The sequence below is a fragment of the Ceratosolen solmsi genome, unplaced genomic scaffold (genome assembly GCF_000503995.2).
Source record: "Ceratosolen solmsi marchali unplaced genomic scaffold, CerSol_1.0 scaffold30, whole genome shotgun sequence".
Taxonomy (NCBI): Eukaryota; Metazoa; Arthropoda; class Insecta; order Hymenoptera; family Agaonidae; genus Ceratosolen; species Ceratosolen solmsi.
The window spans coordinates 6,465,174-6,532,566 of NW_011948421.1; the positions used below are offsets into that span (position 1 = coordinate 6,465,174).

The following is a 67,393-nucleotide window of genomic DNA, read 5'->3' on the forward strand; positions in this document are numbered from 1 at the left end:
TTTGAGAGACTTCTTATGTATACTACGCAGTTAAACCAAATTAATTTTTGTTTATATATATTTATTTATAAATATTTTAAATATTTATATTAATGTATAATAACTTTAAGTAACAAAAACAATTTTTGTATTAATTCACTTCTCATTTTTTCTTTACTATTTATTTTCTAATCCTTTTTATTTAATTTCACTATTACAATCTTGATTATCAAGTTATAGCAATTTAATTTTTTTTCTTTACAAAAATTTAATATTTAATACATTAAATATTATTATAATTTTTAAACTAAATATTTAGGGGAAAGTTAGAAAATATGAAAATATTTTATCAGGATATTTGTTTGGTTTTAAATACATAGTATTAAAGAATTGTAAAATTTCTATATGAATTCATTAATTAATAAATTAATATATATTATAAAATTAGAAAATATTATGTTTTTTAATTGTTATGATATATTATTCTATTAATTGTAACCTATGTATATATTTTTGAAATAAGATAAATCATTATAAAATAAATAATTCATACATGTTAATGATAATATATGAATATTCATATATTCATGTATCTTTTTTGAATTTCAATTTAAGATTGTCCTCTTAGAATTTCTTTAATTATACGGAAATATGTGACTATATTCCATAACTTAAAATAATCTTTAACCTAAATAGAATAAAATAACTACAATTCCTAAAGTAACTAACTTGTTAAACAACTTTTTATGACTGTTTTTTTTTTATTGTTTAGCAAATATAAATAATATAACAATTCATAAAAAACAGACTGTGTATTGTCATTAAATATTGTTACAACGTGTAAATATTGCTAATGAAATTACAATAATTTAAAATTATACATATTCATTTGTTATAAAAACGGTAGTATAATTATATGATTTGTTTAATAACAAATAACTAATAAGATTATTAAATAAATCATTATTGTATCGAAAGAAGAATGTAAAATCAATAACTGTGACTATAATTTTTTATAACATATTAAATCTGCTTTTCTGTCTTTTCACTCACTATTTATTCTGATGTTATCATTATCGGAAATTGTCCATCAGTAATATTTATATGTAATATTGGTATAATAAGTAATCATTCAGTAATCCTGAATATTATTTTAATTATTTGAATAATATATACCAAATTAAAAACTTAAAAATGGAATTCATTAGATTTTATGTGGAGTAAAAATAAATTTTAATAAGATTTTATTTAGGTATACCTCAATAATATATACAATTTATTATTATTAAATTAATAAAAATTCAAGTAAAAACAAAAATTGTTACTCAATTTTTCTAATATTTGTATATAAAACTAAGTAATTTTACAGCATTTTTAATATACATGCTGAAAATTTATTTGGTTATAAGAATGAAATATAAATGATATTAAATATAATTATAATGTAAAATCTTATGCAATATATTTTATTGCCCATGACATTTTCATCGATGGTTAAAGAAATCTACACACATACATCAGTTAAGTTATTCAATATACGATATTTAAATATTTATTTAAATACAATAAGAAAAACTTTCAAATTTATAATAAAAATTTAATAAGATAAAAATAAAAAAATTATATTAAAATAGACAAAAATATCGTAAGGAAAGTGACAAAATGAAAAAAGTATGAATTTAATAATCCAATCAATTAAAAAGTAGGACTTAGCGTAATTATAGCATTAGCACACTTCCCCAAGAGCCGTAATCATTAAAGTATTCTTATTGGCTTACTGCCGGTAAGGTTATAGTTTAAGTCTTTCGATTGAATATTTTAACAGGACAAGAATTCACTCCGTTAATATTTATCGTTACAATAATAAATTAATTTAAAATATGTAAAAAGAATTATTTAAAAGAAAATAAATAATGAAAAATATTTGTCTGTATTGAAGAAATCTAAACTAATGAAATAAATACAAAATAAAGATCAACTATAAATAATGAGACTTCACTTTTTTTATCTTATTTAATAAATGCAAAATAATTCACTATCTAATAGATTTACAAACCATTAATATGAACTATTGTAGGAGATTTTTTTTCAATAGATAATGATTGAACGATAACATTATGAAATAGATAATGATTCTTGGAAAATATTATGAAATAATTTTTAGAAATTAATAATTTATAGTATTGACATTTATAAGTTCTGAGGTTCTGTTTTGATATTTTTGTAATTATTATAAAAACATTATTTCATAAATTATAACAAGATTATAATAAATTTTAATAAATTAAAATAAGGAACAGAAATTAATTTATAATATTAATATTTTTTGTTTAAATTAAAATTTATTTGTTAAATCAAATTTATTATGAAAAATTTGTATATAAAAAATGTTTAATAGATACCTTATTTTTAATTTAAAATTATATAATTATAATTAAATGATATATAACACAAAAAAAAATTAATATAGAAGAATATGCTAACTACATATAAGATAAAGAATATATTTATTAATAAATTGTTATTTAAATTTCTGTATTATAAGCTTTAATTTATCTATATTGACAACATTTTTTTATCCTGGACCAACGAATTCTATTATCTTCATTTACAGTTATCGATTCAATCTCACGTTCATTCTCGTAAAATTTTACATTTTTTCTGGAGTATAATATATTAATATATAATATAAAAAATATATAATGCATAATATATAATATATAATATATAATATATAATATATAATATATATAATACATAATATATAATATATAATATATTTTAAGTATACGTTAAGTAACTTCAATGCTAGTTTACTATTATTATTATGATTATTGTCGAAACTTTTGTCCAAAATTTTAGATCATATCAGTTTGCTCCCTTATTTCAAAATATACTATACAGTTGTGTTATTGATTTCTTACTCTTAATTAATCATTTTCTATTATTTTTATTTTCTATTTGTAAAAATAATTAACTACCATATCTATAATGCATAATTCTTAACAATATATATTTTCTTGAAGTGTTTAATAACTATATCGTAACTGTATTTTTTTACACAAAGAATATTCAATTTTTTAAATCGAATTTTTTATGTGAACTTAAGAAAAGTTGAAAATCCTACAAATCATCTCTAGCTATATCATCAATGATGTATTTATTAATGGTATTTCATCATTGCTGTACTGCTATTAGAAATTGAAGGAATCTTTTATTATTGATATTGTTTTAATTTTCAAATTGAATATTGCTTTATTTATTCTATTCAAACAGAATTTGAATCTATTATAGAATTAAAATAGAATATAAATTAATAAAAAATTGAGCTAAAATACTGTTGATTAATTAAAAAAAAAAAAATTACAATTCTGATTCTCTGTTAGATGTTAAATTGTAAATGATGATAAAGCTTTGTACTAGTTTAGACATAATCACATTTTAAATTATTTCACTCGCTTAACTTATATGTCTTTTTAAAAAATAGAAACAATTAGGATCGATTTGCATTAAACGTTGTATTTTATAATTTTTTATTTTTGTAAAATTTATACGTATTCATCATCCTATGATTATTCTCTGATGTTTGTGTAAAAAACTAAAATTGTATTCGTAATTAAAAACAATAAAATAATAGATAATTTGATTAATCTACATATTTTACAAATTGTATTTATCAGCCGAGTCAATCAAATCAATGAATTAATATTTCATTACTATAATAAATTTGTCTTTTAATACTTTTTTTTAATTTTGAAACTATAAATATTATGAAAAAACCAATAACATTTTAATTATGTGCAAAATTCATATATTAATAGATCAATTAAATTCCATAATTTATAATATTTTTGTATAGACAAATCTAAATAAATGTACATATTTCAGTAATGTAAAGTTTATAAAATAATTTTAAAACAACTTTTAGTTATTCACTTGTTTTAATATATTATTGTGAATATAAGTGTTAACTATGCATCACTGTACCACTGATCTATGACTATCGTATGAACAAGTGTACTATCATAACAATACGCTCTTAGCCCCAAGCAATTTTTGCTAGTTTCTATACTTATTTACATATTTTCATTGTTCGATAATAATAGCCGGATCTCTATTTTTTCCCAATTTCAATATTATAAATAATATATATTTTATTTCATTTTAATTTATGATTATAAGTTAATGGTCATATTAATTAGTGATGCATTTCTTTAAAATACATTCTTTCGCAACAAATTTAAACAAAGCTATATGAAAATAAACATGATCAGCCAGTGTAGATATTTATATTTAACACAAATTTAAAATGACAAAGCCTTTATTAGATAATGCTAGATAAAATATTTTGTTTATAATTGCTCTAGTGAAATACTAATATTAATATTATTAGTTATTTTTACAATTATTCAATCCTGATTCTTAATTATGATAGGATTAATTAGGATAAATTACGTTGTATAAAATTACTTGAGAAATAAAAAATATAATTTATTAAAAATTCATACAATTATTGGTTAATTTAGAAGTAGTTCTTTCTTTATCTATCTTTTTTTTACTTTATTTTATTTTTACTTTATCTATCTTTTTTATACAGTATTGAATATCGATAAAAATTGTTTATAGTGTTAATAGGATACTAAGTTATGAAATATAAATAGTACTAATCTAATTATATTAAAATTTCGAACCTTATAAAATTATGTATAAAATTTTCTTTTATTATTTTTAAATATCGTTATGTATATAGATATATATATATATATATTAGAGCTTAATTCATTATTTACAAATACAATTACAATGATTCATGTACAAAAAATATGATTATAAAAAAAACATTATTTGTAATCATATAATACATACAAGTAAAATATAAATTGGTTTTTACTCAATATTATTTTGAATCATAATTAATTATTGATAATTTATATTCTCGGAAAGTATGTAAAATTTTGTTTAACATTAGTAAAATCATGACAAAACTTTTTATCTAAATGTTATTGGATTGTTTGCATAAACACATTGCATTAAAATTGAAAATCTTATATAATTTTTTAAAAGTAAATTAAAAATTTAGTCTCATGGAAAACAGGTAAAAATATTTTAAAAATATCCCACACAAAAACAGATTCTTTATTTTATTGTATTATTTTTATTCAATTTCATTTATATAATCAAATCGTAAATGCAAAACATATCTATCCTCTATATAATTTTTTCAAATTAATATTTAGAAACATTTTTATTTCCTCAAGTAATGGAAGTTAATAATAACGTGTTCTTTACTTATACCAAATTTTAAATATAATTTAAATTCTAAAAATAAATATAGGCAACATCATTCATTAAATATATATTGGTCATAACTATTTTCATAGATAGTTCAATATTCTAGTGATCCTAGTGAGAAGTAATTTCTTATAATATTTAATTATATACTTTATTTTCTAAGATTAATTATATTAAGAATTTTATTATTTAAAAATATTTTTCTGTTTCCAGAGATTAAAAAACCCTTATTTTCAAGCGTGATTTTTAATTAGATGATAACAATGTTAATTACTTTTAAAATTTATTAATAAATACATTTGTTTTTTTTATTTTTAATTTAATAATAATTACTGTAAATATTTAATAAAATTATAACTTTTCATAAATTAAATTAAATATCTGAACATATTATAATTTTTTTAATTTTTGTTTTTGAATATTTTGATTCTGATTTTTATTACTTTTTACTCCACCTATTCCTTGATATAACTTGATAATCTAGGTAACTACATATTTCGAAGAATACGGTTATTAAATAATGCGTTATTTGAAAATAGTTAACTAATAACAAATATAATAAAAAATAACTATTATTTTATACTATTTATACTCTATCAAATTGAACGCGATTTCGATTTATAACCCTTGCCACAACTGGCTTCATTATTACTACATTACATAAACTATGGCTTCGTATATTTTTTTCAGTGATGTAAGTTCAAATATTGGATTTTAAGTGCATAAATATATATTCAATAAAACAAATAAATATTCATACTTATTTAATATATCTTCTGTAGAAATAAAAATTCATATCTTATATATAATTATAAACGCTATCAATTTTTAAATAAAACAACTTGATTATTAATAATATAGTAAACTAAAAATTATCTTTTAATATAATGAAATTGCAACATATACTTATATTAATTTTAATATGAAAAGTTGTAATTTAATTATTTCAAAGTATTGTGTATTAAATTCAAAGAAATAAAAATATTAGCAATTTATATATAATAAAGTTTTCCTAAAATATAATCATAAATTGAAACCATGACAAGTGATATTTTGTACAATGTAAATGCAACGATAAATAATAAGCACTTAACTTGTGCCGGTCTGAAATCCAATCCAATTAGAGGGTTAATAAGCATTTTATTAGCATTTATCTTATATTTAAAGAATCAGTTACCATCTAGACAGTTATAGGAGCTAACTAGTAAGGCAGTCTGAAAATTATTTGAAATATTTTTTGTAACCAAATTTTTACTAGAAATTTGGCATAAATAGCAGATACTATTGGTTAATTTTGTGTTCATTGGATGTGACAATCTTATATATCATATATAATATATATAATAATTTTAAATATATTGGCTATTGAAAATTAAAATTAATCTTTTTAAATAATTCAAAAAGATATTTTATTAATTTAATCAGTGTATGTAATCAATATAACAATTATTCAATTGTAATTGATATTATAATTTGGGGATAATAAATTTTATGTATAGGTTTTATGCATAGAATTAGAACATTAAATTGAATTTCTAATTTATTAATATAAAATCCTTAAAAATTTTATTTGTCTTAATTACTACTTCATTGGCAAATAAAAATAATTGGTTTTCTAACCTTAAAAATATCTGTGTATTTTTCATTCGTGAATTAAAATGAATGTATTATGTATTATTTAGTATCTGTATAAATGATACTGTAGGTATAATAAGATATTTAAAAATATTGTTTAATATTAATCTTTCTAGAATGTACGATTAACTAGTTGAATCTAATAGTTTCATTAATACATATCTTCAAATAATTTTAGTATTTATATTTTTCAAATTATGTTATTAATTAAATAATAAATATAATTATTACAATTAATAGAAGTACAATCAATATGTTCTTAATTATGTATTTACTCTAATTTGAAATAAAATCTATACTTATATAATTAATTTTTAAAATGTAAATAAATAAAATTATTTCTTTGTGAGTTCCGGAAAGTGAGAAAACTTGTATTATTTATTAAGTTAAAATATATTTTTATATCTAAAAAATTTGTAACAATGTGTGTTCAATTATTAATACAATATGTACATATTTATATAATCTTATTTGTTACCCACATGTTTTAATTCAATGTATAAATGGATGAACTCCGTTGCAAAGTTCCATATGGTTACATTTCAAATATAAACTTTTTTATAATATTTAATACCAAAATAAAATGTTGTCAATAAAAATTGTTTTTTCTATCGCTATCAAGTACTTGTAACTTTGTAATAAAATATTACATAGATCAATTAAATAAATTTAATTGGAAATAACCGGTGGCAGTACAGCAATGTCATATCAGGACCTTAGTCAATATGTTAACTTTGACACTATATCTGACCCAAGAAATTGTTTTATTCTTGAGGAGTTAATTGATGAAGGTACGTACAGAGAAGTCTACTCAGCACATAATAAAGAAACGAACAAATACTTTGCCATAAAAATTCTGGAAAATATCGTTGATAATGTCAAGGAGATTGAAGAGAAGTTCTTGGTACTCTGTGATATCAGTATGCACACTAATATACCAGTATTTCATAGCTTATTCCTAAAAAAGGCCAATTTAATCCAAAAGGAAGAATAACTATGGATTGTTATGGAGGTAAAAAATAATTATAATTATAGATTTGATTTAAATTTTTCATTTTTCAGAATTGAATTCAATATGATCTATTGGAATTATTGAACTTATTATTAATATTGTTAATTATGATAATATGTATTCCTTATAAATTTATTTTCATAGTTATTTTTCACATCAATCTAATAATGAATATTGTTCATATTTTATAATACAAATGTTAAAAAAAAATATATATAATTCAAAATTACATAAAATTTTTAAGTAAAAATAATATATTTTAACTTAATGTTTTTATTATTATTTTTAACCAATTAAATCATAAATATTTCAATAGCTGCAAAACAAATATATTCTTTTAATGTTTAAATGTTCAATGCATGAATCTCAATTTGACAAAATAAAATTAAAATGAAAATATAGTAAAAAGTAAAACTTAGTTAAATATTTAGTTTTTAATCTTTCAACATTTTAGTAAATATTATGTACAATATATTATATATAATAATCAACTAATTATTATTTAATGTTTCACTTTAAGCGAAATTATTAATTAATTATTTTATCTTGCTTTGCTAAGAACGAAGTATGAATTTGCTGAAAATAAAATCGACGAACAAATATTATATTTTAAAATGCCATACATTAAAGATTATTTTCTTGGAAATTGTATAAATAAAAACTATTATAATTAAATTAAATACAGCACTTTCTGATATTAGTTCATTCTTTTACTATTATCAACTTTTACGAATAGAAATTGTAATTTATAATTTATATTTTTTCTATTATTTATTATCTAGGAAATAAATTTTTACATCTAATGATTTAACTTCTTGATCATATGTACTGAAAAATGAATTTCATCTGATAGAACTTTAGCTCTGTACGGGAGACTGAGTGACAGACCTCTTTCAAGGTCTTAAACGATGTGAAAGTCAATTGACTGACAAACATATTGCATATATCTTAAGAGAAATAGTGGAAGCTTTAGCTTATTTGAATAATAATCACTGTATGCATCTAGATGTCAAGGGTCATAACATTCTTTTAATAGAAGATGCACACATAAAACTCGTAGATTTTGGAATCTCATCCCATCTGAGAGTGACTCATGTAAGAAGGAATACATCACAACTGGATGGCTCCAGAAGTAAGAATCACAAATTTAGTTTATTTAATTATCTTCTAATTCAACAATTGCTTGAAACAAAAAATTGGATAAGATTATATTACATATATAATTAATGTTAAAAATAAATTATATTCTATTAATATTCGTTATTGATAATGATACATCTTTTTATATTAAGAAATTATATTAAGACTATAAATACTGTAAAAATTTTTCAAATTAAGAGATTTCCTTGTAAATTTTGCTCAAATAAAAATAATATACATATAAAATGATAAATAATTATTTCCTGTTTATCTTTTATAAATTAAATGTATTTATTTTTCAATAAACTGTAGTTTAATGTTTTTTAATATATGCTTTTCTTCTACACAATCGACTTAAATTATTTACTTTTATTTCTTAATTCACAATTATATTTTATTATTTATTTTATATTAATAATGCAGTATTCCAATAGAATATAAACAAAAATCGTGTTATTTGTGTTTTTAATTATTTTATACGCCTTTGAATAAATTCAATATAGTTATATAATTGAAATTAATTATTTTAAAAAATTTTAATTGAAATATCTAAAGAAATTAATAGAAGTATGTTAAAAAAAACTATTGTAGATTTATTCAATCAATTTTACATATAAAATATTTGTGTTAATTTATCGAATAATATCATATTTTTAAGTAAGTAATGATTTTATTACAACAATATTGCCATAGTATAATTATTTTAAAATATTACACTGAAATATAAAATACATTACTAAATGTAAAGGAAATTCTACTGACTTATTTTAATTGTAGATGGTGGAATACGATTTGTTTCAAATAATAGCTCGTGAGCAGCAACTTAATTCATCCTATGATTCCCGGTGTGATGAGTGGTCTGTTGGTATTACGGGAATTGAACTTGCTGAAGGTAACCCACCACTATCTGTACTTCATCCAATGAGGGCGCTTTTTCAGTTTCTCAACATGCACCTCCCACTCTTTAAACTCCGGATATATATATATTCCAGAACTCTCAGAATTCATTGCCAAATGTCTTATAAAAGATTTAGAACATCGACCTCTTTCTTGTGAACTTAAACAGCATCCATTACTTTTGAGTGTGAAGACTGCATAGATGATATCAGATCTGAATTACATGGAGAAATATGCAGACAAAGGTATATAGTAAAGAAGATATTAAATATGTACGGTTGGCTTTGATAGAAATTATTACATTACATTATAGAAAAGTTTGATTATAATGTAAGAAAACTCATCAATATGTATAACTTTCATAATTAAACTATTTAATAATTTTCACTAAACAAAAAATTCTAAAGCTTGAAATAACGTATGTACAATTTGTATTCTGTAGACGATCATCGTGAAAAGTAATCAAATAATTAATTAATACACATTAATACTAATATTATATTACAAAAACAAATTGATTTATAATATTTATGCATTTTGACAAAATTAATATAATATAATTAATAAAATTAATATAATTTTGAATACGTAGTAAATTGTATTTTAATATTTCAATAGCAATTTATAAGTTAAAATAAGGTCCTAATTAATTATAAATTTACGTATCTTAGATCTGATGTACGAGTTCATAGACAACCGGAAGTAACAACAAAAAATGGGAAACTTAAAACTGGTCGCAAAGTTAAACCAGAAAAACTGGTTTAATTTAAATTTAATTAAAAAAAAAACTATATATGAATGATTTAGTTACATTAAATTTATTTACCTAAGATGCTATTGTTGATCAATTACAAAATCGTTACGAAAGTTCTCAGATTTATACATATATTGGAGATTTTCTTGTTGATGTTAATCAATTTGCTAATCTAAGTTTTTATACAGAAATGGTGAGCAATTCTATTTAAATATAATTAACAGGCAATTGTTTAATTTTATAAAACTTCGTTGATAGTATATATTTTTCAACTCTTTTTTTCATTTATAACAAACTATTTAATTTACGATATTTTATAATTTAGTTAATTAGTTATGATTTTCTACGATAAAAGCAACATGTAATAATATTGTAAGTTGTATATTGCTTTTTAGGAACAAATGCGCTATAAAACAAGCTTGCTCAGATAATCGTCTGCATATTTTCGCAGTAGCCGATGTTGCTTACCAGGCTCTCCTTCATCGGCGTCAAAATCAAGTAATTGTGATAAGTGGTGAATCAGGAGCAGGCAAAACAGAATCGGCAAATTTACTTTTTAAGCAGTTTGTTCATTTGAGTAAAACACTAAACCGTAATCTCGAAGAGGGTATTCTACAGATCAATCCAATTATAGAAGCATTTAGTAATGAGGCCACTGGTATAAATGCTAATTCATCACGTTTTGGAAAGTGTCTTGATCTAGCAATGGCACAACGTGGTAAAGTTATTGGTGTCAGAATTTCCGTTTTCTTGCTGGAACAGTCATGCGTAGTTGCTCACGCTCAGTAAGTTGTTATTTAATTTCGTTTTTGGTTTACAAATGTACAATTTGAAAATTTCTTAAACTAAATATATATATTTCTTCTTATAATATTCAGCTTATTAATATTTGACCAAATTAGATTAATCATATCGAAAAGAGAATTTATTATGTGTATAATGAATTAATTATAAAATAAAACATTGATACATCATGTTTAAGGATGGTCCTATTTGAATAAAAACTTGCTTTTCATTTAATGTAAAAAATAGTATGCATTTTTGCTTTAGTTATTTTTTTATGAATTCTATAAATCTTCAATTGCTTACTTGAATCAAGAAAATAAAACGCAATTCCGAAAAAGAAGTATTAAATAATACAATAATCTAATCTTTTTATCTACTTCTCACGCCCTCATTCATGCTAATTTATACTTTTTTCTCTAAATATTTATACTTGTAATATCAATTTTTAATATAATTATATAAATTATAAATGTATAATGTTATTATTTAGTATTAAGGTTTATGTTAAATTTTCTTTAAATTTTTTATAAATAATTAAATAATCATTACCTATTAAAATATAGTTAAAAAATATCTTTTATCCCTAATTGAATCCTTTTAAAAAATATAAATTACGTTTATAATGATTTTAATTTAAATTTGAAGTAATTACATAAATTATTAAACAACAGAAGTGGTAAAAAAATTATTTATATAAAAATAAGCAAATATTATTATTATATATTAAATAATAAAGAAATTAATAATAAGAATATTCAGAAAAGAGTATTTTTTATATATTTTTGTATATATATATTTATATATATTGTTTAGAATTCCAGTCATCCAGTGGTCGAAGGGCCAGGATGGTTGGATTAGACTATAACCACCAGTTGCCTAGTGCGGAAAAGTGGGAGGGATAGCGCATTTATTTAATATTTAATCACATTTCCTTATCGTGCTGTTTATTGCCTTTTGTTTTACAAACTACACAATAATAATGATTCTATGATCGCGATGAGAATCGGTTAGATATCGCAATTCGGTGGTGCTTGGTGGTAAATTATTACACTGAGAAGTAAGAGGTTGTAAATCTCTGGTACTTCTTCGTGTAGTGCCACGTGATGGTAACGTGTTGAGTTCTTTCTCCTCACTGGAAAGGTTTTTGTTGGCTGCACTTGGCGTCTTATTTCCTTCTAGAAGGACCTTGTTGGCTTGTCTTGGTCGCACGCTGTGTCTTATTGCCTATGTGATAGTTACACATTAGTAGGAGGGCCTTATGACTTTTTTGTTAGTTCTGATAGAGATACAGTTGCCTTGCCGGATCTTGTAATGAGTGCATAGATATTGCGCTTCTTTTAGTCGTGTCCGTTCTTGTAATGCAGTCAGCACTCTTGACTGCTTTCAATTATTGTGCACTTGCGAATTGAACGTGTATTAAGTATAATGGCTTCACTGTATTGACGTAACTGAGTAACTAGCTTATAGCTGTAAAGTCTATCTGAATGATGTAATTACAATGAGCTTACAAGCCTGTTGAATACGTACACGAAACTGAAGGCTTGCTCGTTTCATGGCGGTTCTGCTGAGAGATACCGACTGTTCCATGGCGGTCCTGCTAAGACAGTCGGTGATCCATGCCATGGTGTCTTCACTGAGAGAGTGGATCGTCGCGTGCTCCATTTAAGTATCGCGGCAGCTTACTTAGCTGGCAACAAAACATAGGTGTTACTATGCCGACAGTCTCGCATGACGTCAGAGACTAAAGCTCTAGAACTTTCGAGAACTCCAGGAAAGCAAAGTTTTAGACTGTTAGAAAATTCCAACCGATATTTCCGTGCGGAAAATATTATAGGACACTCGAAAATAAAGCTAAGAATATTCGAGAATTCGCGGAATTAATGTTTTAAAAACACGAGAATTAGAAGGCTTATACTTCTCCGATTTTCAAAGTCTTGGAAAATGCTCCAATTCCGAACATATATAATTTTCTAAAATATATAATTTATAGAGAACAAATAAATTTCCATATTATCTACTATCTATGTGATGGCTTAGAAGCTGATGAGCGTCTCGACGAATTTAAATACAGAAATGTGAAGAAATAATCGATATCTTAACAATAATCTTAATACCTAACTAACTTATATAGATAAATTTGAGCAACTTAAAGTTTCACGACACTGAAGTTGACACAGTTTACACGATTCTAGCAGCCATTATTCATTTTGGTTATATTCAATATACCGAAATTGTTTCAGAGGATAATACAGATTATAAAAGTGAAGTAATGACTAATGAGTCTATATTGAAAGGTATTTCATTTTGAATTTATAAAGCATTAATTAATGTTATATTAAAATAATAAATTCATTTTTAAAATTTCTAATTTGTAGTTTTTTAATATTTTACTTGAAAAAATTATAATATGTTTCATAATGATTATTCTAAATAAAATCAATGGAATTTATAAGATATAGTATAAATCATCCTATTAATTAGTAATATCGATAAACTGTTTTTTATTTTTACAATAACAAATTTCTGAATAACAAATTTCATTGAATATATGTTCTATTTTTAACAATATAAAAATTCAATTATTTTATTTTCCCTTGTATCAAAAATATTATTATAACGATAAAAATAATCAGTTGTACTTACTAAATATTTCTGTCTTATCATTTTTCTTCAGTTCCATTTCATCAGAAACTTTTTAATTGTACATAATTACGACTTTCATATCAATTCCAAATTTAAATCAATCAACAATTCGCTAAATTCAAATTTTTATAAAGAAAAACGTTACTGTCATTCATATTTAACTAATTAATGTGAAGCTTTATATAACCTATATTATTGCTATTGAAACTAAAAATTATTTTTAGTCTATTTAGTTGTGAAACTCTTAATTCTGAATTGTAGCTATAAAACTTGTTAAACTTCTACATTACATTGTCTTAATTTCAATATAGAATGTGTGTTCGGGAATTGGAGTAGTTTTCAAGAATTTAAATTGGGAAAAGTACAAACTGTCGGACATTCATGTTTGTAAACATGATTCAGCAAATCCGTGAATTTTCCTACGCCTTAAATTCGAATAATGGTCCCGCATAGCAACGCCGATGAAGCTTCTAGAACCTTCCAGAGCTTCGTTCTGTGCCGTCACGACGATTTTCGGCATAGCAACAGGCTTCGGTGCTGTTGCCGGCGTTGCAAGCTACCACGCGAATATTTAAGAGCAGCGCGCCGTGCACCGTAGCACTGTACTTATAACATCCACTCAGTCGCCACGCACCTGGCTCACGGTGTTTTTACTATCTACGCAGTTATAAATTATAGCTCACTGTAATTCTACACCTCGCTCATTCATTAGTTATTATTAATCAGCGTATTTTCACATATATATAGTATCAGTTATCACTTGCGACTACAACTTGAAACGTAGCCGCATAGCAGATAATCGAACTAAAAAATATACGTGCGTTATTATTAATGTAATATATTATATTTTAATTTATTAATTAATATTAATTATGTCTGGGAACAGACTAAAAAAACCTCCTAATGATGGTGGGTGGAGGTTTGCTGGCAAGTGGAAGGGGCAATGCAATTATTCAATACTGCCTTTAATGTTTATTGTATTTCCTTTTATTAAATATAATAAATAATGAATAGTTAATGATCTATGGATGGTTGAATGAATATGTGATAGAATGAATAGATGAATGTTTCTTCAATTAATGTTGGTGGCGATAAGTCTGTAAGTGTATTCTTGTGTATTAGCTTGGAGCGTAATTCCCCTTCTCCTTATAAGTTGAGTAGTGTAGTGGGAGACTCGTGCTGGTAGGTGTGGGGTGAGAGCTGTAGTGAACGGAGTGGTGGGAGAACGTCCGTGTGATGTCACTGCTTATGTACGTGAGATCAGATGTAGTCGTGGTATTGGTGCACGTTCGTGTGGTTGCTGCTTATGTAGTTGACAGGAGCCGACGTATTGGTAAGCCGTAAGAACGAGCGAAGTGGCGTATCTTACGTGCGGGCATGAGCCGATGAGTAGAGGTAAGATATAAGAACGAGTGTGGTGCGTTTCTTACATGCGGGCGTGAGCCGATGAGTAGAGTTAAGATGTAAGAACGAGCGAAGTGGCGTTGCTTACATGCGGGCTTGAGCCGATGAGTAGAGTGGCGATCCTGTCATGATGGGTGCTTGATTGAATTAGTAAGAGTAGTAGTAAGGAACGAGCGTGGTGCGTTGCTTACGGAGGCGTCGGTGCCAGTATAGATGTGGCATCGCTATTAGTTCTTTAGGTTGCTTGATGCTTGCTACGGCTTCATAATGGCGATTGCAGGTTGGATAGCGAGCCCGATGTGGAGAGTGCGTGATTGGTACTAGCAAGAAGGAATCGCGGCACGTGCAGCTCCTTAAATATTTTCGTACGAACTTGCGGCGCCGATAGCGCATCGGTGGCTGTTGCTATGCCGATATTTGTCGTGACGTCAATAGAGCATAGCCTTGTAGGGTTCATTATTATTACTTTTCGGAATTATAGTCGTATATTCGAGTTTTTTCGGTATAGAAGCATTTTTCGAGTTCGTTGGCCAGTGTTTACAAAACAAATATTCGCGCGCTCATACCTCTCCCACTTTGTATTCCGCTTAAAATTGCTGTAATCCGTAACAAATTATTTTTATATTAATATTTAATCAAATTGATTTATATTTTGATCTGATATATGAGTATGTATGTATTATATAATGTATTATATATGTATTATATAATATATTATATATTATATATATAGTATACAATATTTATATATATATATATATATAATATAATGATTTATATAAATTTTAAATTAAATTAATATTAATTAATTTAATTAATATAATATAAGAATCTGCAATAACAGGTTATCAATTTAACAGTGAAGCCATTGGAATTGTAATCAATAAGGTGCGCCAGCCACGCAGCCATTCAGCAGTAACACTAATAGCAGCGACTCGACAACCCAAGCAGCAATGGTATCTCGTTCACAAATATTCAGACCTTAAGAAGCTCCTGACAATAACCTCCATATGCTTCAAATTTGTAGATCAAGCAAGGAAACAAGAATCAGCACGGTCCTATAACTATAACACAAGCAGAACTAGAAAGAGCAAGAATATTGTGGATAAAATCGACTCAAGCTGCTTAGTTCTCACACGAACTTAAGATCCTTCATTCAAACAACCAACTTCCCAGCGGACACGCATTTCATTGCCTGACCGCTTTCGTAGACTCCCAAGGAATCATAAGAGTCGAGGGTAGGCTACTGAGAGCATCGCTAGCAGAAGAAACCAAGCATCCAGCCATCCTACGACATTCCCCACTTACAACTCTCATCCTAGCTCATGCCCATCTCAAGGCCATCCATAGAGGCACCCAACTCACTCTCAACTATTTACGTCAAAATATTGGATTATAGGAGGAAGAGAACCAGTGAAGTCATACATATTGTGGTGTGCTATTTGCGCCCGCCAAAGGGGAATCCGCGCTTATCAACTGATGGGACAACTTCTACGATCTCGAATCACGCCGTCAAGACCATTCACCCACACAGGAGTGGATTATGCTGGACAATTCACAATTAAAACTTGGAAGAGACGAGGTGCAAAGACCCAGAAAGCATGGATGTGTTTTCGTGTGCTTTGCCACATCCGCAGTTGTTCGATTTTTAACGTTTTGTTTTTATGGCTCGAACTGCCATTTCAATAGTTCAGTGGATTAATCTCTCGCCATAATGAATTAAGAAAAAAGAATGCACAAATTAAATAATAAAAGTATAATGTAATATATTTAAATTCGATTATAAATTATTTTGCTTATAAAATTATAATATTGTAGTGTTGTTGGTTACTTCTATTGAGATAGAGAATTATTCTATTGTAGTAGTGTGAGTTCTTTCTTGTTTCTTGATTATCTGAATTTTTAATTCCAATTCGTGATGGCGCAAGTGACACTGATGTGAAGTAATTAAATAAATGTTTAAACGTATAGTGAGTGATGACTATAGACAGAAGCTTGAAGAATGAATATTGTGCCCATTATAATGACTGCGTAATTGTTACTAGACGAAACTGAGTCAAAGACTGACTGCTGCGTGTAAAGCGCAGCCCTTAAATATTATCACACTATTGCTTGAAACGCCGGTGTTTTGTTACTATGACGTCAACAGGGCATAGCCTGGACGGTTCGCTGCTATTGCTTTGTTAAAATAACTAAATCGCGCGTTCATACCTCTCCCACTTTTGTATTCCGCTTTTCAACTGTTTCAATCCGTAACAGCAGTACATATTGAGGTCGTTAGTGACTATACGACAGACGGATTTATTGCGGCATTCCAACGCTTTGCCACTTGTAGAGGCATCCCCAACATTTTATACTCAGATTGCGGCACAACCTTCACTGGAGCAAAAAAACATTAAAAAGATTATTTTCACATAATTCCACACAACATCAAAGAATAGCAAGAATCCTTGCCAATGATAACATCCAATGGGAATTCACCCCCCCCTCCGCACCACACATGGGAGGAAAATAAGAAGCAGTGGTAAAATCCATCAAATTCCACGTAAGTCGAACGATCGAAAAGAAGATGCTAACCTTCGAAGAAATCACAACATTACTCACCCAAATCTAAGTCATTTTCAACTCAAGGCCACTCGAACCTATAAGCGATGATCCCGAAGATATCTCTGCCTTAACACCCGGTCACTTCCTAATGAGGAGCTCACTGATCACAATCCCAGAACCATCACCAAGAGACATGTCCATTTCAAGATCAATCCGTTGGAAATTCATACAACAAAGCGTACAACAATTCTGGTCACAGTGGTCAAAACAATACTTGCAACAACAACTGGCAATCTCAAAATGGCACCACCCACGGAATGACATCTACGTAGGCTCACTGGTGCTTGTAACAGACGAACGATTATCCCCTTGCAAGTGGCCACTCGCCAGAGTAATTGAAATTTATCCAGACGGAGACGGTCTCACCAGAGTAGTCACATTAAAGACGGCAAGCCCCACGATGGTAAGGTAAACAATTCACAAGTTAGCAGTACTATCCATTCAAGAAAACGTCGGGAATCATCAACTATAGTGCTAATGGCGGGCGGAATGTTCAGGATTGAACTACCCAACAAAAAATAATAATTTATTGTTTGTCATAATACGATTCCGATACCTTATATTTACTTATCCGATACCTTGCTTACTTTGTCCGTGTCTGAGATCACTGGTGTGTAACGTCACTGGTGAGGAGAATTGATGCCGTCGTTGCTGCTACCGATAAGCTGGAGAGGCCTGAGTGGTGGCGTTGGTGTGTGACGTCACTAATGAATGGCAATGATGCCGTAGTTTAGGTATTGCTGCTTACTTTGTTCACGGAGCCGTGTGTTAGTGATTCGTAAGAACGTGTGTAATAGCGTAGCTTACGTGTGTGGAGTCGATCTCAGTTGTATTGATGGTACGTAAGTACGTGTGTAATAGCGTAGCTTACGTGTGTGGAGATAGATCGTTGTGTATTGGAGGTGACCTCTATGTAAGTGGTATTTGACTTGTAGGACGGCGATTTGATTTAAATGATTGCTTGATTGAACTAGTAAGAGGAAGAGAGCGTCATGTGCAGCTCCTTAAATATTCTGGTATATACAAGCTGCGCCGAAAGTGCATCGGTGGCCGTTGCTATGCCGATATTTGTCGTTTCATATTTGTTAAATATGAATTTAAGCATTATATACTTATTATATAAAAAATGTAAGTTGATTTATTTTTAATAATTAATAAATTATCAATTTTGATATCGTATTTACAAAAAAAAATCTGCGTCGCACGTGTGCCTACAATATTACCAGACTATCATGCAATGTTGTCAAGTACGCCAAATGTTATCGCTTGCATCAGCTAGGCGAAGACACTTGACCAAGAATCACCCCCACCATGATGAGTCCCGGAGAGGGGCAAATCTTCCACTTCACGCATTGCCGCCAAAGATACTCCTTCGATATTCTCATTGTCTAAGCCTAACTTCCTTGAAAGTGGGAAAAGGGCGTGTACATTTAGTATAACGCCGAAAAGCGGCGCGCTCTGATTGGAAAACTAAGACCAGAAGCTCTTTGAGTGGGGACTCATGGCAAGAGGCCTTAAAGATGGGAACAAGACAGCGAAAAGCTGCTGTTCGCGGGGGATTATTGGAATACGCAGTCCGCGTGGGTAGCCAAAGGGCTGTCCGCGGGGGACACCAAGAACACGCAGTCCGCGTGGGCAGCCAAGGGCCTTTCTTCCAAAAAAGACAAATCACACAGAGTGAGAGTGAGTGTCTAGGAAAAGGTCAAGTAATAGAAATTAATTGTCCACGGAAACCAAGCCAACAACTTCACTCAACGCAGAAATAAGTGCTAGTACTTCAAGGCAAGAATAGTGCTGGTGAGTTTAAGAGTCACGCCGCACATAATTGTGTCCCTCTCACCGGCTGATCAGATCAAGAATAGTGCATCCTGGTGAGTATAAGAGTCACGCCGCATATAATTGTGTCCCTCTCACCACTAGATCAGATCAAGAATAGTGCATCCTTGTGAGTATAGAAGTCACGCCGCACGCAGTCGTCTTGCTGTGTGCAATTGCGCCACCTCACCGCTGAATCAGAGATTGAATTACAACATCGCTGTAAGTACGTTGATACATATTATATCTTCAATTATTGTCAGCCGGCGGCAGAATCGGCATAAGACAACCAACAAGATTATCTCACACTCTCCAACCAGAAGTGTGCAGTAATTATTTATCTGTGCAATATTCATCAATTCAACAATCTCAAGGCATCTTGTGTAGTGAGACCTTCTATATAAGAAGCCAATCAAGAAATCGTATCTTCATACAAGATTCAAGAAGATTCTACAACATCCATTTGTAAATTGTGTAATAAATTGTATAATAAATATAATTAACCAACTCTCACGACTCTTGTACAGTCCCTACATCTCACTCCTTCCCGAGCATCTGCTAGGGTGGGCGGCAAACCTTATGAGCACGTTTTCAGATAAGCAAGAATAAATAAACTAACTATTCACGGGTGTTTTCCAGATATATTGACCTTCTTGAGTGTCCATTGATCGTGGGAAGTTGTGGCAATAAAACTATTCTCGCAATCTCGAACAGGAATAGAATCCAATTAGTTCATCGAAGCTTTAACATCAAACTCGGTGATAACGCGAGGAGAAACCATTACTCGTCGTAACTCTGTCTGTGAAGCATATCCTGTGCGCGATGCCATGGCTAGCAATTTGTACGACCGTCTATTCGATTGGATAGTCAATCAAATCACCTGTCTACTGTGCTTTAGTCATTCATAAAATTATGAATCTCCGTATATCGGGCTACTCGATATTTTCTGTTTTTAAAATTTTCCGAAAAATTTATTTGAACAACTATGCATCAATATTGTTAATGAGCAGATCCAGTATTACTTTAATCAATATATCTTTACATGGGAGCAACAAGAATACATGGCCAAGGGTATACTTGTCTATATAATTGAATTTTTAGATAATAGGCCAGTATTAGATATCTTACTTAGTAAATGTATGGGTCTACTTGCACTGTTGTATGAAGACAGCAAATTTTCAAGAGCAAATGATAGATGGTTGATAAGTAATTTTCTTGTTAACATTTTTATATGTTTAATACTTTTCTAATAATAAATATTTTTGTTTAAAATATTACATACTCATGTAAAATATTTACATGAGTTTAACATTTTCTTAAGCAGTGGGTAGTTTTATTTTAATGTCTATACTTTTCATTATATTGTATATAATATCAAATAATCGATAAGCATTAAATGATGAAATAATTTATTCATCTAAGCGAATGTATTTTAATTTTTAGAAAAGTTTTATAATAATATGAAATCCAAATTTTACAAAAGACCGAAGTCTGATGCTGTTTCCTTTGGAATTAATCATTTTGCTGGGTGAGTTGTTTATCAAACAAATGGATTTCTGGAAAAGAATAGAAATGTTTTACTACCTGAAATCATACAACTCGTGCGTCAATCTCATGAGAGTATCATTTGGTTTTTGTTTCAGTGTCTAATTACAAAAATCAGCAATCTTTATTCTACTATCCAAGAAAATGATTCTAAAAAATTATTTTCTTTAAATAAAAATACAAAGGTATTCAAAAATATATATTTCGTTATTTTTGTATTAAAATTTATTTATTTTGTTTATTTATAAAGGAAATATATTCAAGTCGTCTTGCATGTCAATAACGAGCTCAGCAACTACGGCAACATATTTTAGATATTCCTTAATAGATTTGCTTTAAAAAATGGTTTCTTGTTGCACACAATTTATTAGATATATTACACCGAATGACAATAAAAGTCCAAAATACATTAATAAAGAAAAAGTAATTAAACCATTAAGATATACTGGTATTTTGAAAACAATAAAAATAAGACAAAGTGGATTCTCCCATAAAATAGCCTTCTGTGAATTTCCTAATAGGTGTATTGATTAAATTATTTGTTTATTTAATATTATTCTAATAGAAACAAATTACATGAATTTAGACATTCTTCGATATACTAATAATTCATTATTTAGAAACTATTGTTTATTTAGATTTAACAATATGATTTTTGTATTTATTAATAAATACTTAAAAATAAATATAATATTAATAAATATTGTATTTATTATAAATTTTTTTAATTTGAAATGTAAAATAATTAAGAATTTGAAATCTATAGAAATTGAATAGAGAAATTTTTTTTAATTAACAACGAAAGAACTTTTTAAAGACTAAAAATGGATGGATGGGCACTTGACGAACGAAAGTGTTTCTTAAATATTATCATGTAGAATTTTTATCCAAACAATATGAGGAACAATTAGAGAAAATCGTCATGGTGCAAGCATGGGTGTGCCGATGGTTGGCTAAAAGTCACTGCAAAATAGAAAAAGATAGCAGTATCTGTTCATACTTTATAGCATTTTATATGTGAATGGATAACGATAAAACCTAATATTCAAGGTAGAAAGCAAATTAATTTCTAAAATCATGCTACAAGTTTTGGGAAAGTAGTATTTACATTATATCACTTTCATAAAATTAATCTTTTTAAAATAGATTTAATTTTTTAAGATTTTGTTAAAAATTATTTCAAATAAATTGTAGTCTCAAATTTGAATAGATAAAAAAATTAATTTTTAATAGGTTAATAACTTAATATTTTTAACTTTTAATTTAATAATCTTTTATAAATTATTTCAAAAACTATATTCATTTAAATTTTCTGTTCAATATATGAATTAAAATTTATTTTTCATTGTAATTATATAAATGATCATTTAGTTTGAGTTTACCAAAAACTAATTTCAAATTAATGATTGTGGTAATATTAATAAAATATGGATTTTTTACAGAGAAAACTGTAGGAAATGCCATGAAAACAAATATAATTGTATAGATCTTCAAGAGAAGGAAATTAACGATAATGCGGTGGTTATCATGCAAAGCCATTTTAGAGGTTATACTGTTCGAAAGAAATTTGGAGGAACAATATAAAAGAATTTTGAATAATTATGATGATAAAAAGGAAGGATAACAGGCACTACTGTGAGAAGGCTTGAAAAACGTCGATGTAATATTTATTACAAAGAGATGGTACAAGACAGAGGAACATATGCAACAAAGATTGCCAATAAAAGGTTTTATTCATCCTAAATTAAGACAGGCACAATTTATTCATTTTGCATAGACTGTAAGCATATTTATGCTTATATAATTATTAATTATATTTTAAAATTTAATTATTTGAAAATAATTTAATATCGGTAAACAAAAATTAATCATAATTTTTAATAATTCAGATTAATATTTTTTAAAATATTTTAATCTTTAATAAAACCAAAATTTAAATATGTTAGTTATCGAATGTATAGAAATTAAAATTCAATTTAATAAACTTCAGAAAGGTACATATGTAGAATCAGGAACTTCATAAGTTTTTATGTTATAACAAAAGTGGCATTCAATTAAATGAGATTGAGGATGTTCCTGATGACTATACAAGACCAGAAGGCTTTAAATTAATGAAAAAAATTTTGCGTTATAGCAATGCCAATCGCTCTGAAACTGAGGATACTGTTCAATGTTAAAGAAACCTGAAAGAACAATTGAGCTGGTAACTATTAAAGATATAAACTGAAAATATGAATACAAATAATGAATAATATATAATAAAAATAAACTGAACAGACTAAAAACTATTGCATATGGCATATTTATTTCAATATACAATATTCAAAAGAATAAACAAACAAAAGTATGAAAACAAAATTTTTATTGCAGTAATCATAATAATCAGGTACTGGAATTGAGTTTAGAAAAAAGGGCTCGCTTACAGGCTCATGGTGAATTTTTAGTTGTTCCAGAACAACTTTCAAACATTTGACATAAAGCTTTAAAAAATCCAGTTGAAATTTTAACATCAGAAATCTTAAAGAAATTGATCAAGTATAAATTTAATACTAGAACATATATTTACTTATATAAATATTTATTTTGTAATTTTAAGGTATTCTTTAAGTTATTTAAATATTTAGATAATAATAGTTATATTTACGATTAAACAATTAATATGACTTAAAACAATGAATTAAAAATGTTTTAATAACTGATATTAAATTTATATATAAAAAAATTAATTAATTTTTCAGTATATACATATATCAATTATCGTTTTACTACTAATATTAACTATCAAGTGTTAAATTTTATATAATTTAATAATGTGTATTATGTTATTATAATAATAATTTTATAAATAAAATTATGCAAAAAATCAGATAATATCTAAATAATACACCCACAATTTTTATGAATCTATTATTGCTAAGACTACCTTCAAATATAATATATTTATTGGTTATTTATTAATATTAACTGATATTCAGATTGTGTATAATTTTAAGTACTACTAATTTATGATTAATAACTATACTTATCTAATCAGAGATATCATGGAAAATTTTGAGAAACAGTATTTTTAAAATTTTTAATTTCTTAAAATATACAAAGGATGCATATAAAGAATGAAATTCTAATATGAAATTTTTCGTAAAAAATGTTTTATGAATATCAATAGAATCCAGCAATTAAATTAGTATATAAGTAAATTTTTAAAATATTTCTTAATCCCATAGTTATATATTTTTCTAAGTATACATCAATTTTTAAAAAATAAATATATTCAATTTATATACTTTCTTATTTTAAATAATTGTCTGAAGTTAAAATTTTTAATATTAACTATTTATTTATGTAAAGTATGTAGAATACAAATGCTACAAATTTTTATCTTTGATAAATATTTGGATTTTATAAAGTTTAAGGACTAATGATCTTTGTGACAACATACTCTTTATAAAAAAACAAGTTACTTGACATCAAGTTGTGTTTACTCATCATCAATTGCAAATCGAATATGAACAGTTAAAATGACCTACTATTGAAGTTAAATTTTAATTAATATTCAAACGAATTTTATAAACGCTAGTTTACCCTCGAAAATTTTTGTATTCATCAATTATCAAATTTATAAATATAAAATAATTCTAATATCTAGACAACAAAGTTATAACTTGAAATAACATAACAACTTTTGTAAATATTTGAAGGCAGTTGAATATTTATTACCTACTGAATTATGATGTAAAAAGAAAAATAGACTCTATAATGAATTTGCAATTCATAAAAATGAAATTTGTGTAATAAAATTTGAGAAAGGCATCTTTCTAAAAGATTAATTGTATTATAATAATAATCATAATGTAATAGAAAATTTTCTATAAAAAAATCGAAGTCATTTGTTAAAAATGTATCTTACATTTCATAAATTCTTTTGAAATCAATGCAAAATTAGTTTTTAATAAACATTACAAATAACATTACAAATGTAATGTTAAAAATAAAATTAAAACTTTAAAGTAAATAAAAGTATTATATTTTTAAAAAAATTTCTATCAAAATGACCTTTCAATGTTATTCAACAACTTATTCTACTGATTTTAAATATAATGTATCATTAAATTTGTATTTTATCAAATAATGTTTATCATATTATACATATATACAAATATAGAAATTAGAAAAGTATTTTGATGAATAATATGTTATCAACAACTTCATTTTAATTATGAAATAATTATGGTGATTTACCTTCATCTGAAAATAAATTAATCGAATATAAGTTAAATCATTTATACTTTCAATTTTCTATTTTTTTTTAATTACTAACTTTAGCCAAAATGTATATAATCTATTTTTATAAGTGATTTAAATTGAGAAAATAAAAAATAAATATAAGTCAGTTATATAATAAGAATTTTATTGGATAAAATTATTCTTTTTAAATTTAAAATTAAAATTTAGAAATCTCGCTTATGTCTAAATGTAACGATCATTTTCTTGTTTTATTACTAAAAAACTTAAATCACTACAATATCTTAATATTCGTAAAATACATTTTAATGTACACAATTTGAATGTAAGTTTCCATTTTATTAATACTTCTTATTTTTTAAATTGTTATATTTTAATTAACATTTGTAATTATATCCGCTAGATGTCAGCAATTCAAGCTCTCGAGCAAATGCGAGCCAATTTATGTTTAGCCTCAAGTTATGTGCATGTTGTATATAATGGTTTCTTTTTTTTTATTAAAAATCAACATCGTATGCGCAAACTCAATCTCATTGTAGATGTCAATATAGCGCTTTACGCTTCATAGTATAATTTATGCAGTATCGTATATATGAAATTTATAGGCAGCGAATAAAAGGAAATGCTCATGCCCAAGAAATACAGATAAAACTAACGTTCAGACACAAAGGTTCAAACGAATTTTCTTCTCTTTCTCTCACTCAGTCCTTTCCCTCTTTCTAACACTCCTCTCTTTTTCTTTCTCCCTTCTCGTAGGAAGAGGGGAGGCCTAGAAGAGAAGCGCTCTTTAACACCACACCGAAGTCTATCTAGTGAGTTCGTGTTGTGTGTGCGAGTTTGTATCGACTTTCTAGGCTTTCAAAATTGTAAAAACTTAAATATCATGGCAACAGCACCAATTGGAACTAAAACAGATTCTGTAGATCCAGCTACTCTAGACTTTAAAAGTCGTAGCATAGAGCAAGCCGTGTTACCGCTCGTATCGAAGGTAAGCGATATCAAGCCAACAAGAGAGAAGAAAGATGATACAATCATCTTCGTCTCTTTCTTTTCTCTTTGTTTCTCGTGCTTGTCTTTAAGTCTGGTGAAAAAAAGCTCACGGATTTGAACGCACATGCTTGCATGTTTCCTCCTAGAATGAAAATAAAAGTAAAATAAAATGCAATTTTACGTGCGATACCTTTTCCAATAATTAATCTTACTACAAAATGCGTGGAGTATTTTCTGTAAGTATATATATATATATACAACATAAAAGAATCTGCATAATTTTGAACTTTCGGTGATATCTGATTCAAACACCACATAATAAACAAATTCCACTCAACCATACATCCTTTTAACCGGCACACTGAAACAGCATGTAGCCTTACCTGCGCGATTAAATGTAACTGCAAACGCGCGTGCACGCATGCGTACGCGATAGAAAGCTTTATAGATTTCTTTACGTGTTTTGCATGGGCGATTATTTTGACAAGGTTGATTATATTACTATTACTATTTGTTCAATTTATTCTTTCTTGCTTATAATTGATATGCATTCCAAAAATATTTAAGGATATGATCATCACAAGAATATATATATATATATATATATATATACATATATATATATATATATATTTTTTTTTTATACTTGTGTATATATTTTGGATCGTTGAACTATCGTTATTGCTATTACAATATTTTATTTATTATTTTAAGTTTTTAAACTTTCATGAAGAAAGCTTAAACTGAGTAACGACAATTAATATATTTATACAAATTTTAATTAATATTACATAATAATAAGTAATTTGGTACATAAATTTATATTTTAGTGTAATAAAGAAATAATATAAAAATAAACATCATGTATCACGTTTAAAGGCTAAACAGAATCTATAAAAATATTATCTATATTAATCTACTTATTTGTCTCAAGGATATAATACCGATTTATAAAAATTTAGAACAATGATGCATGACAGAATCAAAATCTCTATAAATTTATTAATAATAAACATAATATTAAATCAACTTATTTGTAATGCTAATTAAAAAAATTTGAAAACAAAAGAAATCCTATCAATATAGAACTACAAATAATAATAAAATACATTGAAAAATTTAATTTATTTGATTATATTATATTTAATGTTTTTCACTGGCTTAGTAAATGAAACTAAAATTTTTAAACATGCCTTTTAAATTTACATAGAAATATCTTTTTAATATTGGAATTTTTATATTTTTATGTAATATTAATTAAATAAATAAAATCACAAAAAACTGATTTTAATCATTAGTAAATATATCAAATTTAATTCAAGTATTAATATTATAATATATCCAAATATGGTATAATTTATAAACATTTTGTATAATAAATTGAAGCAAATTCTGCGTAAAAAATATTAATCACTATATTAATAATTATTATGTTATCGATGTGAGTTTCTTAATTTTTATTTATCGATAAATTTAGTTATAAGTCTTTTAGTAGTTTCAAAAACAACTTCATGTTTAATTATATCATTAAATTAATATTAATTAATAATACTAATAGTAAAAGTAATTGTTAAAATTATGAACTTATTTTTATATAACTAATTACACTATAAAATTTATATTTTATTTAAATATTATATTTCAAATATTATTAAAAAAATTTGATTTATTTAATTCGTTTAAAAAAATATAAAAAATAATCACCGTAATAAAATTAATTTGTCATTAAAAAAATATAAGATTCGATATAAATGTTAAATTATATTCCACATTTATTATTGGATACTTAATGGATTTATTGATATTTATATATGTAATAAAAATAAAAATACTTTAATATATTTTTATTTTATTGTAATACCTATTCGTAGATATAATAATATACGTATTCCTCCATTCACAATATTATGTTCTGATTTATAATTCAATGTAACAATCTATTAATATATCACAACTACACGAACTGTATATTTACAAATAGAATTTTTCAATTATATTATTTTTGAACAAAATTACGATCTAAAATTTCATTTGAATTTTTAAACTAATTTAGTAAGGTAATAATGGAATGAAGTAGACTAAATAATAATTGTGTAGCAGATTTTTAAAAATTATATTAAAGAATTTTTAAATTATTCAAGAAAAATAGTTTTAAAAATGACAAGAAAAGCTAAGAAATTTAACTGAAATAAAATATGATATTACAAAAAGAAATAAACTGCGTAAATGACAATTATGATTAATAAAGAAGAGTATAAAAGGAAATTGTTAGAGTATAAAATTTCTTTTATATTTTATAATTAATAGAGTATATGATTTACTAAATTGTGATAAACGATTATAAATTTTCTTATTGTTATATTTATATATACTTATAAACTTGTTTTTACAAAATAATTTATATTTCAGAATATTTTATCAAGATTCAGAACTTTGAAATAACCTAATGTTGCCAAAATTCTTAAATGCACCAAAAATTTGAATAATATATTTGATTTTAAGTATTTATATAATGCATAGATATGTTTTGCTTTCATTTTTAAATGTCAAAAATGTAATCCATAATTTTTATATTCATAGTGATAGAAAAACTTATTTTTCTAAGGATAGATTAAACACGTATATGTATATTTCATTATTATATTAACTATCATTCAATATATTTAATTATTTAATATAACATATATATATATATATATATATATATATATATATAATTATTTAATATGTAAATATAACTTATTCAATTTATTTCGATGAGTATTGTAGTGAATTTCCTTTATATATATTTAATATATTAAGATATTTTCAAATAATAGAATTTAATTTTTTATTTCATATAAGTCACTAAAAATATAAAATTTTAAAGAACAAGGAAATTGAACTAAATATAAAATATTTAAATGTTATTATTAGCTAAAGAAATTAGTTAAAAAACATCATTTTATATATCTAGTTAACTAGTTAAATTCTTGTAATAGGTGGGTACTTTTTTTTAACATTTATCAGTATTTTAGGGATACTATATCTCAATTTAAAATTAAAAAATTACAAAATATAATAATACATTTAAAAAACATCCCAATTCAAGATATAGAAATAGAAAATAATCATTGTATCAAAATGATAATCTAACACTTTCTTGCTGCCAAATTTCATTATATATTAACTTTTTGTAATTTTTCTTTCTCTCTCTCTTTCTCTCTATTTAGTTATTTAAATCTTTATTTGGATTTAGTTATTTTTGATATTTGTTTTTTGTTTTTCTAATAATATTTAATGTCATAAATCTTAATAGTATCATAAAATTAAATATAAAAAGATTACAATTTATAATCATATAATAAATATACAAATTTAGATGTTATAATAATAGATGTTAATAAGTGCCTAATTGTTTACATAAGCCGTATAATAAATATAATTTTACTTAATTTTAAATTAATACTTTAAAAATAAATAAATTTATTAATTTATTATTTAAATAAATTTGTAGATTAATACTTATTGATCGAGACTGGCAAGAAAAATGAACATAATAAAGGGCGATGATTATTATTGCTGATGTATTTGTTTGATTTTTTCTGAATGAAACTTCTGTTAGAAGAAATTAATATTTAAAAAATTATATTAATGTATGAAATATAAAACGAATATAAACATTTAGTTCCACAATAAAAATTTATAAGTCTTACACTAATTTTAATTTTCTTTAAAGTTTAAAATCTATATGATTTACAAAGTAAAATAATTCAATAAATAAATATAAGCTTTGTTACAATGATAAATTCGCTAAAATATTGCAATAAGCATTTTTACTTTTTTTTCTTAAAAAATATATAAAAAATAAATTAATGTATTAAAAATAAATATGCTACTATAATTTATAAAACAAAATTTTCTACAATTAATAGCTTTTCTTTATCATGACTTATTACAACGTAAAATATAATTTGTTTTCGCTTTTTTGTAGTCTTACTACAGATATGCAACTTATTTTACGTAATCTAGTATCAGATATCCCCTTCTATACTCTGTTACAGACTAAATAAATGTGCTTTGTTGAATTTTTATATTATATAATTCATTTATATACAAGCTAAAATTTAGACAATAATTTATGAAGTAAAATTAAATAAGTAAAATAAAATTTAATAGATTTAGATTGACTATAATTAGATGCTAAGAAATTTGATAATTGACTAATATTTAAAAATTTACAAATATACTTCTAATTAGTACCTTACACATACACATTTTACAAATATGCTTCTAATTATAACTTTTCAAATATAGTTTTTACCAAAATTCTTGTAATTATAACTATATACGTAAATTTGTACAAACAATTTTATTAGATGATTTTAATATAACCATTTAATGTTTAAAGTCAGTTCTTATTAAAATTCTGGAATTCTTAAATTCTAAATGACAATTAAGTATTAAAATTGTTTGAAATTAGTCATATATTGTATTTCGGGTTTATAGGTGTAAATATACTGATGCTTATACGATTTCTTTTTCTTGTTCCATTGACAGTACATCTTATTATTTCAAATATTACTAAAAATATATAATACAATAAAATATGTTATCTATTAAAAATTAAATATTTTAAATATATTAATTTACTTCGTATATAATTATTACTTTATATGAATTTTTAAAATTAAAATTAACATTTTTATATAATTAACAATAGAAATAATAAAATAATTTCAAGCAAATTTAATGCTTTCAATTTTATATAGTTTATCAGCATTTACGAAACTAAATAAAATTAAGACTAGGAAATTGATAACTCATTATTATAAATTGATTATTAAATTTTCATAGTTACTATCGAAAGTTGACTTTCTGTTTACAAAAAATTGATATACACAAAATTTTTTAAATAAACTTCATCTTCCATCAAATTGTATTAATTTATAAATAAAATTTATAAATAAATTTTTTAGAAAAAGACAGATAAATTGATTTTTTAATTAAAACAAATACAAATAACATAAAGTATATTCATATTTTTGGATAATGCATACACAAAAGAAAAACATAATGAAAACTATTGCAAGAATAAAAGATAATTAAGTGTTAATAAACTAAACATTCATGCACTAACTTGCAATTAATTAAATATTTAAAATGTTCTTTTCATAGAATATAATATAATTTTAAAGAATATTCTGAAAAATAAATATTAATTAAATTTTTTCAACTTCATTTATGTCTAGAATTCAAACTAAACTAGATTATAATACACTAATCATAATCTACATTAATTATTTTTAAACCACGACAGATTTTTGTAACATGATTTTTATGTTATTATGAATGATTAAAAAATAACATCATGTTTCTAAAAGATCTGTTTATTAAATAAAAATAAAAATTTCAAGTAACATCAATACGATCAATAATATAAAAACTATCTTACAAAAATGATGGGATATATAATAATCTACTCAATTTATCTAATAACCACAATTTAATATTTAAAATTTTTTGTAGAATTATTTTGTCGTTTCTGTAAAAATAAATGTAGTCTGTTGACTCAATTCAAATAGAAACGCTGACATCTTAATACATTGTAAGAAATTATATCATATGCAGCTGTATATGTTTCATTATGATTGATAGAATAACTTCTATATGTTAATTAATAAAAATTTTCAAGTTCGTATTTTTAGCGTTGGAATTTTAAAGATTTAATAAACATCGTATAAAAAAAACTATGAATTTAATTTTGTCATTCAATATTAGTTATGTCTAGTGTAGTTATAATTATTATTATGATAAAGTTTTAATTTCACAAAAATTTCAAAAAGATTAATTAAATAGTTATTTTTAATAAGTGAATTTTAAATTTTCAAAACAAAAATAATTTTAGAAATTGTAATAAATACAAAAATTAAATATTCGTAATTATTAATTTCGTAAATTATTATTTTTATATTAAAATTTAAAAAATTATTTTTTATTTTAACATATTACATAAATTTACATTATTTTAATATTTTGAATAACTTAAACTATTTGAGAACATATTTGTTCCAATTGAAAATATATCATTATAATACAAAATTATTTTATATTTGAGTCAATAAGTCTAAAATAGAATTTATAAATAGTTATTTATAAAAGCTGCAAAATTATTATACAATTAATTAAATTAGAATTATTAAAATCAATACCAATAATATTAGAATAGTACATAATATTTTTCTAGAACTTCTATGTAGTTATTGAAGAATTAATTGTTTTTTTTCAAAACACTTATAATTAATAAATAAAAGTGGTCATTTTCTATAAAGTGTATATGTCATAAATTTTTTCAGATTTTCTTTCTTAATTTTTTGTTATATATACTGAATATTCTTATATATACTCATATACTTACGTTCATAAATAAAATTAATTTCTATCGTAATATTGGAATCATAAATTAAATGATGCACATTTGATAATTTTGTAAAGAAGGATACATATAAACAGAAATTTATTTCTAGTTGAGCAAGATTATTTTTTTAGAAATAGTTACATAAATATATATATATGCAATTTAAGAAATTTACTATTTAAAAACTAATTTAAAATAATAAGATTTAACTATTATGGAATAGTTTTATCCTAATTGCATAATAACATCTACTTTAAATAATAAATTTTTTCTAATTCTTAACCAAATAAGAATTGTTTGTAATTATTTCAAACAGGATAAATAATTAGAGATGCGTAATTAGAGATGTTAATATTAAGGTATTATTTAATTAAATTTCTCATTAAATACATTTTAAGACATGGTGATATAAGTAAATAAACAAATAAATAGGTACAAGTATCGATATTCACATTAATAATACAAAAATTAAATTGCAAGTTCAGTTATTTTTATCATTTCCAACACGTCTTTGGTATACTAATCAATGGAATGATTGTAAAAAATATATATAAATAAATAATATTTTTAAAAATTATTATATAAGAGCTAGAAATATTAGATATTAAACTAATTTTATTATATAACTGAATTACAATATGTTTTATTAGATGTATTTCAGTTCTGTAAAATAAACTAATATAAGAAAAATTTCATGTACATTTCATAAAATGTATTTGATAATAATGTCAAATAAAATTAAGGAGAAAATAATATAACAAAATAATTTATCGATATTTATATATTTAATATGTATTATATTATAAATGTCAGGTATAGTTATTTTGTCTTTAAAAGAAGCGTACAATCCTTTTTCCAATTCAGTTCATTTATAAATAATCATATAAAGGACGAACTATTCCTTTTTTAAATTTTGCAATTAATAAAGTATTAATCTTTCTTTATTATTTGTGTTTCAATTTTCTATTTCTCTTAAAATTACAAAAAAATGATGAATTTATTTTTTAAGTTTTAAGATTATTTTAAGTACTTAAATTAAAGTTCCAAACTTTATAAATCATAAATAAAAATATAAATACAACAATTTATAAAAAGAATGAATGTTAATGATTTTGAAAAAAATAATTTAATTTGAAAAATTATTGATTTAGAATAAATATAAAACTCATAATTTTTAAATATATATAAATATAAAAATATAATTCATATTTAATTTAATATGATAATGTATTTGTTATCTAAATATATGTTATAATAACTTTCAACAATTATTTTGATACTTAAAAGTGTATATTTTATAGAAATATATATTTAATTAGGTATTTAAAAAATCTTGAAAAGACATTTTATTATATAAAATATCTTATAGTCAAATAAATAAATTATAAAGCACTCTTTGCCTATTTTTCAAATACGTGTGATTACTTTTCTTTATTTTAGTATATAAAAATATTTAATATTACGTTATATTATTAATTCTAGGATTTCGTTTATGAAAAAATAAATTTTTCTTTCATTGATATTATTTTCCAGTAAAAAATCAAGATCATTAAAATTTGTTTCTATTTTGAATATAAAATTTGATTTATTTATGTATTATTATTTACTTATAAGAGCTAAAAAATTGATTCATAAATGTCAATGTATATTTTTATATGGATTTCCCATTTCACTTTTGATATAGTCATTTAAATAATTAATTATATATATATATATATATATATATATATTTAGAAATTCATTAATTAGGAAAATTACGTGAAATATTTATACTTAAAAATACGATGTTTATATACTTTTAAAATTCTGAAAAATTATATAGATCCAAAAAAAAACAAGAAAAAAAGTAGAGTGTATCTATATACATGTAAAGAAAATACAGGGTCCAACAATAAAAAAGAAGTGGAAATCAAGAATGAATAAGGAGTGGGAACTGACTGAACGAGTAAACGAGGGATCTGCCGAGTATTGATTATCAAGCACGAACTGAGGGTGCGCAGCGTGGTTGCTTGCTCTGCCGCATATGGACGTATAATTTAGTAAGGCAGTTTTGATTTCCATCTTTGGCCGATAATTGTGTGTTTTTAATATTTACTTACGCTCTTACATATGTAAATATGTGTATATTTAAGGAGAGAGAACAGAAAGAGAAACGGAAGTAGGCATTATTCTCTGTTTATGCAAGTAAAGTCACAAATTACAAAGAAGTGCTTTCAACATATGTGTATCAATATACATTCACGCTCATATGCTGTTCCCCATCGGTGGATAGTGTGGTGGCAACACACTCGTTGACGCTGTGTTAGCTTTTATCAGTGCCAGTAAGTGCGGCCGTATATATCGACGTGAAATATCTGTAACACCGGTTACGCTGCCAAAATTCTGTTTTGATATAACCCAAAACAAAAACTAGGTGTCACATGTCCATAATTAAAACGATCGCAGATCAAAAAATGTAAAAGTAAAAAGAAGAGATAAAATGGAAAAAAATGGATAAGAAACTCTATCAATATTTCCACTGCAGACAGAAATACGCTTCATGCGTCGCATTGAATTTTTTGAAGGATTATAAATGGTGTCCGCTGAACATGCAATACACTCTTGTACTCACCAGTCTCTATCTTTTTACTCGTCTTCCTCTAGTGCAGCAACTACCTCATTTCTTGCATAGGATCCATATATCACACAGTAAAACTGGTACGTCAAGTTAAAGCTGATATTACTTTTTCATTGTAGTTCAATAATGCAGAATAGCGGAATGATAAAAGAATGCAAGAGAAAGCAGAGAATTCCAGGCATTAAGTGATTCTATTTTATGCAATATCTTGGCTAACTAGAAGATAATAAATGGGCTATGAAAATTTAACGATTACATACTAATATATTATGTATAATACTAATATATGCTGATGTTCTTGAATCTATAGAGTTTATTGTATGATTTAAAATAAATATACATTCATTTATATTTATATATAGGCATACTTACATTCTTATGAATACTAAAAAGTTTTTGAGAGAGACAGAGAGAGAAAAAGAGGGATAAAGAGAGAGATAGAGAGAGGAAGAGAAAGAGAAAGAGAGAGAGAGAGAGAGAGATCTAGAGAGATTAGTAAATTATAATTAAAATGGAAATAGAGTAAAGTGGATTTAAGTGATCTGATTCATCACAACCGAACGTGGGAGCATATAACATTTGCCAACATGTACGAGCAAGGCATAGATGTTGATCGTCAGGTACGTTTAACTGTCATGATTTGACACAATATTAAATCAACAGCCAAAACAAAATAAACGAGCATATGTTGATACTAACGAATGATATATTATTATAGAGCCTATAAAATGCAACATTTAATTCTATCGTGATGCAACCCATATTTTTCTATTTTAACAATTTTTAAGATTATTGATAATTAAAAACGATTTACTTGCGTTGTCTTACTTAGTAATTATAATTGAGTAAATCGCTATGATTAAAACAGTTTATTTATAAAGTAAGAAATTCATTAAAAAAATATAATATAAGAAACGAAAGTTTTTAATGTTAGATAGGAAAGAACCATATAAACAATAATTTAGTTCCATAATTATTAATTTTATAGAATATACTTTTATGTTTATACCTTACAATGTATATTTAAAAAATTGGAGTATACGAAAATACATTGAAATTTTAACAAATAAAATGATTAGATATTTTTTTTATTTCTGCCCTAAAATATTTTAATAAAAATTTGTTGTTATATCATAAAAGTTGTTGATGTAGATTATATTTTTAAGTTCACTTTTACTTATAATAATAATATTTTAGAAAAATTATTAAAAAATATTTGATATTTAAATAATGAGGGATTAAAATTTTTTAAAACAGCAAAGGAAAGGACAAAAGTAAAAAATCCGATATTTTTATTAAATAAATAGCATTAATTACTATATGGTACGTATTTATTAAAATTTTAATCTAATGAATAATATACTCTATTTACTGGACTTTTGTATAAAATTTTTATTTTTATAAGAATAAAAATATATTTTCATATATCCAATATATATATATATATATATTAAAATACAAGATACGTGAGTTTTTTGAAATTATGTATTTTAGTACGTAAAAATTGATATCATAAATTAACTTTGCTTTTAGATTATTTTCAAATAAATTGCTTATACTTCTTTAAATACACTTTTTATTTTACTTGGTTTTTAAACACAGTATAATTATGCAAATATAAGATTATGGTAACTGATTAGTATATGTAAAGTAATAAATAATTTATTGACATTATGAATTTTGCCTAAGTATTTTAATAAAATATTGTTTTATTTCTTTTTTTATTCAAAGTATTAATGTTGATAAAATATTATAAGTAGTAACTAATAAAAACTTAATTTTATATATTCTAAATATATTGCATGACAATGTATAACAGAAAATTTTTTTTCATTCAAATATATATATAAATTAATATTTTTTATACAGAATTCGAGTATAGGCTTATTTTTTATGAATTAAAGATAGGAGAGTTTCGAATTTGCACATTAATTTTATTAATTAACAGTATCCAAGTAAAAGTGTTACTTCAATATCACTTCTAGAAAAAAACAGGTTGCTAATAATTGCATTTATTTGCAGACTTCTTTGCTACTATTAGCTGATTAATTTGGTACGATTAGCTGTTTTGTACATATAGTTTGTAATTCATTAGTGCATATTAGTTTTCTTTGTTTTCTCTGGCATATGTGCGTGTGTATGTGTGTGTGTGTGTGTGTGTGTGTGTGTGTGTGTGCGCGTGCGTGTGTGTGTGTGAAAGAGAGAGTGAGCGCGTGCGAAGAAGCAATTAATTTTAATATATGCTATTATAAGCTGTATTTACATGTATTAATACTACAATATTGTAAACAATAGAACTATAATTTAAATTTTTATATGTTTATAAATATTTAATCGGTAATTGTTTGTATCTTATAAAGCTTAAAATTATAATGATAAAACTACTTAGAATTTTGGACGCATATAATTATTAAAATAAGTTTTAAGATTATATTTATTTTATATGTATTTAATTAATTAAGAGATTATTTAGGGTATACTTTGATTTTTATTGTTACCAAAAGGGAGAAATATGTATAACTATTTTATAAGTAAATTCAAACATATGTAGCAATTAGCTAAAATATTACAATTAGTTAAAAATTAATCCAGGTATTCATACATATATATATATATGTTTCATTTTATCGCCAACACTTTATTTAATATAGATAAAATAAACAATCTACTTAGTAGCATTACATAGCATTACTTAGTACACATTACAGTTCATTTGCGATCATATCGTATTTTGATGGATTTTTGTTTTAAAATCTTTATATTTACTCTAAATTATTAAAACAACTCAAAAAAATATACCTTGAGAAACTTTTAAAAATATTTTTCCTATTAATTATTATTAAGTTATAATATCAAATGTTGTACAAAAATAAAATAATATAAAGGAATTTGTTTGTATGAAAGATATTAAAATTCCACAGTATTTGGTTAAAGATTACACAAATGCATTAATATTTTTTAAAAATATTTATGCAATCAAAGACTCGTATATTAATTAAAAACATGCTTTTTAGTAAGTGGAAAAGATTGAATGATAATCAGTGATAGACATAAGGAGGATATTGATTGATTGACTATAAATTTAACATATAGTGTAATTTATAAATATAAAAAGCGAATGGTATGTATTTATTAATGAAATATATATGATTGTTTCTTTAAAAATTATAGTCTTTAATAGCTTAAAACACTGTGAGATACAATAAAACAGATGAAAAATTTGAACATACAACCGAATTAATTTAGAAAGAAATTTACTAAGAATGAAAACCAAGTTTTATTCCATAAGAGAAACAATTGAAAAAATGTTATTATATTTAATGTTAGTATATTGGATGAGTTAGAAACAATGGCTATATTCAAGAAATATATGAAATCATCAAACTATAATACATACACATTATATATTAAGATTATACATGTTTTTTAATAAGTTTTAAAATAGGTTTTAGTGTAAATGAAAGCTAACATAATAAGTCAATGGAAATTTTGGTCTCTGTAAGTACTGAGTATAAAATAATTTCAAGTGGATAATAATATAACCTACAGAGTAAACTACAAAATTTTGCTGATCCTACTCAAATGAGTCATAATTTTAATTTACATGTTATATCATATTAATCCAATAAAAGTTCGATAAGTTTTATCCTTAAAAGAAAGTAATATCAAAATGATTTAAGAATACAATAAAAAACATTAAAAATTTATTAAATACAGTCGATAAATATTAAAAATATCAAATTATTAATAATTAATGTAGCAAAGTTGACTTTATTATGATACAAAAATTTAAGAATAATTAATTTTTATTAATGAAGAAATAGGTTCAAAATTTTTTATTTCTCACGCGTAACAATATTTTATTTTATAAATAATGAAAATAATCTGTCGAAGAGCTGCACAAATCAGCATATTATATCTACATCATATCTTTCTTTTTTATTTTAGCTAAAATTTTTAATATATCTTATAGAATTGTATGACATTATGACATTTATGACATTGTTTGAAATTGATTGTATTATGTACCCCGAATTTTTAAAAGTCGACTAATAAATTGTTAAATATTTATACTATTTATTTAAGTCATTTATTTAAATCTGGTATTGTAGTCCGTTATTACGCTATATTTATTGTGAATGTATTTAATGTCTATGTTTCAAGTATTATTTATTATTTTAATATATCTAATATTGCTTTAACTTTTATGTTATATTCATCAATGATAGAATTGATTATACTAAAACATTGTTAAACAAAATATTACATTTAAATGTTTGCGGTTAATAATTATTACAGATGGAATGTATTTTCAAAGCTGATAGTACTCGTTTCATTTCACTCCATCTTCTACCACCAGATCTTCAATTTATTAACAGTTCTGTACGCTAACCCTTCTCCGATGTTCCAATATAACTTTGATCTAATGCTCTTCAAGTGTCCATTAAGTGTATGGTATATAAGCTTGTAAAATTTATTAATTTTTTACAGATTTGTATTAATGATGTGTATAGGTGATATAGTAAGTTCAAGCCCACAATGAATATTTATAACATTTACTGTATTACAAGCTACTAAATTGCATGCTTTATGCAGTGTTCTCATCATATCCACATAATGCTGTAGGGAGTGCATGATGGAGCGAGATTCAGTTTTGTGTGTATCTAAATTTTAAGAGGTAACTAGAAAAGTAGATTAGTCTTCTTATCGCAGACTACTTTTATACTACAAGTTGTGTAAAAATGTTGTGGATGAAAAGAGAGGAAAACTATATACGAAGCGTTAGATCAAGGAAAATTGGTATAAGAAAGTGCAAAGCTCAGCAGCAAAGGTTGATTAGATATAAGTAATAATAGTCAATACTACGAGTTTTTGAGGAATAAGGCTACCTATTATTACACAAATTAAATTATAATATTTTGTATATACCATGGATCGTGGAATAGCTATTGTAAATTATTGAAGAAATAATCAAAATATTTATTTAAATAATATATGTTAATGTCTAAAAATCTATTATATAGATAACTTTTTCTATTGATTCAACTCAAAATTCAAAAGAACATGGCTGCTATTTAAAAAAATTGAATTATTGAATCATAAATACAGTTTGCGTAGTATAATAAATATGCAATAAAAATGTTATATATAAGTAGATAGATAAATATATATACTATAGTATTTAAAAAATGTATTAACTTTTCATGTAGCCTCTATTTTTATCTTTCTTTCAAACTACACCCTTTTTTTACGCACAATAACTTTTTTTTCTTCTATTTTTAAAATACATTTGGCCTACTTACTGTATTTTTCATTCAATTTTAAATCATCCTTCCTTTTCCTTTTTTTCTTTTACTATGAAATTAAAATTTAAAGAGTGAAGTAAAATAAAGTTTCCTTTATAATTAATTATATACATAATATAGAATAATATTATCAAATAAGTATATATATAATTATATTAAGCAATATTTGAAAATGAATTTGTATTAAATCAAATTGTGAATATTTTATTTTTTAAAAACTTCATTACATTTATTTATAAATAATTTATGTTGAATTTTTCATATTTATTAAGAAATGAAAAATAAAATATCATAGCATTAAAATTAAAATAATAATATAATAAATTATATATAAATAAATTAATAAAATAAAATTATAATTTAATTGTACTAATAAAATTGTACAATTAATATACAAATAATATAATGTGTATGGCAGACAATGTGACAATGCTTAAGATAAAAAACAAGTATGTTATAATCTATAAGTATTTTTATAAAAATGTTTATTCAATAGGTATAATGTGGAATTTAAAAAAGTGACATCAAAATATCGACATTTTAATTGTAAGAAAAATTCTAGTTTTTAAAATAAAAAATATTCATTAACAGTAATATTAAGTTTCTATAAATTATGATATTTTGATTTTTGTTATACTAAAGAAATTAATACTATAAACCTGGTGGTTAAAATAATTAAGTGCTGATAATAAAATAATTAAGCTGTCTATATAAAAATTACTGCACGAAATGTTTTTTATTTATTACCCATGAAAAATGTGTTAAAATTTTCAAAATTATTGTATATTAAGTTATTCTATATTAGATATATATATAATAATTCATGAGACACTATATTAGACTAAGTTATTCTATATTAGATATATATATAATAATTCATGAGACATTTACTAAACCAAATTTTAATTGAATAATTTAATTATTATATACATAGTAATTTAGCAAAACATTAATGTCAATGATTGCTTAAATTCTAATTCGTAAAAAATTTATTTTTAATAATTCTGTATTTAATAAACTTAATTACATAAATAAACTTTGAAAGAATTATGAAATTATAAGAAAAATAATTTAATTTTATTACAAATAAATTTAAATCTATTTGGCCAATATTTTGAGCAAACTCTTTTTTAAACAGTTTAATAAAAAGAGAATACAGAATTATGAAAATATTTTAGTTAAAACTTAATTTTTATATGGTATAAGCTCTAATTTATCTGATTAAAACAATGTATTTAAATTTTTCTTTTGAATATTAAAAATGTATTAGTCAAAATAAATAAAATAATAGGTGAATTAATTAATGACCACATTGTTACAAAAATTTATTAATAAGGATCTGTAAATCACTTTTTAATACTGTGCTGTAATTAAAGTATTAAAAGTAAAGTTTTAATAAACTGCTTCATTTATTAATAATATTATTTCAATATACATTAAATATAAAACTTTCTTTATATCAACCATAAAAATTATAATAAACTTTGCAATACAACATAAAGGACTGAATTTCTTATATTTTTTCCTAATTTTAGTTTTCATTTGGATATTCAATAGACAGAATTACGAATAAAAACTATAGTTATAAAGAATAGATTTTGAATACAGAGAATGGTCGCTTATTTATGTCTTTACGACACTAATAAGTCGAAAATGTGTGGGTCCAAAAGCTACGCATTTAATGGCCAATTTAAAATTATGAATACATCATAATTTATTAAATAAATTTATAATTTTTTATATACTGGGAAAATACGAGTTTTTATTTGTAAAATATAAAATGTAAACTGATTATGCTGTAGTCATAATGTTAAATTGTAATCATAATGTCAAATATTAATTCCTCCAATGCTTCATCGGTAGATCTAAGAAAGTTAATCAAGAAACTTAAAACTTTGTATAATATTTTATTATAATAGTTAAAAAATCAATTAGTAAATTTACAATTTTGGTTGATTCATTTTTAAAAGTTTATACAATAATTATTATATCAATAATAATTATGTCAATAATGTTTATATAAAAACTGTTATTTTATCTTTTAAAATTTATTATAATAATTCAATAATACTAGTAAGTTGTGGTTATTTAATAGAATGAAAATACCAATAGAATGATGATACCATTTTATTATTAATTACTCAAACTTTATGACAATTTCAGAAGGATAAATTTTAATATATATACTTACATTAGTTTTTATCTTTTAAAGTAAAGTTAATTCATAATATAAATCAATTATAAATTAAGAAATATTTAATGAACGAAATATATTTATAAATAAAATAATGTTTTTTAATGCAATATAGTTTAAATAGAGTAATATGATTTGAAATACATACTTCTAATAATTAAGAATTTAAATCATATCTATTTTAAACTATATATTACATCTCATTGATATTAAATTAAATTAAATTAAATTTTTCTTTTATTTTTATATAATATGAAAAATATAGTAAATAAAACAATCATTCGACTTAGAGTATATAGAATGCTTTGCTCGCAGATTTCGAAATTGGTCTCACATAGAGACAGGCCGTTCCGTTCCAAAAGGAATCCCGGAGTGTTAGCTCGAGTTGGTCAGGGTGTAAATCTTGCTGTCGAGAGGTTTGTAACCGTCGCCGAAACCATAGCTGACGACAATCTTGAAGTCAAACAAGCTATGTACGAGGCATGCAAAGAGGCAAGAATCGCTGGTAAGTGAAAATAATTAATCCATTTTTAATTTAAGATCAAAAGCAAATATTTCAAACTCCAATCATGGTAAAATTTTATTTGTAAATCTTTTAGACAAGAAATTATGAAAAACGAATAAATAGTTTCATTAAATTTAATTTTTTGATTATATGAAAAGTTTACAAAATTAGCATAACATTTTTTTTAAACATTCCAATCGATTATTTTAATAATACCAATTTGATGTATTAATTTGTTCATTCTTTTAAAAATGGAAGTATGTGTATAGTTAAACAATATTTATGTACTTCTTTTAAATAGAAATTTTTACAAAATTAATTTTAAGTATATTGCATAGTTTTTATAATAATTCAATTAATATTGAAATACCAATAGTTTTTATTTTACGAAAATTAAAGTACTTACACATATTGAAGTTTAAAGCATCTAATGAACGGATGAAATTACAAACACGTCAAGTTTTAAACAACATTATTCCAAGATTTTTTCAGTCCTTTGTGAAAAAAAACAATATGATATTTTTCGTATTTAAGAATATGAAATTCAGATGAGATATAATATTAAAATAATCTGGATGTTAATATAAGAGCAAACACACAAAAGACATTATAATAGATCCAGGTATGCGTATAATAACTCAAGTGAGAAACAACTAACTAGAGGATATTTGAATATAGATTGGAGGAACTAGTTTAAAGTTTTTGCAGAGATTTGCGTAAAATTAGCTTGATTAGAATTCTTAATTGAAATATTTATTTTAAAATAATTAGATTTTCAATTTAGAATAATAAGATATTACTGAATTAAATAAAAATATTATATTTACTTACAATTATAATTGATATTTATATTCTTAGAACTAATTGGTAATTAAGTCAGAAATAAAAATCTAAAACAAAGATTTAAAAATTCTTTTACGATCTACATGTTTTTCTATCTGTTTATATTGGTGATCACACATTACATATTTGAGAAAAATTTAATATATACATTCCTTACATTAGTGTGATCATATATATGACATTCAATCTCTGAAGACACATTGAAAAATACACTTATGAAAAGTAAGGAAAAATACATACGACAACAAGAAAACAGTATTGTGATGCTGTTAATGATAGGGCAGAATTGCAAAATTGAAAACCGGATAGAATAAAAATACAAACATTGGACTCGATGCAAATGCCTTCTCTATGTAATCGTCATGCGCATCGACACGTACAACTGTTCCGAAGAGATTAATCATTCCTGTTTCTTCTTGCGACATTGGTTTTTTATTATTATCTATATAATTATTTGTTGATCTATGAATATATTTTCTATCTGTTTTAATATATGTTCATTATATTCATTTTAATAATTTTTGCAAATATTTTCTCTTGCAATATCACATTTATATGGGCGTGTGCGTATTTTATTATACATACGCACAATACACAATATTCTACACACAATATGTGTATATTTGTCTATTTAATATTATATTCTTGTATATACATTAAATTATTCGCACAAATATATATGAATACATTATATTAAACACATGCGACAGACTTGTGATCTGTAGCGTTTACTGGTAATTTAAATTGCAATTAGGTCAAAGCATTACCGAACTAATATCAAATATTAGTACTCAACAAAAAAAAAAAATAAAAAAAAATAAAGATATTACTAAACACAAGAAATATATTTTATTTTTGGTTCACCTGTAACATTCACTTATTGGGTTATTATAAATCAACTGTGTATAATGTACTGGACAAGAAAATTATAAAAAAAATTATTCTTATATTTACTAACTATCATCTTATATTTATTTTAAAAATCAACGAAAATATATAGAATAAAGGTATCTTTTATTCTGTATAATATGTTTATTAACTAATGCAAAATAAAGTAGAAAATCTATTAAATAAATCTTTGCATATATAAATTATAGAATGTCTATTACATCGTAAAATGCATTTCATCATATAGTTCTGAGTTATCTGACTAATTACTTAATGTCTTATTATAATAAGATTTTATTGAGACATAACAAATATGGACGAAATTACATAAAATCGCCCTTCAAACATCTATTTGGACTAGAATACAGAATACCTATATTAAATTCTAATTAATTTATAAATTTGATAAACAAAATTTAAAAATTAAAAAAAATTTATTTTAGTTTATATTTACTTATTCATCAATCGTTGATATAATTTATTATTTATCAATGAATATCTTGGTTATAAACGTTTAATTTGATATTTTATTTCAACAATATTTCAAACAGCTTTAAATAACTTTTAAAAACTTAAAAAATATACTGGTAAATCTATAATATGTCATATTTTATATTAATTCTCAGTAGCTGCAGGCATAGATTCTTTAATTATTAAACCGATCATTTGTTTTTATTATAAACGTCTATATATTTATAAAACCATTATATACATATACCTATATAATAAAAACATTATAGAACACTTTTAGCTTTTTCTATGTTTTGCGATTAAACCAGGTTAATTTATAAAAGTTTTCTATGCAGTTATACAATTAAAAGTAAAATATTTTATTTTATTCAGAAATTAACACAAACTATTTTCATGAATGATTTTTTAGCCAAAGCTTTACATATTTTATACATATTTTCAAAATTACATAATTATATTAAAAATTATGAATATTTATAATTTATTGAAAATTAACATTTCTTAAGTAACAATACTTCTTGTAAAAGTAATTATATAATTCATTGAATCCACTATATTTATAAAAATAACACAAGTTCTATAAATAGCTATCAATATGTTTTCTCAGTTTTCTTATTTATACTTTATTCAATTTCTAGTCTTATAAATTTTATGATTTTAAATTCTTAATGTAGAAATATGAATGTAACACAGAAAAATCTTTTATTTGACACATTTAGATCTCAATAGTACACAATTAAATAATTTATATAAATAATTAAGCTATTTATAATACATATTCATTGATTTAAGTAAATCTTACATATAACAAATATATTCATAAATTTGGTTAAATAATATATAATCACTATAAAATAATATATAATTTAATTTAAAATAATAAATAATTTGAATAATCAGCACTTTTTAAATTATTTAAAATAGGAAAACTGAGTATTATTCTTTTTAAGTGTAAACAACTATTTAGAAGCAATAAAAAATTAAATTATGGTCATCGTACATTTTATAAAGAAATACTCGATATAAAGATAAAGTACATTATTTTAAAGAATGATTAAAACAAAAAGTATTTAAATATAATATATAGTATTATTAAACTCTTTAAGTTCTTTCCTTTTTCAGTAAATCCATTTAATATAACATCTAATAGTAATATAATATTAAATATCATCTGCACTAGACGTCTGCACTAGACTTCACAAAAAATCGTTATTTCGAATTATTAGGTTTCCAATAATTTTAGTTTATATTTTTCATTTTCAATAATATAAATATACTACAAAATATATATGCACAATGGACTTACATACAAAAAGCTATTGAACTAAAAAATTATATAAGAAAAATTAATAAAATTTATTTGTTTCTATTATTCTAGTTTTGTAAGAAATAAATAGTTAAAAGTTTTAATTTGTTACATTATTTGAACTTATTTAAATTTGAAACTATGTTTGACTAATTTTGAATCTATAATATAAAACTGTTTAAAATTGGGTTGAATCAATATAAATGTAAATAAAAATAATAGCTAACTAACATATTGTGAATTTCTCGTGTTAGTTTAATAACTTGAGTACAAACTGTAATAATGGCAGTAGCAGAAAGTATGAGTGCAAATTTTTAACTCTGTTATTTTTATGTATGTTTGGCTCATACCTAGGAATAATTGTATCCAAAGTAAATTATTAGTAGTCTGTTTTAATAAAAATTAAATCTATATTTACAATAATTTACTTCTGCCTTCTTCATAGCGGATGCTTTATCGATAGCATATTGTATAACAAGAAAAATATAAAAATAATCAATAACCATCAAATTTACAAATAATATATCTAAATAATATCATATATCTAAATAAGAATGTAATCTAAAAAAAGAATCTAAAGAATGTATATCTAAATAAAGAATCTAAATCTAATAAAGTATCTAAATAAGAATGAAAATACAATATTTTGTTATTTATATTTAGATTTACATTCTATTAGATAACTTTATATTCTATTAGATAATTTTTAATATTCCTTATCATATAGAATAAATTTTTAAATTAATTTCATTTTCAAAAATGGTTACTTAATTCTTCTTGTAACACTTTTATACAACATTTTCGTTTTATGAAATTTAATGAGGTGATTAATAAAAGTTGTGCATAAAATATAAAATTATTTAAAGAAATTTAAAGACCTTGTTTATTTTATTTATTACTAGCTAATGTTAATGCTTCATTGATTAAATTTATAATGTAAATTTAATAATTTATGTCTATTAACTTTTTAGGATCAACCATTGAAAAACTATGTGAATGCGCAATAGAAGAAAGCCTAACAGATAGAGAGGCAGTAATGCGAGCTGCTAAATGTCTTTTAGGTTCGATAACACGGGTACTTTTACTTGCCGATATAACTGTTGTTAAACAATTGCTGACGGCTAAGGATAAGGTAGCACGTAGTCTTGGGCGTCTTGAAAGCGTATCTAATTTTACGGAATTTGTCAAAGCCTTCAGCCAATTTGGTGCCGAAATGGTAGAATTAGCTCATATGACAGGTGATCGACAAGTAAGTAATAATTATTTATTATCATTTATTTATACTTCGAGCCATCAGTTAATCAAATAATGTTTTTACTTTAAACATACTTTATATATCAAAATTTAATATTGGTTTTTAACTATAAAAAAATTTTTCTAAATTTTTAAATTTAATTCGTACACCAAATAAATTTTAATTTAAATAAAGAGTACTACTGTTTTTTATTTATTAATAAATTATATTATTTTATAGAATAATAAATGTATCCTAAATTTTGTTCACAATCACTCAAAAAAATTAGTTTAAAATTTAGTATTTAAATTTTAAACTAAAACGCCTAATAAAACAAAGTTATAAGAATTTAATAATAATATTAATTTATGGTAACCGAATTCATATTGAATTAACATTCTCGATTACATTTATTACACAGAAATACATGCTAAAAATGAAAGTATAATGTACCTGTAGTAGATACTGCATTCGCACAAATGGCATTAAAAATGAACTAGAATTGTAAAATAACAAAATGAATATAAACGAAAAAAATTATTATTTCTTAATTACGGTTTTCATAATAAATAAACTTCTAATTCTCGCTCTCTCTCATTCTCTTTCCATTAATAACTAAACATTTTATTTCGCAACATAAATGCCTTTCTCCTGGCACTCTCTCTCTCTCTTTCACATATTTTAAGTTCTTTAGATTTAATCATATTTTTTTTAATCAAATGGCTAATTCAATCGTTTTTAATATCTCATATATCACATATTTTATTATTTATTTTTTATTTAATTGTCATATGTTGTTATTCACCGTATAATGAATTTTTGCGATGGTACTATTATAATGTAGAGAATATTATTCTAAACGCTAAAAATAAATTTTTATTACGACATGTAACATGTAAAATAAAAAATCTCTTGATTAACAGCAAAAAGTTTGTATACAAAATTGATTTTATTCTTTAGCATAGTATAGCGAATTATATATTTCTTACAATCATTTCCAAACATTTTGGTTTTATTTGTTTACTGCAATGTATCAAGCTTTCTAAAATCTATAACAAAAATCTAAATACATAAATATACTCTTATCTTAGCAAAATTTCTACTTCTACGTTTCTTTGTGTTAGAAAATAGTCACCAGGAACTGGATCTTGAAAATATAGAGTTCGTAGTTCATAGTAGTAATTCGTATTTCAATTAATTCGATTTTTTCATTACTTTTAAAGTGTTCGTATCGATGTATTATCTTTGAGAAAGAGTTTTTTTTTAATAAAAATATAAAAGCAAACATGAATGAATATAATAATTCAATAAAATTTATTTCTGATCAGAATGATCTGAAAGATGAAAGACGAAGAGCTCAAATGGCTGCAGCCCGCCAAGTACTGGAAAGAAGTACAATGATGCTTCTTACATCAAGTAAGGCATGTTTGAGGCATCCGGAATGCCCTTCTACGAAAGAAAACAGGGATACGGTTTTTTGCCAGATGAGACGAGCAATGGACCTTATTCATTATGTTGTAAAAGATGGAGTATTAGACTGTAGCGAATCCTCATACTCAAATTCACAAGTGAGAATTAGTAATTATTTAATTTTACTATATCTAAATGGTTGAATAATAAAATTAATTGTGAAATGAAAAACACAATGCACTTTAATAGATCATAAATTAGATAATAAATTATAATAGGTAAATGTTTGACTTACACGATTTGTAATAATAATTTAAATGCAATGCATAGTTGCATTGCATAATTCATTTTTTAATTTTTTAACCTTTGACTTAAAAAAACTAAAAATATCTGATTTATTTTAATTATTCAATTCGTATTATTAATAGTTATTAAATTGTCTTTAAATAATACGAAATTTATAGAAAAAACAAAATATTCGATATTTAAAAAAAATTTTAACAAATATTGTTAGAGAAATATATTTTTAAATGAATTCAAATTAACAAAAGAAGTATTGTTAAGAAAATATATTTTAAAATGAATTCAAATTTTAAATATATTGCAGATTCTTTTAATTTTCTTCTCTTTTAAGTAAATTACCAAGTAAATTAGTGATTAATAATTATTAAACTAGAAGAATGCTTATCACATTATTATTGTGAACAGAGCTCACAACAAGAAGACTGGGTCAGCACTACCGTCTTTTCATCACTTAAGCATTTCGAGAGAATTGTGGAGTCAATTAGGATGACATTACTGAGTGCTGGCTGTCGTGAAACCCTTACCTCAGCGCTAGATGTCGTGGTTGAGCGTACTCAGGACTTTACAGACAGTGCATATACAAGTCACGAGCATCGTGAAAATATTCTTTTGTTATGTGATAGAGCAAAACTTGAACTCAATACTCTGTTACGAGTCGGTAACAGTATGGTAAGATCTAAGTTCTTGGTTTTTAAGTTGCATTAATTTTTCAATTTCGTTAGCCTTATTATGTTATAAAGTCCATCAGAAAAATATAACAGTTATAATACTAGAAAATCGTTTCTTAAAATTTTAAAATACCGTTAATCTTTTTTTGAACGAATTTATCTTTAGGTAAAACTTTAAATAAATTTCTATTCCGACAACAAATAATAATAACAGATAATTATCATAATAGCAAGAATAACTGAATACTACAAATTATTTTTAAATTAATTACTTATAATAAGGACTTTTAAATTTTAAATTGAATACTTAAATACTAAATTTTCTTTTTTTGTTATAAAGTAGAGAGTTTAATAACTGGCATAAATATGTTAAATTTATTAAAATATTGCGATATGTGTGGGTATGTTTGGGATATAAGAGGTTTTTTTAAATATGTGGAAATTTCAGATAACTTAAGTACATATATAGTAAATATATTTTCAATATATTACACATTCATTGAATAATTTGTAATTTATAGAACGAAATACCTAATAAGCAGTAGTAATAAAAAACTCTATAAACAACAGATATAATATTTAAAATATATTTTAAAAACTTTTATTAGTTTTCGATTTTGAAAAGTAATTATATTATCACAAAGAATAATATCATAAATAATTCTATGATAAAATATTAAATACGCTTTGTAAGAACTACTGCAGCTCATGTATTCTTAAATATTGTACTCATATATTAAACCTTTTTCAATTACATGCATATAATTAAATATCTTCATTGATGATTAGAATTTATATTTCTGATTTAGATGAAAATGCATTGTTTTTTAGTATTTAAGAACTTGTTAAATAAGCTATTTATTAGCAATAAATTTGCCGATTTTAATGAAAAATTCTTATTGTAGTTATTTTACGTGAAAAATTTTTATTTACGGAACCGATAATATAATTTGGTTATTATAATATACTATAAAATAAATATATATACAAAATATAAAATCTGTAAAATAAATCTGATAATTTTTATGTATTTACAAACTTATTGAACTTATCAATAATTATTATATTTTTAATAAATTTGTATGACTCTGTAATCATGGAAAGTAAAGAAAACTTAAATTCTGTATCTATTTTGAATATTATGATTACAATTATAAAGTATTTTAATGTTGTTACTTCATAAAATCTAAATCATTATGGTTTTCAATAGTTCTATTAATTATTAAAGAAAAAATTCATAACATTACATTTAACATCAATAAGAAAATTCTACTTCCAATCAATATATTAAGTGTATACATTTTACATGTCTATATGTATATCTTATTTAGAACTTCGATACAAATAACAGTGGTTCACCAAACGCAGAACTAGATCAGACAATACTAGGTGTCCTTAGAGCTACTCGTGACCTTCGCCAACAACTATGTCAAACAACACTGGAACAGGCTGGTGATCTTGGACAAGTGACCAAAGCTGGACAAGAACTTGTATCGAGCATCCGAAATCTTGCATTCACTAACGATATCAACAAATTACAAGAAAACAGTGATCGTTTCCATGAATACATTGAGCACATTCTTGAAGTAAGATATCAATCTTGACTAATTTATTTTACATTTGTATATTGATTATTACATATGCAAAAATACATTTAATAAATTACTTATCATATATTAAATTACTTATCAATGTGCATATACTGAACAATTATTATAAATTATATAACATTAAATAATTACAACTATGCATTATATACAAATTACATCTATTAATGTTCTACGGGATAGAAAATTCCTAATCAATTCAATTTAATTTTTAGTTACAAATTATAGTTAGTTTAGTATATAATTTAGTTTACAAATTATATACTATACGCTAAAATATAATCAATTTAATTATATAATCTAATTTTACACTTCAAAATGTTAATTACAAATAATTGTAATTATTCGTAGGTTTGCAAACTTTTAAGACACATTGCTCTTTCTGAATCACTTCAAGTTTCAGCGAAGTTTACAGAAATTAATTTACGAATATATGGACCCCAAGTAATTACAGCAGCCTATACATTGGCAAGGTATCCTACTAGTAAAATTGCTAAGGAAAATTTAGAAGGTAAATACTTGATGATTTTTATTGTTACTTTTTAACTTATACCTATAGTATGTAGAAAGCATTTCTTAGTATAAAATATTAATATATTTTTTAATAATATAGCATAAGTAAGTAATATCTTATAAAAATTAATACTGAAACTGATTCATACTGATATTTTCTTGAATTTCATAAAAGTATATTATTTGTAAAAATATAATACAACGAATGTAAATAAATGAGTAAGTAGCTGAATTATTGAGTGTCTATGATAATATAATTGAAAAATTAATAATCATATTTAAAATAATTTTAATAGTAATGATAAAGAAATATATTAATACATTAATATTACTAAAATGATTTATTAGAATATATTTTTAATCGGTGTAAAATAAAAATTATAAGGTGTATTATTAAATGAAATATCTATTCAATTTTATGAATTTATCAGTCATTGTATACAAAAATTTATTTCAATGATTATTTATTATTAGACTTAATCTTTAATCATTTAACAATAAATTATAAATCGATATTCTTAAATTTATAAACCCATTTAAATTAATTTAGTAATCATAATATTATGTATTATATAACATACAACTGAAATGAATGTTCATTACATTTCAAATATACATATTCTTAACCCTTTAATCTTAAAAATTAAATACTTTCAATATTTTAATTGTTATGATTAATTTTAATTCAGTAATATAAACATTAATTTTGCATAGTATTTGCGGATATGTGGCAATGGCTAATGTCAGATGTAACAACCGTGGCAAAAGATGTTCTTGAATTAAGTAAAAATCGCTCTGAGAAGCAAGTGTACATGTCACTCCCAAGGCCAGGAGTATGTAAAATTAAATAAAAATATACAAATTATATAGAAATAAAAATAATAATTATAAAATCATTTATTACTTATTAGAAACATGGCACAACTAGTAAGCCTTTAAAACCTGTAAGACTAGATAGTGAAGAACAAGCAAAAATTGCAAAGGCTGGTTTGGAAATGAAACGTATAACTTCAGAGATGGATGCAGAAACAGAAAAATGGCAAGAGAATGGTACAGCTCTGGAGGAGAATAACGATATAGTTAAACGAGCAAAAAATATGTCATCAATGGCTTTCTCTATGTATCAATTTACTCGTGGCGAAGGAGCCTTAAAAACTACTCAAGATCTCTTTACTCAAGCTGAATATTTTGCAGAGGAAGCTAATAGACTGTACAAAGTTGTGAGACAATTTAGTTACCAGGTCAGTTTATTAATTTTTTCTACTGTATTACAAATTTTATATTGTTTATTTAAAAATGCTTTAAATCATTCAAATTATGTTTAATGTTATTATTTATATAATTTATTTCAGACTTTTTTGTCTTATATTATTTCTATTGAACTTTTTTTGTTATCTTTATTTCATAATATTTAGGTAGCAAACTATGTCTATGTTTCTTTGAATTCTCAATATCTTTCTCTTTATTTCCCTTATTTTACCTATTTTCATTATTTTAATTATTATTTTGTATATTATTTAATTAAAATCAAAATAATAAATATAAATATAAATACTTTAATAAACATTAATTTAAAATAAATGCTTCTAATGTCATAAATTAAACACCATATTTTCGTTAAAATTTTATAATATAAATAGAGATAAAATTTAAAATAAAAATTAAATCTTATAAATTAAACTTAACAGAAAAATATAATTTTTAATATATTTTAGTCATCAAATTCAGAAAACATCTATGATACTCTCTACAATTTCAATTAGGAAAAATTTTAAACTTGAATTTGAAGTGTTTGTTTAACATAATATTTGAAATAGAAATCTCTAAATAAGTCTTTCTACAAGGATAGGTACCAGGTGGACCTCACAAAAAAGAACTTCTTGAAAATCTTGATCGTGTACCAACATATGTACAACAACTTCAATTTACTGTTAAGAATCCTACTGTGGGAAAAGCTGCAACATTCATAAAGGTTGATAATGTTATACAAGAAACAAAAAATCTTATGAACGTTATATCAAAGGTTGTAACTACGTGCTTCGTTTGTGCCACAAAAGTAAGTTCAATAAAATTATACTTTATTATACTTCACTACACAAATGCTAATTTTAATCGTAAATGTAGATTACATAAATATTTTGTATAGTAATTGTATACTTAAAAGGCGACAATTTCTTCGCTAATGTGTCCAATAAATTTTTTTTTTTAATTTGAAATGTATAAAAATACAATAATATAATAGTTTATTTTAAGTGTTTAAGTACTTCTTAGCCTGTATTGTATAAATTTTATAGATTTTTAAGTTGTTAGATGACATTAGAGAATATTATAGTTGTATATAATATATATATATATAATATATAATATATAATCTATATATAATATATAATATATAATATATATATAATATATAATATATAATATATATAAAATATATAAAATAAAATAAATAAAGCTTATACTAATGTAATGTGTTATTGATATCTCTAATATTAAAAAAAATTTTTAAATAAAGTGTGTGATTGTGAACATTAAAACAGTACCAATAATAATTAAATATATATTTATAGCAGCTATAGACATATAATATAAATATATATATATATATATATATATATATATATATATATTAATGTAAAAATTAAAAAACACGGAAATATGTGAACATTTGTTGGTTTTTCGCAGTAACGCCTTTGAATAATGCTAATATTCATATATCTTTATTTTAAGAGTTTAATTATATCGTAAACTACACATATCATTCATTTTTTATGGTATATTATATTTACGTACTAGCACAATATCAGCATGCCAAAATACATGGAACTCAGCCCAACATCAGCACCTGGACAAGGAGAGGAAGACTGCTTGTACCCAATTAGTCCCCAAATGTTGCCTAGTGGAAGACCCTATGTGCAACCTCATCCACTCACACAAACGCAATTGTATACCATTACAAAACCACCTTCGTTATGCTCATATCCACTGCCCATATTTCATGAATTCCTAAAGCAATTGGACCATAATCCAGCTACGATTCCCATTTTCCAAAATTACTATTATAATACTTTACCATTTGCTCGTGACTCTTCCCCACAAATATACCAATCATCAAGGAATATGTCAACAGAACAACGTTTGTAACACCTTTGGATACATAATCGACCATTGCAACTACAGTTACATCGTTTACGGCAGTCTACTTTACCGAGATGACATTTGGGACCAATTTGTGCTGTTCAGCCATCAAATGAACTACTCTACCAATATTACAAGCGCAGCATGCACATCTATTTATTCCTCTACTACTACTACTACTACTACTACTACTACTACTACTACTACTACTACTACTACTACTACTTCTTCTTCTTCTTCTTCTTCTTCTTCTTCTTCTTCTTCTTCTTCTTCTTCTTCTTCTTCTTCTTCTTCTTCTTCTTCGTCTGTTCATTATTTTATGCAGGTTTGGTCTGCTTTTATTTCTTTATTCCGCTTAAATTATTAATTTTGTCTTCAGTTTAAATAATTTTTTTAATTTGCTTTTGAATCTACCAATATCCTCGTAAGATTAAAATTTTTAATATCAATAAATTAAAACATTTATTATTTTTGTCCTCCATATTCTTTTATATACATTTGAATACATCAACTTATTTTTTTACAATTTTTTTGGAGTTAGTTGCATGCATGACACATATATCTTAGATCAATTAACCATATATCTGTTTAAAATAGTACTAAATTTGTTATACGCCACGTATTAATTGTTATTTAAGGGACTACATTCAACATAGTTTACTCTTAAGGTTTGTTCTAATAGTGTAGTATACTTATATTAATAGGAATAATAAGTATTTAATTTTTCTATTTTTAAACTACCGATCATTTTAATATAATTAAATATATTTAAAAATATATTTGTGTAAAAATTGTCTTATCTAATCTTATCTTCAGTAATTAAATTCAAATAAATTGCACTAAACATTCACATCATGAATTATGTTTGTTAATGAATAGAGCTGGATAACTAAATAACGAATACTAAAATGTAAATAAAAAATAATTATTAATTATAATCTATTTTTATTTCATAATATTTCTTTATAATCAAAATTAACTCTAAATATTTTTTCTATTTGTAATATGTTTCATTTGTTTCATTGTTTATTATTAATATACATTTTAAAGAAATATAATTAATTGTTTACGATTATTTGTTAGAAGGATTGAGCTTATTTAATTAAGACAATATTTATCTAAATAAGTATTAAATAAAATTTTAACTAATATACTGTATATGTAATGTAAGATTCAATTATACCAGAAATTTAAAATGAAATCCGATACTTAAGTTATTACATGTATTCGAATATTTTCGCAATTTTTATGAATTATATAAAATGATTTTTAAATATCAAATCGAGAATCATTGCAAATTTAATTATAGAAATATAGACTAGAAGGATACATTTTATTTATTAATTAATTAATAATTTAATAGAAACATCTTTTGCACAAATTAAGAAGAATACTAATAGTTATTCATTTTCTTTTAAAAGTAACTTAATAGATAAATTTCCAATTATCAAAGTTATAAACCATTTTTATCCATTAAATAAAATAATTTCTTTAATGATTGTTTTATATAAAATTGATAATTTAATTTTAATTTAGGTAAATTAATAGTTTTAAAATACGTAAATTATAAAATATTCTATTACTAATGTTGATTATTAATTAATTGTTTTTATGAGTGTTTTAGATTGTATAAAATTAAAAAAAAAACCTAAAATAAATGAAATTTTTAGAAATAGCTCGCAATATCTGCTAGAAGTATAAATATGTCTCTTTCCTTAGTTGCTGAAAAACTAACTAAAATAACAGTTTCTTTTTTAGGACAAGTCATATATTAGTAATAATGTTGTATTGTATTTCTTTGTTTTTCAGTACAATTTGGATTTCCGAGGACTTTCAACGCGTGGGGCTGGCGCTTCACCATACCGAAGCGGAGACGGACTAGGCGTCGATGGCGATGGAAGTGGTGTAGTAGGTGATGGTAGCAAGGCAGGTTCTACCCCTGGCAGCGATCCATCTGTCTGACAGTTTGGAATGGCCCGACGGGCCAAGGGGGATGCTCGCCGCACACGGGTTTCCTTTTTGCTTTTTTAAGCGATTCTCATTTTTACCCCACTGCACAATACATTCACATTTTTATTTACACACTTCAATTTATAATGATTTTCTTATGAAAGAAAAAAATCATAGATCTTAATTTTTTCGCGATATTAAACATAATTATACTATTTATTAAAAAAATAACTCAATTTTTTTTTTAATTAAAATTAAATTAAATTAAAAACGTTTGAAATTAAATTAAATTAAATTTAAATTAAACACGTTTGATTAATTTTTAATCAAAAATATAATATATTGTCATTACTATACATACTAATTATATATTTATAATTTTTTTGATCCTTTAAATTTTTAAAAAATATGGACATGAAAAATAAACAGAGGGAAATGTAAAAACGGCAACAAGGCAATTAGAGATGTACTTTATAGCAAACCAAAAATGCCGTGTGATGCAGTAACACAAATGATTGCGAACTCTTAGTATTGTTGAATCAAAAGACATGATTTTTTATGAAAATAATTTGCAAGGGAACATAAATTAAAGTAGAAAGATTTCGTAATTATCTACCTAACTGCTGCATTGAGGACCCTTTAATAATCTGAGCTTCCTTTTATGAAAAAACTATTTTATGAAAAATAATAATTTCCTTATTTAAGATGTATAAGGTTACAAACAAAAAATATCATGGAGAATCGAAAAAAATGCCAATGGTGAGATAATAAATGATCGATTATATTTATTTTCACTTTTCAATATACATTATTAATATTAAAACAATGTTATAAATATTTAAAAACAAATCTAATATTTTTCAGTACAATTGATTTTTAATAGTATTTTTATTACTATTTTTTAATTTCTATACGACTTTTTAATTAAATTCGATATATAAAACGTTAACTACATAATATACAAGATCTTACCATTCATAGATCAGTTCTTTAAACATTCTTTACATAAAATCTTAGTTAACACTTGTACGTAATTAATTTTATATATCAAATATTAACTATATTTTCTAGGAATGGTTTAAGTTTGAGCTATTTATATAATTACTATAATAATTATATAGAGAATAATATAACAAATTGTAATAATAGCTTGATACCAAATTTTACATCTTATTTTCACAAAATAATAGTTAAGTGCTTGTTAATTAAACTTACGTAAAAAGATCGAGCTTTTCCCGAGCGATAAAGTCCATAAAATCTTTATTGCAAAAATCGATTGTCTGCGATAGGAAATAATATTTATAAAATGTTTTCTATACAATTGACATGTGCGCAGCCAAAGCGCCTTAAATAAGTTTTAAACTTGTAAATTTAAAATAGAAAAAATATATATCAGTTTACTGATTGATCTCTAATGTATTATGGAGAAAATAAGAAAAAATACTGGACCTAAAGTTCAAATCATAATATTTAGATGTACTTAAATGTTCTATTGTATATGTTCAAGCGTGTACATATGTTTATGTATATATATATAACTATCAGAACAACAATGAATATACAGGTAGGAATGCATACATATTTATTAATGGGATATTTTATTCTTTTAGCTTTTAATATATCGTACAAATATTGAACAGTTTTAGCACAAAGAAATTATTCCTTTGTAATAAGATATAGATAAAATTTGAAAGAAAAAAAAGAATTCGTATATAAATGTATATAAAATAAGACACTCAGATAATTCTTTGAGTACGTCTCGTTAAGATGTATTATTAAATTTTGTAAAAATACCTAGCCCTTTTCATTTTAATACCACGAAATAACAAATTATATTTACAGTGCATTCTCTGTATTTTCTTTATTTAAATATAAATTCATCAATATAACAAATAATTATATATTTTTATCAAATAGATAAATAAATCAAAATCCCGCTATGGAAATCGTTTATTTATAAAGATTTTATTGAAAAATCGTGTTAAAAACATAAAATTAATACTCATAGTGCAAAACTTTTGGAATAATTGTATTAATAATTCATGAAAGTCAGGATTTTCGCAATAATCGACTGTGATATTGACATTCAATAAAACTGATTATTCAAATTATTCTGAGAAGTTCCTATCTATATTTTAAATAATAAGTTAATTTTGATTTCAACAAATTTTTTAATTTTATCGATCTAGAAATATTTACTTATATCTCTTTATATATTATTGATAGGATTGTTGTATGAAGTTTATATTGGAATAACGTTATTTTTGTAATAGTTGTGGAAACATTATTTCGTATCATAAAGATAGAGATATTTAAATGTTTTACAATGCAATTAAACAAAAGTGTGAACTTGAATAAATGAGTAAATATCAATATAAGTGAAAAAATGATAGCACAAATATTAAAAAAAATAATTTATTATTATGAAGAGCTTTATTAAATTGTAAAATTGCTAAACTTACTGTGGTCAATTTATTATAAACAATTTTTGTTGGATATTTACACATTATTAATTATCGCCATATATTTTATGTCTATAAATATACGTTAAAATATTAAATTATTATGGAAATTCGTCTTGCTTCGATAAAATATGTATAATTTACAATATAAATAAGCTTATGAAAAAACAAAGAAAAACAACTTAATATCTTAGAATAAGGCTATAAACAAATATCCTGTTATATTATATACTATAAGATATAATACTAAGATGAATTTACATAAAAAAGAATCGTGATAAACAGGGAAAACGTTTTCTATAATTAATGATAAAATAAAATGATATTCTATCGTCGTGAACCTTGTTACTTACTAATATTAAAATAATAGTTACACACTTATCTCAATCATCATAGATAATTTCTAAATGTTATTATAATTCAATAAATACAAACTAAGTCGATAAGATTATCTGTAAGTATATGAAATTATTTTGAAAAAATCATTGTTTTGTATTTGTTAATTTATAATTTTCAATCAATGATACTCTATTCCTCATAACATTTCCGAATTATAGTTTGGTTTGACTATTTGGACGATACATATATATGATGACGGTAAATATATATGATATTTTCTTAAATATAAAAAGAAATGAAAATTTTTAACAAATTTTTCAAAATAAGTATAACATCTAATAATAATTTCTTATTTTACGAAGTACAGCCATATTCCGTTACAACTATAATTCAAATAAATTTTATTTAAAAAGGACAAAATTAGATAGATAATCATACATATGGATGATATTAACATCTTAATTATTAGTTAATCTTAATTAATGAATTAGTTTATCTGCAATATGTAATAGTCGACTGTAAATTAAAAAATTATGTGCCTTGTGTTATAGATTGAATGAAATTAAAATTTAAAATAATATTCTTTTTTTTTCATTTATGAAAATTAGTCGTTGTGATAAAATAGCTTACAACAGATGTCATTTTTTAATAATTATCTATATTACATTGTAGTAAAAATGATATAAAAATAAAGCAAAGTTGAAAAAGCAATGAATGGAGCTAAATAAACAGTTGAAAGTACTGATGTTTTATTTTAAAAATAGAAAAAAAATTGTAATGATTGACCAAAATATTTGTACTAATTTCAAATTTATCAAATTTTGAAAATAAATAAATTAAATCACTGAATTTTTAGAATCAATGACAATCGCATATTAATTGTTTTGAGAAAAGAAAAGCTATTTATTATCTATGACAATAAATCACATTGTCGTAATTATTCGAATTAATATTTTTATAAAACATTTTCGTTATTTAACTAGCAAACAATTTTCAATTTTTTTTATCTTATCCTCTCTTGGCAATAAAGTATTTTTTAATAATCATTTTCATCATATATGATATAAATAATTTGTTTTTATAAACGACTTATGCATGTTAAGTAAGACTTATGCATACTAAGATAATATATGATTTTAAAGTCGAAATTTCCAGTTAGAAATAAAAAAGCTCTATCAACGAATAAGTTAATCTTTAAACAAATATTAAAATTAAATGTACTACAAATACATTCACTCGCTTTTTTATTATTACAAAATTTGTAAGCTAATGTTTTTTCTTTATATAAGTTTTTTATTTTATTACCATTATCTTAAAAAAATTTATTTCATTAAACAATGATAAACAGAAATATAATCTATTATTATGCATTTCTATGCATATATTGAAAAAATATATTAAATTTTAAATATTATGCGTATGTACTTTATCTATTCAGAAACAAATAATGTTCAATGAAAGCAAATAATAAATAATAAAAGAATTTAATTAAAACATTTAATTAAAACATTTTAACGTCTTAAAATCATAAAATTTATATAAATTAATAAATGAATATATAAAAATGAAAAACATGTATTATTGCATAGTCACATATACATATAAGCTAACAATTGGTAATTCTTTTGAAATTAAAATAAAATAAGCATATATAAACTATGAAATGATTGCTATATATTTTGAGTATAACGACTTTATTGGAAAAATATAAACTTTTAGCCTCTTATAAATTCATAGAATATAAGGAAAAATACATATACAAAAAATTAAATAAATTCAATTTGAAACGATTCATCGGATTGATGTCAAAAATTAAATTATTTTAATTACAAATCATTTAATTTAGGTATTAAGCGATATGAAAAATTCTTCTAAGAAGAAATATATTAAAAAAGCTAATTTCATTGTTTGGTTTTAATTGCTAGATCACTATTTATAATTGTAGCAAATAATAAATAAATAAATAAAATGAATAAAGAAAATATATTAATTTTATATATCTCAATGATTTTATTAATTTGTAAAACTAGTAATAAAAAAAAGATAATGAAAAGAATGCATAAAATAAGAACAAGAATTCATAAAAAAAATAAAAACATTGCAAAAAAAATAACAGCAAATGAAAGCAGTCTTACTGTCAATATTTACGACGGTGTTTAAAAATATTTAAAAAATTTCCAATATAAAAGTCATATATAATAATAAACGGTGTATAATAAAGTAAAGTTTAACTATTAAATGAAATAAACATCTACAATCTACAATAGTATGCGTGATAAATCATAGGATTTACAAAAACAAAATAGATTCCATACTTCGCATTTAATGATATGTTGACTTAAAAAAAATGGAATATCAAACTCATCAAAAGAAGAAATGTTAATAATAATGAAATAAAATATATCTACAATCGCTAATTAATTAAAGAATTTTATTATTTCTTAATATGCAAGTTCCCATTACACAGATTTATGATTATGTATGTTGTATTTATTAGTTATAATACTCCGATATTATGTTTAAGTATGTTATAAGAAATATGAACATAAATTGATACAAATAATTCTATGATATGAATTAGAAATTTTTATTTAATAATTTAATAAGTTATTTAATTAATATTATTAATACATTTTGGTTAATAATTTATAACTTCAATTTTATATTTTGTAATAGGACTTTTTTGAATTTATCGTTTTAATTGATATTATATATTCATTAGCAATACATAAGTACGTTTTGCAATCGCATATATAAACCAATCATTACATATAGTTATCAATAGAATCAATAAGTTCTAGAAATTACTTTTATAAATGTTATATATTCTTTCATAAAAAGATTATTATTAACTTTTTATTTTCAGATCATTTAAATGAAATCTATGTTAAGTATATATATTACTAATAATATTATATATAAGTATATATTATAATAAATTATTTGTTAATAAAATATACTAAAGAATTATCAATAATAAGAGGGTATTCAGTTTCATGTTTAAATTATGATAATATTTAAATTAATTTAATATATTTTTAAATATAAAATTTTATAAGATTATATAAAATTCTATTAGATATTTTAGAGCGTAAGATATCTCTAATGTACTGATTCAAATAAAATTATCACTTCGTTATTTATAAAATAAATTTGACTGCATAAATTAATATTTAATATTACTTGAATATTTTTGGTATTCATATATATAGATATATAAATATCGTATTTATTAAATAATTGTTGAAACTTACTTTTAATATAGATGCATAAAAAGAATTTAATTTGTATAAAAACATTTCAAAGACAGAAGCCTATTTTTTATAATAAATTAACTTATTAATAGAAATAAAATAGTAATTTTAAAAATTGTAGATTTTTGTATTTAAAACCTTATAATTTATTAAATTATGATTATCTGTTATAAAATATTAGTTTTAAATGCTTATAAATAATTATAGAACAAATTGAAAATATTTTTTGTATTTGTATCTCTCGCTGAATTCACTTCTCAACCAAAATAAGATATTGACGAGTGAAAAATAGAAATTAATAGATTTAATTGTCTTTTTAATAAATTATTAATGTATTTTTATGATATAATTTAATATATTACGCTGTATTATAAAATATGATATAACCCTATACTCTTATAATTAATATCTTATATTTATAAATACATGAAGATGCTCGCATTGGTTTAGGTACAATTTTTATCTAACTTATAGCTTAATACATAATTAAATCTAACTTATTAAACAGGGCAAGACTACAACTATAAATAAGTTTCTATAAATACTAAGTTACAGCTATAACTAAGCTAAAGAAACTGCAGCTAACTTAAACTACAACTAAGTTTCTATAAATATCTAATGGATGTAGGACCCTGTGAAAGATACAAGATAAAGAGAATAAAAGAAAAAACTTGATCAATATTCGCAATTTGAAAAGAGGGATCTGATCGACACTAAAAACAACCTTGAAGGAAAAAAAGAAGAGCCTCCTTAGTGATCGAAAAACGAACAATCCGATCAACGCTTATATATTAGATAGAAAGGAGGTAACTGATTGAAAAATCCATAGTCTAGAAAATTTGAGTTTTTTTCTCTCGCGTTCTCGTTTATTCTTATTACATTATCAATCCTAACCAACTGTGTAAGGCAGTGTATAAAAAGGATTCTTCCTGAAGGAAAATGAGTGTAGACATTCTGCTATAATAGAGAGCATGCTAAAAAATGATAAACAATGAAAAATCAAGGTAAAGACGCGCTGTATCACACATATTTATGAATTGTAATAAATAATTTTTTAATTGTAATTAATAATATAATTTTTCACTTTAACAGTTATTTCTTTACTTCATTTACATTTTATAAATAGCTCTATTTATAATATATGTTATCTATTTATTGAGTTTTTGCATAAATTGTATTATTTAAAAATTATTTAAGTATATTTATTTAATTTATTTAAAAAGTTCTTTTTTCATTTGTCGATAATTTATTATATATAATTAGTACATAAAAGTATTTAGATTACTTCAAAAACTTAAGTTTATTAAAGTATTGTATCTGTAGAACGAGTAAATTGGTAATAAATATTGTTCTAATGTCAATTATAAATTTAAAATAAACCTTTAATTTTTTTATTTTTCTATTAAACAGATAGAAGATATATTTTTAATACTTATTTTGAAAACATTCACTTTTATATGAATTCAGTCATCATTTTTATTTGATACTATAAATATAATATTTAAATTAGTAATTAAATTTAAAAAAAATCCATTTTCAAAAGAATATTTTATAAAAAAATTAATTCCAGATTCTTCTTGATCTTTCATTTGATCACAAAAGAAATGAAAACAGCTAGTAACATAATAAAAGGGTTTACTGCACGGTAGCACTGCAAAACAAATTATAATTACGAACGACACCCGCTAGCATTCTCTGGTTTGGATTCCTTTTGTACTGTATCCATATTCAACATTTATTACTTAATATTTATTAGTTATTGATAGTTGACATTTCACAACTGCGAAAATACTGTATTTTTCATCAATGACATATTCATATAAATTTGGTTTTTAATAAAAAATTCCTAAAAAATAAAAAGTATTCATTTCGCGAAAAATACAATCTTGAAAATTTAATATTTTAGTAATTTCCTATTTTAAAAGTGTACAAAGAAATTACGAATATAGTACATAATCCTTATTTGTCTTATTTTTACTTATTTAATTTATTTTAACTTCTTGTATACACGAAGACTCATGCTATTTTTATTAAAATAAATAATAATGAATGAAGATGAAATATATCAATAATAATCCATGTATTTCTTAAATAAGTAAAAATCATGATTTCTTCTTATTTAACTTTTTATAAATTTACAAGTATACAGTTTCTGCAATCCATATGAATATTCGCCTACATTTTGCTGTTTAAAATTATTTATTGTATAAAAAAAAATAAATGAAAATAAATTTTAAGAAAAGTAATGTATATATTTTCAGATATATTAAAAAAACTTAGTTTATTAGAATTATTTCATAATTCCAAATAAATCCTATAATATTATTTATTTACTTATAAAAAATATTATTGTTTCACAAAAATAATATTTCAATAATATTTGAAGTTTAAGAGATAATAGAATCGAACAACAATAATAGAAGAAACTTTCACTCTTAAATGGTAATTTATGGCACATATTTTTTGAGTATTAAAAATAAAAATTTGGAAAATATAAAAAAAAAATATTCTCAAATTCTTTAAGATATTTTAACATGTAGAATTGTAATAAAAATATTATATTTATAAGATGTAGAATAATAGGTTGTAATCTTCGAACGGTTTTGAACATCTTAATTTTTTTAACATACTTTTTATGAATATAATTTTAAAAAATTTATATATATATATATATATATATATATATATATATATATATATATATATATATATATATATATATATATATATATATATATATATATATATATATATATATATATATATTGTCTGGGATCAGACTAAAAACCTCCTTATGATGGTGGGTGGAGGCTTGCTGGCAAGTGGAAGGGGCAATGCAATTATTCAATACTGCCTTTAAAGTTAATAGTCTTTGCTTTTATTAAATATAATAAATAATGAATAGTTAATAATCTATGAATATCGAAATGAGTGTACGATAGAATGAATAGATGAGTGTCTCTTCATTAATGTTGGTGGCGATAAGTCTGCACGTGTATTCTTGATAGCCTGGAGCGTGATTCCTCTTCTTCCTTTGGGTTGAGTAGGTGTAGTGGGAGACTCATGTAGGGTAGGGTCAGCAAGTTGGTGTCGTCTTAGCAGCCGGCGTGGGGTGAGCTGTAGTGTGCGGAGTAGTGGGAGAACGCCCGTGTGATGTCACTGGTTGAGTCCGTGAGCTCAAATGTAGTGGTGGTTTGGTGCACATTCGTGTGCTCGATGTGGGCGTAAACCGCGGTGTAGAGGTAAG

At 23.6% G+C, this 67,393-nt stretch overlaps 3 protein-coding genes across 3 annotated transcripts in view; all 3 read left to right on the plus strand.

Moving 5' to 3' along the window:
- Positions 1–22,558, plus strand: part of LOC105361678 (myosin-IIIb) — a 27,564-nt gene extending 5,006 nt beyond the window's left edge. Inside the window, 21 exon segments of the mRNA XM_082978850.1 lie at positions 7,580–7,918; positions 8,780–9,030; positions 9,032–9,050; positions 9,836–10,018; positions 10,020–10,140; positions 10,143–10,200; positions 10,627–10,706; positions 10,739–10,902; positions 11,105–11,121; positions 11,123–11,494; positions 13,486–13,557; positions 13,559–13,645; positions 13,647–13,789; positions 15,345–15,376; positions 20,696–21,170; positions 21,408–21,694; positions 21,760–21,799; positions 21,802–22,032; positions 22,287–22,349; positions 22,352–22,487; positions 22,489–22,558. Of these exon segments, the coding sequence (XP_082834976.1) occupies positions 7,580–7,918; positions 8,780–9,030; positions 9,032–9,050; positions 9,836–10,018; positions 10,020–10,140; positions 10,143–10,200; positions 10,627–10,706; positions 10,739–10,902; positions 11,105–11,121; positions 11,123–11,494; positions 13,486–13,557; positions 13,559–13,645; positions 13,647–13,789; positions 15,345–15,376; positions 20,696–21,170; positions 21,408–21,694; positions 21,760–21,799; positions 21,802–22,032; positions 22,287–22,349; positions 22,352–22,487; positions 22,489–22,516 (3,198 nt within the window). The 3' untranslated portion in view covers positions 22,517–22,558.
- Positions 22,559–26,094: 3,536 nt separating this feature from the next.
- Positions 26,095–58,220, plus strand: LOC105361458 (alpha-catulin). The gene is made up of 11 exons (XM_011498638.1): positions 26,095–26,739; positions 43,571–43,760; positions 48,240–48,517; positions 49,831–50,070; positions 50,621–50,884; positions 52,215–52,469; positions 52,842–53,001; positions 53,718–53,836; positions 53,915–54,244; positions 54,853–55,059; positions 57,951–58,220. Exons 1-11 carry the CDS (start codon positions 26,635–26,637, stop codon positions 58,101–58,103), a joined length of 2,301 nt encoding a protein of 766 aa, XP_011496940.1. The 5' UTR covers positions 26,095–26,634; the 3' UTR covers positions 58,104–58,220.
- On the plus strand, positions 55,741–56,220 carry LOC105361457 (uncharacterized). Its single transcript, XM_011498637.1, has one exon. It carries the CDS (start codon positions 55,812–55,814, stop codon positions 56,145–56,147), a length of 336 nt encoding a protein of 111 aa, XP_011496939.1. The 5' UTR covers positions 55,741–55,811; the 3' UTR covers positions 56,148–56,220.
- Positions 58,221–67,393: the final 9,173 nt, after the last annotated feature.

Bases quoted from the DNA above. Each gene is read 5' to 3' on its own strand.
- LOC105361458 (XM_011498638.1), top strand. From the start codon at position 26,635: ATGGCAACAGCACCAATTGGAACTAAAACAGATTCTGTAGATCCAGCT. The intron at 48,518-49,830 runs GTAAGTAATAAT...ATTTCTGATCAG, and splicing joins ATATGACAGGTGATCGACAA to AATGATCTGAAAGATGAAAG. The intron at 52,470-52,841 runs GTAAGATATCAA...AATTATTCGTAG, and splicing joins ACATTGAGCACATTCTTGAA to GTTTGCAAACTTTTAAGACA.
- LOC105361457 (XM_011498637.1), top strand. From the start codon at position 55,812: ATGCCAAAATACATGGAACTCAGCCCAACATCAGCACCTGGACAAGGA.